Genomic DNA, 72,089 nt, shown 5'->3' on the forward strand with positions numbered 1-72,089 from the left:
GCATAACGTAGTAGTGAGAGCACTGACCAAAAGAAAAGTAGAGAAAGGACTAGTGATGTGGCTAGAACGCTTACTAGACTCCAGGATAGCAGAGGTGACAGTGGGTACCTTAACAGTCAGAGCCCAAACTACAAGGGGATGCCCGCAAGGTGGTGTTCTATCACCACTCATGTGGAGCATAGTAGTTGACGAGCTCCTTGAAACTCTTTCAGACAACGGATTTGATTGCCAAGGCTATGCCGACGACATCACATTGTCTGCAAGGGTAAATATGAACACACATTATGTGAAAGGGTCATGCTGGGACTGAAACTAAGCGTGGAATGGTGTAAAAGCGTGGGGCTGAATATAAACCCAGCCAAAACCACTATAGTTGCTTTCACCAATAGATACAAACTAGAATCGCTGATACCAATTAAAATCGGAGATGCGACAATACAGCTTTCCAACGAGGTCAAGTATCTAGGGGTAATACTAGATAGTAGGCTAAAGTGGAAACGCCAATTAGAAAATTCTACCAGGAAGGCAACCATGGCTCTAAGAACTGTAGAGCTCTTTCTGGCAAGAACTGGGGTCTCTCCCCCAAGATACTCATGTGGATGTACGTAGCGATGGTACGACCAATAATTGGCTACGGTGCGGTGGTATGGGCTGAGCGAACAAAACTGGTATGTGCGAAAAGGTCTCTGAGCAAACTTCAGAGACTTGCCTGCACGTGCATATCGGGAGCAATGCGCACATGCCCGTCCGCAGCATTGGACGTGTTACTTGGGTTGCCACCATTGCACATCTACATAAAGCAGTGTGCGAAAAGAGCAAGCTTTAGGATCCAGGGAAGCGTGCAAGTATGGGAGGAGGGGAACACCTCTACTCTCATAGCTCAACTCCCTCAGGACGTAACAGATACCAAATATAGTTTCACTAGATTCTTTAATACTGAACTAAGTAATAAGACAGAGTGGAAAGGCCTATCTAACACCTATAATGTGAAAACACATGCCATTAGGTGGTATACAGATGGGTCACTCACGGAAAATGGGGCAGGAGCAGGAGTATGCGGACCCAAATACAAGTATTACAGCCGCTAGGAAAATATACAGGCATTTTCCAAGCGGAGATTCACGCTATAGAAAGATGTGCAGCTTTCAACATGGAAAGAGGATATATAAACAGGGACATTGCCATCTTCTCGGACAGCCAAGCAGCAATCAAATCACTGATTGCGCACAAGGTAGTCTCAGGACTAGTATGGCAATGTATGGAATCACTCAACAAGTTGGGTAGAACCAACAGAGTGACCATTTACTGGGTCCCGGGCCACGCCGGTATTCCGGGAAATGAAATTGCTGACGTACTAGCCAGGAAGGGAGCAAGCTCTGCTTTCTGGGGACCAGAGCGGCTTTGTGGGCTTGGGACAAGTTATGTTAACAGAAGCATAACTCTATAAACTCAGCGGGAGAGCGAGATCTGGTGGGAAAAATCGGTAGGAGCCAGACACAGTAAAAGACTACTGGGCGGCTATGACACGAAACGTACCGTCGAGTGTCTAAATCTGAGCAAAAACTCGCTTAGGATAGTTACAGGCTTCCTAACGGGACACTGCAGAATGCGCAAGCACCTACACAAGTTAAAAATTGTGGATGATGCCTTGTGTAGACTATGTCTAGAGCATGACGAAACTCCAGAGCACCTACTGGAGGAATGTCCTGCTCTCTGCAGAGTAAGATTTAATCAGTTGGGGATTCCTACCCTAGACACAAGACAGATGAGGAACACTTGAAACAGGACAATTTTGGCTTTTTCTGGCACAAATAGGGTGGATTAGGGAATTTAGACTCAGTCTACCGTGGGAGGCACCAGCTTTTAGGTCGCAGCGCAATGACTCCAATCAATAATAATAATAATTATGAACTGTTCTTTCTAAACAGATTTTTATGTTATTCATTTCAGTTGGTTTGGCATCACAAATATAACATTTGGCTTACGACGATTGGGAAAGTGCGCTACAAACTTTGCCGTCAACCATTGTCAACTGCAGGAAATGAGTAACATTTATAACTTTATTCTTTAGTTTATACTGGGTGGGTAATAGATTATCTATTTTAGTTTTAAAATATTCGTCCATTGAGATCTGAGCGGATTCTTTTATACATTGAAATCTTATGGGGCAGAATCGTGTGGATGATGGGCAAGGATTTTTCGAAATAATTTTGTTGTTGGTCGGATCCGGGCCTGTTACAAGTTGCAGTGGGACATACGATGTAACAAAAAAATTTGCATCTTCCAAATTATTATTTTCGACTTGCTGCTTACACTCGCTATGTCCCGAGCTACCGTCGAATCCCCATTTTCCAATTAATGTCAACTCATTTATTAAGTCCCCATCAAACGCTTCAATAACTTTAGTCTGCAGCTCTGGAATTCTTGTGGCTGTATGGTTTAATAAGCTCTGGAGCTCTACTTCAGCAGCAGATTCTGTTACAATTATTTTATCGGGATAACTTTTCTTTTTTTCGTCTACAATAACATGTCATAACATGGTAAAAACTCCGCGTTTATTGTTATGTTCCCAAAATTTCTTATTAGCATATACTGATGCTTCCTTAAATTTGCATCTGTTATAAGATCTATTACAGCAGAAACTTTAGCTGGTAATATAGATGGCTGCTCTTGTTGGCTTGCGGAGCGTAAGTCATCGCCTGCGGACGCATTTTGTTTTGAAATTTCTGCAATACGACGATGTTTTGTCCTTTGAGAACATTCTCCATAGTTGATTCTTGGCCGACCACGATTTTGAGATGGTGATGCTGCTTGCAAACTTAATAAAATGTTGTCGGTTTTGGAAAACCTATCGGAGTGTTTTCGTTTAATATAGTTTTTATTCATTTATAAAATGAAGAAATTATTTTTAAACCATATTTAAGCAAATATGGTCAAATGCATAGCCGTGATTTTCGATGTAAGATTGTAGTAAATTGAAAATTTCTTAACACACCAAACATCAAACATATAATTGAGCGAAATGTGGCACAATCCTATAGCAAATGATAAGTTCCAGATTAAAAAAATAAAATATTTACACAAATGCAATTCCAAAAACAAACACGGACAATAATAAGCAACGCACAAAACAAAGACAGGAAAAATCAGAAAGAAACGCACAAGACAAACACACGAAAAATCAGAAAGAAGCGCACGAAAAAACGACACAATAACATAGAAATTTGGGGCGAGATGGAGGTATTGAATGCTTGATTACATTAAGTGTAGCAAATTGCAGCAGCTTATTTTCGCGAACTTAAAGCGAACTAATTACTGAACGACAGCTTTTTAAAAGCTCGACAGTTTCGTAACTGTATATGGGCGTTATTGGCAAAACAATTGTTTACTCCATCTGAAAATTGAGCTTTAGCGGCGGTCCGTAGGCACGTCTGCACTCGTTGAGGGCTCGATCGAGACTGATTCAAAATATATGTTCATTTTAGTTTGATCACTTTAATTTAACTTTTGTATAGTCTTTTAATATATTTCTGCAGGGCTTGCAACTACGATGCGCACGCTTAATATTGGCCGCACGGTTTGTGCTATCGCTTTACCTGTAATTTTCTTCGCGAATGTGTGAAGCAAAACAAAACAAATAATCAATTTTAAAGCATCGTTTTATGGACAACTAGATACATAACATTTGAGAGGATTGTATGAGAACTGGAAATTTGTCTTGAGTTATGTCACAGCGACCAACGGACTTAAAGCTCATAAATTACAAGATTTAATAACGAAAAATAGTAAAGTCGCCAAGAGCTTAGGCCACATTATATAATGGTATGTGACCAAGGATCAAACAACCGAGGAGCTTTCAAAAAATTCGGGGTGAATGAAGAACAGCCTTTTATATCTGTTGACAGTCAGAAAATTTACGCTATTTATGATATCCCCTATTTATTTAAATCGCATCAAAATATTTTAATGAAAAATTGTATTATGACTCCAGATGGCGAAGTCTCATGGAAAATTATTGTTAAATTGTTTGAAATTGACACAAAAACTCTTCAACTCGGTTGTGCCCAAAGCTATCTCGGAAACATATAGATCCAAACTCCTTTGAAAAAATGAAGGTTAGCCAAACAGTCGCTTCTGCCTTAAAGACCCTGTTACAAAATGGCGCATTTAATGACTGCGAAGAACAAGCACTTGCAACAGTTAAATTTATTGAAAAAATGAATAGGCTCTTCGATAGCTTAAATAGCAATAATATATATAGTAAAAAATCCTTTCAAGGCCGCAATGCAGAAGAATAGTGATATATAAAATTACATTCCTGAAATAAAAGATTATTTAAACAAATGCCAATACCCCCACAAAGTTTATTGTATAGACGGATTAATACTTTTAATAAATTCAATTTTGATGCTTGCCCAAGATGTCTGGGGTGAAAGTAATGTATATTTTCTGATATTGTCCCGACTTAATCAGGATGCTCTGGAGCACCTATTTTATTTAATAAGAAGTAGAGGCGGTACAAACAACAATCCAATGCTCTTCGAATTCAATGCCATAATTTCAAAGATGTTATCAATGAAGGTCATCTCTTCTAAAAGAAGAACTGGAAGCTGTGAGTAAGCCAGATGATGATGAAATGATTATTCATGCAGTTTAAAACGTAAATGAAGAACAGGCCGCCAATCTAAAACAGGTGTATTTTAAAGATATAGATATTTGTTTTCAAGCGCAATCAGACGAAATGGAAATTATGAACGATAATGAAACCGCCACCCTTACCATAAGCGTAGCAAGTAAAAATGCATTAAGATATTTTACAGGATTTGTGCTATTTAAATCACAACAGAAATTTAATTGCGATATCTGCAAGTTGCGGACAAAAGATGAATTAGGACGATTTTTTTGAACTTATTAAGCGGCATTATAAAATATTTCACAAATTTTTTGAAGAGTTCCCTCATGCCAGAAATATTAAGGAAACCATAGTTAATAAATGTATTGCGCAGGCGGAAAGCGTAGATAAATACTCAGAATGGTATTCCGAAAATCATAATTGTAATGAGCATAGAAAGCACATTTTAAATTGTTTTCTGAAAAATAGTTTATGGCTAACAGAAAAGATATGTGGGGGATCAGAGAGGCTGAAAAGCACAAGAAAAATAGATATTTTTAAGTCCTAAGAACGAACTCGCCATCCAACTTCAAATCAGGGTCGGTATAGTGTCATTTTTAGTAATTTTAAGTTATTTTCATGCATGTATGTAGTTATGAAAGTTATTTTTTTTTTTTTTTTTTTTTGAGGGAAAAAGTGCAAATTGCCCTATATTACGTTTAATTATCTCAAGTCGACTCGAAGGTCATCTTTTGATGGCCCCATTGTTAGTACAATGGCCTCCTCGTGGTGTTCCCTGGGTGCCGATTATATGTACGCAATGTATTTTATAAACGGCAGAAAATTCGAGGGCCGTAATAATTTGAATAATATATGTTTGTAAATTTGTATGACAAATTCAAAACTATTTAATATAATGAAAATTAACAATATATGAACACACATATGTAAATGGGTTCTAGAACAAATAGAAATCAAAGCAAAACAAAAGAAAGAAACACTTGCAACAACAACAACAAAAGCGCTCTCAATTATGCATACATACATGGCCCAAAGAGATATTGACATAAGGATAATCAAAACAAATCAAAGAATACTGGAAAATCAAAACAAAACAAAAAGTGGCACGCGCAAACCACTTGCATAGACAACAACAACATATGAACACACATACATGCAATAAACCTCAACCACTGTGTTGCGGCGCAGGACTTACTATCGCGATACTGAGCGAGCCCTACCCGATCGGCGAAGGCCCCATGTGGGCCTCTGACACATCTGGCAGAGCTGCACTCTGGGCTTGCAGCAGCGTCAAGTCTCCTTTGACCAGAGTCTGTCGCGGCGCTAACTACGTGCGCGCACTAGCAGGAAGTCTGTGGGTATACTCAGTGTACCTTGCCCCAAGCCTTCCGCTAACTGAGTTTATGAACACGCTTGACTCACTGGTAGCGGATGCTAGAGGCCGATATCCGCTGGTCATAGCAGGCCGAGGAGTGGGGAAGCGCGTCAACTAATGCAAGGGGCAGGGCCGTGCTGGAAGCCTTCGCACTGCTGGACATAGCCCTACTTAATCAGGGCTCGCAACACACCTTCAGCAGAGCTGGACTAGGCTCCGTTGTGGACCTAACGTTTTCCAGCAGCACAATGTATAACTCCAGCAGTTGGCGCCTAGATAACGCGTACAATGCTAGCGATCACGCGTAAATTCACTTCACCGTCGGTGACCGACCGACAAGACGCATCGAGCCAGCGAGCCTGTGGATTAAATATCGCGCAGACTCGCTCGATACACGAGTGTTTGGGGCACAGATAGATGCGATTGCGCCTGTCGGCGCTACAGCATCTGTCGAGGATATGGTTCAGCAGACGATGCAGTGCATAGAGAGCGCATGCGACGCTAACATGGCAAAAAGTGGATGCTATAGGAGGCACCATATCCCGGTATATTGGTGGAATGACGAAATTGCGGAGGCACGCACCGTCTGCAACCGAGCAAGACGCCGGTATCAGCGCTCACATGGCACGCATGTATCTGGAGCACGGCAAGCTGAGTATACTGCCAGCAGGAGGCAGCTGCAAAGGCTGATCAAAGCCAGCAAACGCAACTGCTTTCTCGAGCTTTGCGACACTGCAGACCACGACCCTTGGGGAAGCGCCTATAAGACAATCGTGAAGCGTCTCGGTGCCAACACCCGCTGTCATCCAAACGATCCCGCATCACTAAAGGCCATTGTGGAACATCTGTTTCCCCACATGGCTGACGAGATCGCTGTGGCCCCACCAACGGCGAAAACACAGACCGAGATTACGGACGTGACGCTAGAAGAGATCAGACTGGCCGCAACTAGGCTAAAACTAAGTAAGTCGCCGGGACGAGACAGCATCCCAAACCGCGCCCTCAAACTCGCGCTGGCACTCCGCCCCGATATCTTCAGAGCGCTTTTCACTGGATGCTTGAGGGAGGGCACTTTCCCATCCCGGTGGAAAATGCAGCGACTGGTGCTGCTGCCCAAGCCTGGCAAATCGGCAGATGATCCAGCAGCATACAGGCCAATTTGCCTGATCGACGCAATAGGCAAGACTTTGGATCACGTGATTTGTGCGCGCATACAATGCGCTCTAGCTGCGGCCGGGGGCTTATCGCCTCATCAATATGGCTTTGTGAAGTCGAAGTCGACACTAGACGCCATCAGTAAGGTTATCGACATAGCTTCAGCAGCGACGGCGGGGAGTAGGTGGAAGGGCGGCGCCAAGAAATACTGCCTGTTGGCGACGCTGGACATGAAGAACGCATTCAACACGGCGAAGTGGAGCTGCATCCTCGATGCTTTGGCGGTCTTTCGTGTGCCTGAGCACCTGCGACTCATGGTTAGAAGCTATTTCGGTAACCGGACGCTGATGTACGACACCGTCGAGGCAACCGAAGTACATCAGGTGACTGGTGGCGTGCCCCAAGGGTCGGTCCTAGGACCACTCCTGTGGAACGCCATGTACGATGGCATATTTCGGCTGGCGATGGCAGACGATGTGCACATAGTGGGCTTCGCCGATGACGTAGCTCTCGTTGTAGTAGCAAAGGAGCTCCACATTGCGCAAGAGATGTGCAACCAGGCCATCACTACGGTAATCAACTGGCTGTCGTCGGTTGTCCTGTCCATAGCCCCCCAAAAGACCGAGGCAGTCCTCTTTAGCAGCCGCAAAGCTGTGGAGACGGCTCTGATTACTGTGGCCAACACGGTAATCGAGTCAAAGAGAGCCATAAAGTACCTGGGCGTGATGCTGGACACTAGGCTAAGCTTCCGGGAGCATTTGGCTTACGCAGGCGCAAAGGCGGCTGCTACGAACAGAGCATTATCACGTATAATGCCTAACACGGAGGCCCGAAGCAATGTAGACGAGTGCTGCTAACCAGCGTCGCCAGAGCGACGATGCTATACGCTGCGCCGATATGGCACAATGCTGTGAGCTACGCTAGCTACAGCCGCGGTCTGGCGTCTACACACCGCCTAGGGGCAATTAGAGTGTGCAGTGGCTTTCGGACAATCTCCGACGACGCATCATTACTACTAGCTGGCATTCCCCCGTTCGCCGAGCTGGTTAGGGAACGTTCGGAAATCCACGACGAACTCCATGGCCGGGAGTTACCAGAGGAACGCAAAAAGGCAGTGCGACACGCTGTCAAGTCGCGGACTCTGGAAAACTGACAGAGACAGTGGGAGGCATCGACAAAGGGACGTTGGACCCACCTCCTCATCCCAAGGATTGCGGCGTGGGTCAACAGGAGGCACGGAGAGCTTAACTTTTACATCACCCAGTTTTTAAGCGGGCACGGCTGTTTTCGCAGCTATCTCCATAGATTTGGCCACGAAACTGACCCCAACTGTAACTGGTGTGGCGATAGAATTGAATCTGCGCGCAGATGAACGCGCCCGGAGAGGTGTATTAGAATAAAGTTGGCCGTACAGCGGACACCCCACTTCTACCTAACGCTCTATGTTCTAGTACGTAGCATTTAAACAATAAAGCACAAACCTATGAATTAAAAAAAAAAAAAAAAAAATTCGGTCAACTTTGAGAACCTACCCCAACAGAAGTCGAAAATATGTATGTATATGTACATACTTTTGATCTCAAAATGTACTGAAATAAATAAAAATACACAAGTATGTACATATATTTATAATCGAATAAGAGTCTATTAATGTAATTGATTTTTGTTTGGGTCATAGGGCATTAAAAAGTCGGTCGAAAATAAAATTAATTTTCAATCTGAAAATAATCAATCGATCTAACCGAAATCACTTGTCTCGCGCGCACTTGTCACATTGTCATGACGTCATAAGCAAATGAGCCGTCGCGGCGACCACTTGCTATGGCCGCAGCATCCCAGATCAAAACAACAAGAACAGCGGCAACAGTGTCTTTTGCATACGCACACAAACGTGCGAGCGCTTGTACACATATACACACATACTGAGAAACGAGAGCACAGCGCGTAGAAACGCGTCCGTGCTCAATCTTAACGCAGTCGATCTGCGACTGAAAACAGATTTCTTGTTGTGCGCTTGCTTTCGAACGAACGCATCGAACTCGAAACAGCCGAACGCAATCTGGGGTTCTAGACATTCCGTTCGGCTGCACTGGGGTTCCAGGCTCAGTCGTTTGGTTGATAGCACTTTTTGCTGTTTGACGCCTCTATATATTTCTTGCTTAGTGATTAAGCACAGAAAAAAACTCTCAGTTTGACGCACTATGAACTACATTTTAACGATTCAACGCGCACTGTTTTGCGTGCAATTGGCATACTCTAATTACGTTGTATGTTTGTTTTAATGCTTTGTTGTTAATGTTTAGTACCGTTATGATTTACAACCATTGAGCTCGTGTTCAAGCTTAGAGTTAATCACTGCTATAATTCCCAAGTGGTTTTAGTAAGTGCGCAAATAAGCTTGAGCTAATTAGAAGTTTAAATTACCGATTTAAAGTGAAATAGCAAGTGCCTCTCAGTGAAAGTGAAATTGTAAATTCTTATCAGTATGAAGCTAACGTACAATGAACTTTTTAATATTTTCCTTGTAGCAAAGGCACTGACGTGTTTCTTTCTGCTATAAGGGATCATGTTCAATGTGCTAACTTCAAGTTGTATGAAACGATTTGTTGCGCATTTATAGAAAAATAAAGTTCAACTGGAATGCTATCTACAGGAATCGTGACAGATTCTTAAACAAATACAATAATTGGCTTCAAACCACATTTAATTTTGCACAATTCAAAGACAGTGCATTGACAAGAGGCCGGCCGGAGTTGTGTGTGGAAGACTGCTCCGATTTTACTAAAAAAAAAAAGCTGATGGAAGCCACTGAAACTCTTTCCTCGGAGCAAATGTCCGTGGCTTTAACAATAAAATATAACAAAGATCAAGAGCGGGTAAAGGGCAATATAGTCTCAGTAATTTCGCAAGCGAGCCCAAAAAGACTGGAGCGAATTAAGAATAGTATACTAACTCCACCAGAGGCAAATATACTTCAATACACCAATGAGGAATCTCTTGCGCTTTTCCTTGACTTGGGGCTGTCCAGGGAAAAATACAACGTTCTGCGTAATTCGCCAAGAGGAAAAAATGTACATATCCTTCCTACATATAAAAACTTAGCAATCGCCAAAAAAAGCAGCTGTACCTTCTCCTTGCGAGATCACTGATGTCTCAGCCAAAGTGAAGTTACAAGATATGATGGATCATACTGATCAATCATACTGAAACCAAAACTGTGGTGGAGTTAGATGTAATGCCGCATAGATTAAAGTTGCTCACGAAATGGGGCTGTGATGGATCACGCGTCAAGCGGCTCGTCACAGCGTACTTGATTATTTATTTCTATTGTCGCATACGTTTGCACGTTCGCATACGTGCAGCAACCAACTTTGTTCCCTTTGTTGATTAACAGCGGCTTGCTCGGTTAGGGCGCCGCCGCAGCTCGCTGATGGCTGCATGTATTACAGTCCTTAGCTGTTCAGCGTCCATGTTTCTGGGCCGCATGTTTCACCGCATGACTCTGATTCGCTGGAATCACGGCTCTGTACTGTGAGAACGAGGGTTTTGTGGGCCCCTCCTACAACAATTTTATTTTATTTTACGCAGTTTTGGCTTATTGTGCGCTTTTGCAGAAACATTTTTTTTTAAATATTAACGAAAAATCAGCTTGTCAGCAATCTCTATGCCAATCGATGCTCTCAATACCGTTTAAACAGATTACTTTTTATAAATTTTAATCATGTTTAAATTATGGATATTGTTTTTTTTTTAATGGAAGAGGATCCTTTTTACATGATTTTTCTAAGATGCTCTATGATTTTCCGAACTATCCTCCAGTGTAGCTTCGTTCTCCACCCCGCAGTCTTCGCTGTCCAGATAGATTGCACGCTGCAGCACTAATTTATTTTATTAAAGTTTTTTGTTTCTTTAAATTTTTGCGTTAGGCGCCAATTAATTAGATTATTTAAGTTGTTTTATGTTTGTAAAACATAAAACTGCGGCCGTCTGCCGCAGTTTAAATTTATTAATCTATTTACGACTAAAGGTGAGTTGGTCTATTAACTTCCAATGACACAGCAGAACTAATTTTCATTTTCTTCTAATAATAAAGTTGTCCAAATATTTAAATCTTATTAAAAATCAGTCGCAGGTAGCAATGCTGCGACTGAGTACATTCATAGATCATTCAATATATGAGTACTCAATAGTACTTAATTAACTAACACTAATAACTAACTAAGTCACTTAATGGTATGTTTATTAACTTACATCCTTAAAAGCTACAGTGGATAACAGCTTATTTTAACCAGTATATATAAAAAGTTTGGACATCAATAAAATCGAAACTAAATGAGATATTAAAATAATTTAAACGCAAGGTGTTAATCTGATGTTTTAACTTATTAAAATTTTGCTTAAATTTTGGCTTAAAACTAAAAAAAACAACCAAAAACAATGTCACAGCTTATTTCAACCACTTAACATTTTGCATTATTAAAACTACTTCTTTTATTATTTAGCAACTAAAATTAATATTTGGTATGACCACCCTTTTGCTCAATCACCATTTTAAGCCATTTTGGCATGGATTCGACCAACTTTTGTGTCACCTGTGGCGTAATCTTGGCCCACTCTTTAACCAATGCATTTTTTAGGTCCGCTTTGTTTGATATTCGTTTTCGGATATTTGTATCCAATATAGAACACAAATTTTCAATAACGTTCAGGTCCGGTGACTGGACTGGTGGCTTCATTACATGCGGACAGTGCCAGATCAGCCAGGTCTGCACAATGCCCACCGGATCGTTGTCTTGGTAAAATCTGAAGATGTTCCTTATACCAAGATTCTCGGCACCTTGACTCCAATATTACCATATATTTAATTTTGTCCATTGTCGTCTCAATGAACTCAAAATTTCCGATTACGGCTGCCGACATACAGGCCCATACCATAATGCTGCCACCGCCTTGCTTTACAGTAGCCCTTAAATTTTTTGCTGCTAGCTCTGTATTTGGCTTACGCCATACACGTTAGGGTCCAACTGACCCAAAAATATTAAATTTTGTCTCGTCAGAGAATATTACTGTATTATAGAAGTCCAGATCCTTGCTCAAGTGCTACTTGGCAAACTTTTGGCGACACTTCCTATTTTTGTTGTTTATAAACGGCTTCTTGCGCGGTATCCTACCATTAAAGTCATGTTCCCGAAGCACACGACGGATTGTTTCTGGGTGGCATGCCTTGCTCAACTCAGCCTCAACTTCATTGGCCAGTTTTGGATTAGCCCGGATTTTCGGAACAATATGGCGCTCGTCCGTCGAATTAAAAATTTTTTTAGGAGCATTCCGACCCTTATCATGCGTTCCGTTCTCTCGAAAATATCTGTAAATAATGCTCTGGACTGTTAAATCGCTGAGTCGAACCATCGCTCCAATCTTTGAAAATGTTTGAGAACAAGTTCTCTCTGCTCAATAGTGGTACGTGGTCCCATCGCGCGTAGTACACTAAATGTGCAAGATGTACACTTATATTTGCCGCCAAAGTGTTTTTGACGGACTACGAAAATAATGACTAAACTTTAGTCACTAAAGCATAGAAAAAGCTACTACCGTTGCATCGCAAGATAACGGATCTTTTCTCAGCTGCAAAGCATGTGGTTGAAATAAGCTGTGACATTGTTGTTTTTGGTTGTTTTTTTTAGTATTTAGCTATTATAAAATATTGAAAAATATTTAAAAAATTAATGAACCAAAATTTTAATAAGTTAAAACATCAGATTAACACCTTGCGCTTAAATTATTTTAATATCTGATTTAGTTTCGATTTTATTGATGTCTAAACTTTTTATACGGTGCTGGTTGAAATAAGCTGTGATCCACTGTATATAACAGTGAATATAAAAAAAAAATACACATACATATGTAATGTGACATGTTCAAACTTTATCTGCCTCTTGTTAGCAGCCACCAACACCGACCTACAGAAAATTAATAAAAATACTAACATAGAAAGCACATAAAATTTTATAAATACTCAATAAATTTTCTATAAATTATATAGTTTCACCACGCACAATGTTGATTACGATAAATCGCGATATTTCACAACATATCGATATTGAAAAATCACGGATATTCGATGTGTCAATATTGGCATCGATATTTCAACACATCTACAGCGTTGCCATTTTAGCCTTTAGCCCGCTATAGCGGGACAAATTATAAACTAGCGGCTAGCGGGAAATACAGCCTTTTTCAAAGCTTCATGGTTTACTATGCCCAATGGTCAATTGCCTTCATAATTGAATGAAATTTGCGCTGACCTTTTTTTTTGTTACTTTTACTATTCGTCATTTCGTAATTTCATGAATTTCAACTTCAAATCTCAACTGTGCGACGTTTTTTTTTTTTATACACTGACATTTTTGTAAAAAATGGAAAAAGGGTATTATGTGCTCAAATGTATGTAACAGGAGAAGGAGGCGTGACAGACCCCATAAAGTATATATATTCTTAATCAGCTCGACGACTGAGGCGATAAGCCATGTCCGTCTGTATGAGTGCGTGTTGCTCAGCAACTATAAGAGCTAGAGCAACCAAATTTGGTATGTAGGTGCTTCCTATATCCAGGACACTACGCTTTTATTATTTATTTCTTTATTTCTCCCCCTCCCCCGCAAATCGAAAAACAGATATATAAGGCAGTACAGAAATCTGGAATAAATTACAATTGCCTAGTTATGTTTTCGACCGATTTCAAACGATCGGATAAATAACTACTTAATTATTAATATTTCAATTTTAATATAGACAGCGGGGTGCACGTGCTTGACGCGCCATTCAAACGTCGCTGCCGACGCAGCGGTGGCGTCGTGCTGACGCTACAGTGAAAACGAGCTGTGACGCGTTAGCTGTTTTATGTGTATGTGTTTACAGGACTTTTGAAGCAAATTTAGAATCTAGCTTATTCTAGCTTATTTTTCTCCTCAATTTAGCTTATGTTGTTTCTTAAATTCTGACAACACTGCACCTCTAATGAGCGACCTAATTCACAGCAGAACTCACAATACGTGACAGTCTACAACAGAAAATAAAATTAGTTTCTTATGTTCAAATAATCAATCGTGTTAATTAATCGCAAACATATATTTTAGTCTAACTAAAATGCCTGTTAAAATTCAAGTCTCTAGCATAACATTTGTATATATAACCAACAAATCAAGTATGATTTTTCTCATGATCAGATGAAGATTTGAAGGCGTGGTTAAAAAAAAAATAAAAGTAATAAAGTTCATACCAAATTTCAAGTCCCTAGAATTCTTTGTACACTTTGTGCCAAAAAAAAACGACTTTGGTAATTGTTATAATAAGTGATTGTATTAATTTATAAGCCATGAGTGGTTACCACACTCAATCTCAAGAGCATTTTCTTATTCAAAGTCTTAATTGCTCTTGCAACGTTGCAAGGATTTTTAAAATACTGGAGCGCAAATTAGCTTTTTGCCGACATACAAAATCTCTGCGTGTCCCGGTGCTAGGTTACGATTGGCCGAGCAGAGGCGGGATCAAGATTTTTTCTGGAACGTTAGGCGCAGGCGGTTAGTCAATCGGAAACTCAAGGGAGATTCGTTGTTTTTACTACATTTTTTCGAAGGATTAAAGAAATGTAAGTAGATTTAAGTTGGTGTTATAGCTTGTCACACGTCCGGTCTGCACAATGCCTGAGGAAAAAGAGAGCGCCAGTAGAGCCTGGACGATATATCGATGTATCAGAGAATTTTCAATCATCGATGTTGTATTTTCAACATCGATGTTGACTCCGATTTCATCGATGCTTAATTTGAAAACATCGATGCTTTGATATGCTTTCTTACCTTCTCTATAAACTCTATAAAAGCAACTTGGCGACATTCTGTTCTTCTCCATGTCAATCTTAATTTTTAATTTTTTATTGCGTACAGGAGCGCTTTTTAATGCTGTGGTGGTGTAGGAGGCGAAAGTAATCGCAGTTATGGACAAATATCTTCTGGGTAAGATATTTATATGAAGCAACCAACCAAAAAAAAAGATCATAACCTGAAAGCCAGAAAATTTTTTTTGGCGCGCAAACACCGTACATATATGTATGTATGTACGTTCTATGTACAGTGGATAACATTAATATTCGGTTTTTTATTTTTTCAACTTCAAACGCGATATCATATCTATCTATATACATATGTATGTTGTTATATATATACATAAGTGTTCCTGTGAAAGGGCTGTGAAATAAAAAATGTTATAATTTCGAAAATTTGTTTAAATTTGTACATTAAAAGTGAATCCCATGAAAACCACGAATCCTTGTTTCACTTTAAAGAGGTTAATAATGAATACACCACCAATCCAATTTGAAGCAGTTACCCTTGAGCAGCCGTCGCAAGCCAAGTATCTGGGCATCACGCTGGACAAGCGCCTTACTTTTCGACCGCACTTAAAAGCCACTGCGATAAAATGCAAGCATAGAATGATCCAGCTACGTTGGCTCATTAATAGAAGGAGCAACATGACAATGCGGTGTAAGAGAGCCATATATGTGCACTGTATCATGCCGATATGGCTGTATGGAGTGCAGATTTGGGGGATCGCAACCAAATCCAACTATAAGCGCATACAGGTGTTGCAGTACCGTGTCCTGCGACAAATTACCGACTGTCCCTGGTATGTGCGCTGCTCTACACTCCACAGGGATATGAACCTGCACACAGTAGAGGAGCAGATTGGACGACATACAAATCGATACACGGACAGATTGATAAGGCACTCCAGCTTGCTTGCAAGAAGACTTTTACCTGCTAGACCCCTAAGAATACTTCGTAGGAAAGGGTTTACTAAAACTATTGGTCGACGATGAGGATATCGTGCTAGGCTAAATTCAGTATAGGGCATCACTATGCTGTTAGGTTAAAAAATTCAGTATGTATGTATGTGATGTTATAGTATATGATGTTGAAGTACTGCTTCTTCACTTAATAATATAATATATATATATTAAAAAAAAAAAAAACAAATAAAAATTAAAATTTCGATGTATCAATGTTAACCTTCCATAATCGCAATGTATCGTTGATCTTAATTTCAAACATCGGGAACATCGATGGTGGCCAACATCGAATTTTAAATCATCGATGTTTGGTAATTCCGATGTTTTCCAAGCTCTAAGCGCCCGGGACGGGAAACGCCCAGGGCTAGAGGCTAAAAGCGCTCAGGGACGAAGGAGAACCAGGGCTAGATCCTCCGGTCGTACGATCGATAACAGAGCTTTCTGTGGCGGTAGGCTGATCGCACCGAAAGCTCAGCTTATAGGCTCAGCTGATCCGTGGCTGTCCAGCTGATTTTTTGTTTAGGTTTTGCCAAATATTTTATTTTTTCAATATAGCCGATGACGTTCTGCTATTTTTATCAGAGCTCGCAAATAACAGTTGACCGTTTCTTGCAGTCACCAAATAACAGTTCTTTGCGAATCACTTGTGGAAAAAGTCAGACACGAACCGTTCACGAGTGTCTCTTGAACGAACGGTCTGCAGTGCTGCCAGAATCTCCGAAGCCAAAATTGCGAGATTTGGAAAAAAAAATTGCTAAAAATTATGTGCAAATTGCTAAAAAAAAAAATGCTAAATCATTAAAATTTTCATTTTCAACAAATATATGTATGTATTTAAGAAAAAAAATCTAAATTAAATAGGAACATGAATTCTGTAACTGTATCTGTAAATCATACTTATTTAAAAAACAACAAAATAAAATAAAAATACTTAAATTAAAAAAGGAACATGATTTCATATGTTGAACAAATATATTACTTAAAGAATACTTATAATGCTGTCCAATTCATCAGCTTCACTTAAGTCAGCGTACTTCTCATTGCCAGTAATTTGTGTTAAGTACTCATAAGGTAGAGCATAATTATGGCAACATTTTCCGTGTCTTTGTAGTCCATACCTGTTAACATATTTAAAGTTCAATATGTTCAATTATAATTATAAAAATTAATAACAACCTTATATACAATATCGCATTTAATGTTTTTAGGTTCATGGCGTTGCGTAATTTGCTCTTGACGATATTCATCTGAGAGAATATACGCTCAACTTCAGCATTTGACCATGGCAGTGAAAGAATTTTTAGGGCAAATTCCCCTAAGCCACTAAATGGGTTGTTGTTGCCAGCGTCTTTGTACTTCACGACTTCCGCCTAAAATTTAATGGTGTCCTCCACAAACTCCCACTTTATAAAATTGATTTTATCAATTTGAATTTTTAAGGCGTCAATGTTTTGACATTCAAAATATTCCAAAACATTGACAATGTCCTTACTATGAGATGGTCTTAGCATATTTTGAACCGAAAATAAATTGACCTTTGCCATTATATTAATATTTTCCGGCAATCTAAAATAAAATAAACAAAAAATTGTTATATATGTACCAGAATCAAAATTACAATATTACCTTTCGCGGTGTTGGATTATTAATTCTTTTACGAACTCCATGCAATTTTTTCTAATTTCAATATCGTGCGATTGAAATTGAGCCTCCTTAACTTTATTTTCAAAAGCTTAGCCAAAAAATAAATTTGGCACTGCTGCGTTTTCCAAATTATCTTTTAAAATATTTATATTACAATCAGGTGGAATTATTTTTGATCTTAGTGCATTAATGGCAACTATAACATCCGAAAGTAATTGGGTGGGGTTTCCACTCTGGCTTTGAACATTTTTGTTCAGGACTTGCATTTCCTTTAATATGGGCCTTAAAAATACCAAATAAAGATAATTTATCTCATCTTTATATAGCCCGTTGAGAATATGTGCCTTGTGACACCTTTCCGAAGTTGCTGCCAATTCAAAATGGAGCTGCAACTCTGTCTATTGATCCACAATCCGGGAAACTGCACTTTCAATCGACAACCATCTTGTGTCAGATACTCTCGGTATTTTTAAAGGATTCTTACTTAATAAATATAAAAAAACCAATTAGCTTAAGCTTAGAAAATCTTAGCACATAAACATATAACTTTTACAAACCAACAACAACTGCAAGCTACCTAATATCTATACATTCTTTATACATTAGTAATGGACAATCACATTTTGGATTATTTGTTGTGAATACATATGTTTGTATGTCTACCTGCTCATCATTTATTCATTGGTATATTTTTCGATATTGCAATTGTCGACTGGAACTTTTGGAAAACCATGAGTAAGTCTCATGCACAAGAAATTCTAGGCTGTCGGGTAACACTTTTGTACATGATTTTGTTACAGCCAGTTGAATAGAATGGCATACACATTTCATTAGTTTCAAAGAAGGAACTGACACACACTCTTTTTTGAGCCAGTCATGACGCTAGCGTTGTCGGTACCAATTCCAACCAAATTAGCAATATTTAATTTATTTTTTATTAGCAATTTTTTAACGCCATCTGTAATGGAATTAGCATCTCCAGACTCGATTTGCTCGAGGCCTAAAAATGTCGACACTAGCTCCCCTTTAGTTTTACTAAAGTAGCTAATAGCAACTCCTAAAATTTTAAGAACATTTACAATTACAATCTAGACTTAGACAAAAAACTTACCAAGAATTTTTGTCACACTTATGTCAGTGGACTCATCCAACAAAAGGCTAAAAGCTGCGTTGCCGATGTCAGCACGTAGGTCGTCCTTGAAATGGACTGCCAGTACATTTTTTATAATGTAGGTGCACTTCGTTCTGCCCAATTTAATATTCGCAGCAGCATTGCAAGCTGAAAACTTCTCCACACACAACTTTGACAAATGATCACTTATCGCAATCGCCGTGTGTTTGGCGATGTGTAGGCATAGTGCCGCTTCCTGCTCCTCCGTTTTTGTGGACTTTCGAACGAAAGGCAACTTATTTTTTTGGGTAAATGCGCCCATCGCAGTAATGTGTTTTTTGGAAGCAGCGTGGTGGCGGATATCAAAAAGCTTTGCGCCTATTGCGGACTTGCAATACGCTCTTGTTGAATCACTGCAATCCTTGCGAATCCATTGCTTGAACTCCTCATCTTGGAGCCAGGCATCTCGAAAATTTTGCTTATAAACTTTTGGCATTTTAACTCAACAGCAAAAACACAGCAATAGAGAGGGCAAAAACTTTCAAATTGTTCATATAATCGAACCACTGAGTTAAATACAAGTTCTGATATCTTCGTGAACCATTATTAATCGGAATTTTTGCAATAAATTGCAAAAGAAAAAAAATGGTAAAGAAAAATACAAAATTTCTAGATTTATAATAAAATTGCTAAAATTGCTAAAGAAAAATTAAAAATTGCTAGATTTGTGGCTAATAGCATTTAAAAAAAAAAGTTGCCAGAAATAGCAACTAAATTGCTAAACTGGCAGCACTGACGGTCTGTGCTCAACCGAAAACCATTTCGTGCTTCCTTTTTGCTCTGCTCATTCGCTGACCACTTTGCAACGAGCGACGAAAATAAAATTCTTTTGCGTTGGTATGGGTGTATATGCGAATGAACAGTCTGCTTGTAAACCACACGTGCTTTTGTGTTTTCGGTGCGTTTGGACTGTTCTAATTCTTGTGTCAAGATGGGTCGCGATTACAACAAAAAAGTGAACTATTTTTTAAATTTAATGCCGAAGATAATAAGTCTAAGTGCAATGCTTGCGTTGTGAAGTTATCAGGCTCTCACATTGCAAATTTAAAACGACATTTGTAAAGAACCTTTTTGGCTCGACTGTTGTGCAGGGCAGCTCAGTCGGGTAATGTGGGCTCGGTACGACAAATTTGTTGTCGCTTGCTTTAAATAAATAACACCTTGTTTGTATTTTTTAGATATTTATTATTGCCTTCACGGCTACGTATTCAAATGATATAATTTACAATAATTGCTGACTTATCTATGACTTATTTTATTTATTATTATTTATTGGCGTTGGCGGCTTGACAGGATTTATAAGATTATTGACTAACTGGGATTACGCCTTATAAATAAGGTTTACTCGCTGGTTAGTCGCACTCTCTAACTCTCTGTTGGGCTTTGGGCAAGATGCTGTAGGATTGCGTAGGATTGTTGTTTAGCTAAGATTACACCTTGGACGAAGGCTTACTCTTCACTATTTAATCTCTACTACTCCTTGAACAGGATTACACCGCTTGTGACACAATTAGGTTTACTCGTTAGTAATCAGGATTACACCAGGTTTGAAAACACCAGGATTACTCTTGATTCTACGATTGACACCAAATCGTTTGCGGATTGCACCCTGACTTGATTTACTTGACCTGAGTCTAGTTGCGGACAGTCCCATGAATCGACTGACCCAGCTTCTACTCGCGCTCGCCCTTTTATACCGGCTTAACGGTACTTCCTTGATCCTCTGTTCTAGATTTGTTGTTGTCCTGTTTGACTGGTTACGGCTGTACATTTGTTTGACAACAACAATGCGTGTGACTGCGGTCAGCGCCTAGCAACAACGGTAAATGTTGCTGGCTGGCTGTTCCGTAATAACAACGCAATTGGTTGTTGTTTTTAGCTGCAATGATACAGTTGACTATTTTCTCAACTGTACTCCTGTATTGTGGGAGCCTTTATTTGGCTCCTCACACTCTCCCCTTTCTTCGGGAAGAAAGACAAATTCAAATTTGTCTTGTCCGCGCCAAATTTCAAATTTTGCGCCCTTTGGTGATCGTTGGGTGACCATATCTCCTTCCATGGGGCTGCCACCTCCTGTATTGGATTGCCATCTCTGTTTTGTTGAAACTTGGCGATCCCTGGAGTCGTCGTTCCGAACCTGGTTCGGCGTTGCCATCTAGTTTATTTTTATATTCCAGCGTGTTTACTTATTTTCTCTCGGCAACAACAATGTTTTTTTTTTTTTTCTTTTTTTTTCCAATTGGTGCTTGTTGTTGCCATCGTTGTTGCTCGGTGCTGAGGAGTCCTCCTTGGACTCCTGGATTTTTTTCCTTGGCTGTAAATGATGGAAGAGCCCCTGTGTCCCCCCTTGTTCTGGTACGTTTATTTTTAAAAACAATGCAGTGTTATAAGTGTTTTTTTTTCTTTATTTTATTATGCCAACCGGCGTACAGTCACGCCATGGGCGTTAGATCGGAATTCTGGTACCTGGTTGCGCCCACCGTCACGATCGTGGCCGTCCTCTTGGCCCAGCGCTCACCTTGCTTCTCGATCCTTGCCCGTATTTCGTCTGACCACTCGTCCTCCTTCAGCTGGCCGGGCGTCGGGGCCGACAACTGTCGCTGCAGTACGGGGCGTGGTGGCCTTGCCGGATTTGGGCAGGAAGTCTGCCGCACAAACACTGGCCTGGCAGCTGTCGCGGCCATCGTTGCGGCCACCGCGGGATTTGCAGCTGTCGCGGCCATCGTTGCGGCCACCGCGGGATTTGCAGCCACCGCGGGATTTGCTGCTGTCGCCGTTGTTGCAGCCATCGCGGGATTCGCAGCCACCGCGGGATTTGCTGCTGTCGCTGTTGTTGCAGCCATCGCGGGATTTACAGTGGCGGCTGCTGCTTCTGCGTGAGCCAGGGCTATTTGTTCTGTAACCCAGACTGCAGTGGCCTCTAATTTGCTGCTTAGCTGATGGTACTTGGCCTCTTTTTTCCTTTCTTTCTCTTCTTTGGCCGCCGCCTTCCTTTTTTTCTCGTTTTCTTCTTTGGCCGCCTTCTTCCGCAGTTTCGCCTCTTCCCTCAGGATTTCGGGCACCCTCTTCATGCGCTCCAGGCACGCCTTCTGTGCCTTTTTCCATCCCTCTTGCTTGTTTGGCGCGCCACAGAGGCCCTCTTTTGTCCTTCTGGCCGATCCTTTCCTCCTCGGCCGTAGCCCGTGTCTTGGGCCTCGGCATCTTTTTCCCTGCTTGTGGCCGTGCCTGTGATCGCGTCTTGGCGCTGCTCCGCTTGTTGGTGGTTCCAGGAGCCGGATTTGCTGGTGGCAACATCAACGTTGTTGCCAGCAGCACTGCCATATCCGGGAACTCAGCCCTGTCCTGCATTGTCCGCCGTTTATGCTCTTGTTGTGCCTCTTCCTCCTTGACGCGTTGTCTGTCCTTTGCTGCCGCGATGACGCACAGCCAATCCCTGTCGGTTTGCGCCACGATGGCAGGAGTTTCCGTCCGACGACGCGCTTTGCTTCCACCATGACTCCGTGGTGAACATTCGTTCACGTCGGATTTAGGCTTAGGCCGCGCTGCCGCCGAACTTGGCTCCTGCTTCGCTTTACACCGTTTCGTCGTGGTTGCTGGGGTGTCCACCCCGCGACGCGCTTCGCTTCCGCCACTGCTCTTCGCTGAGTTGGTGAGGCCATGATGTCCAAGATACTGCTTGATGAGCTCATTGTCGCGTTCTTTAAAATTTTCAAATGACCTTTATACCTGTGGGATCACGCGTTTCTTCCGTTAATTCGCTTATGTGCATCCCTTCAACGGTCCTTATGTGGTCATTGTACGATGTTAGCTTTCACTCAAACTCTCTTTTAAATGAGAGTTAGCTTGCGTTTTCTGTCTTTCATATGTTTGTGTGTGTGTGTTTGTTTGTTCATAGGTTTGCGTTCTCGCCTATTTTTGCCTGTATGTGTTTTAGCTTTAGCTTGTTTTGCATGTATTGGTTTTAATTGTGCGTTGATTTAGCTTTTGCTTGCTATATTTTGAATGTGTTGGTTTTAGTTGTGAGTTTTTTTTCGTTTTGCTTGCTATGTTTTATATGTATTGGTTTTAGTTGTGCGTTTGTTTTAGCTTTTGCTTGCTGTATTTTGAATGTATTGGTTTTAGTATTTAGTTTTTGCTTGCTATGTTTTGTATGTATTGGTTTTAGTTGTGCGTTTGTTTTAGCTTTTGCTTGCTGTATTTTGAATGTATTGGTTTTAGTATTTAGTTTTTGCTTGCTATGTTTTGTATGTACTATGTTTTATATGTATTGGTTTTAGTTGTGTTTTCTTTTGGTTTCATGTCGGATATATGTGCAGTGCGTAGCTTTCTGTTTTGATCTCGCACTTTACATTTAACTGGGGACTTGAAACTAATTATTTCGTAAGGCCCTCCATACCTTGGAGCCAGTTTAGCCGCGAATCCATCTGCTGCCTTTGATAAGTGGTGCACCTTAACCCATACCTCATCTCCAATATTTGGCTTTCATGGCCGTCTCCGCAGATTATAGTATCTGGCTTGGTCTGTTGCTGCTTTCTCCAAGCTACGCCTCACCACTTCGAAGACCTCTTGCATCTTGGACTGCTCGTCTTGTCGTATAGCGTGTTAGGCAACCTTGGCTCTCTGCCTTGTATGATGAATGCAGGGCTATACCCGGTACTTGCCGAGATGCTTGTGTTTATGGCCAGAGTTATCTCTGGCAGGGCCTCATCACAGCTCCGCTGGTCATGTGCGGCGAATTGCGCTATCATCGTCTTCGCCGTCCGGTTGGCTCGTTCAGTTGGGTTTTCTTGTGGAATGTAGGGCGCCGTACTTTGGTGTTTGATTCCCATTTCTTCCAGAAACTTCCCAAACGCCTTGCTTGTAAATTGTGTTCCGTTGTCCGTTATGATTGTTCTTGGCGTTCCAAATCTGGCTAGGATTCTTTCCCTAATGGCTTTCTGTAGGGTTGCGGTTGTTACTGTTCTCAGCGGTATTAACTCAGTCCACTTCGAGAACCTGTCGATGAGTACTAGTAACATGTTGTTTCCATGTTTGGATCTTGGTAGTGGGCCCACAAAGTCAGCGCACACTGTGTCCCATGGTTCTTCTGCGATTTGGGTTAGCATTTTTCCTGCTCCTGCTTGTTGGCTGGGCTTGTATTGCTGGCACTGCGCACATTTTTGAACATATGCTCTCACATCCCTGTAGAACCCTGGCCAATAATATTTGCCTGCTATCCTTGCAATGGTCCGTCTGGTTCCTGTGTGCCCTGCTGTGGCTGTGTCGTGGTTTTCGTGCAGAACTTTGTGTCTCAAGTGTTTTGGTACACATAGTTTCCAGGATTCCACGGCCTCGTCTCCGGCTCTATGGGGTATATGCCTGTATAGCTGGCCATCCTTTGTTGTATAGTCATTGTATTTACTCGGCTCTTTCTCTATTTTTGCTAACATCTGGCTGATCCACTTGCAGTCGCTTCTCTCTGTGTCGGTTTCTTTGGCTAAGTTGCCACCACGTTTAATTTGCCCTTTCGATATTGTATTTCGAAGTCAAATTGTTGTAGGTCGAGTGCCCATCTGGCGACTCGTCCTGCTGGGCTTTCAATTGAGTTTAGCCATTCCAATGCCATGTGATCTTTAATTATTTTAAATCTGTACCCTTCCAGGTATTGGCGTAGCTTCCTTATGGCCCATACTATGGCCAGGCACTCCTCTGTTGCTGAGTAATTTTTCTCTGCTCCGTTCAATGTCCGGCTGGCGTACGCGATCACTTGCTCTCCTTCATTTGTAGCTTGCGTTAGGATTGCCCCTAGTCCGTAGTTGCTGGCATCTGTTTGCAGTACGAACTGTTTCCCAAAGTCTGGGCAGGCAAGGACTGGTGCATGTGTTACCTTATTCTTCAAGGCTTCAAATGCTTCTTGTTTTTGTGTACACCATGTCCATTTCGAGCCTTTTTTTTAGTAACTCGTTCAACGGGCTTGCTGTGGCCGCAAAATCTGGTACGAAACGCCTGTACCATGACGCTACTGTCCAGGTTTTGTCTCAGCTCCTTTGCGTTCGTTGGTGGCTTTAGTTCTGCTATAGCAGCCACTTTATCTGGGTCAGTTTTTATGCCCTTATCTGTGACCATGATTGACCGGCTATTGAGTTGGCGAAAGTCTACGCACAGCCTCCATTTGCCTGTCTTTTTCTTTACCATCACTATGGCAGCGCTGTGTGGGCTGCTTGATGGCTCTATGCAGCCTTTTGTAAGTAGTTCGTCCACTTGCTTATTGATCTCGGCTTGCATCTTTGGGTTTTTTGGAAAGTAGCGTTGTTTTATTGGCTGGTCATCCTTCATTGTGATTTTGTGTTTTGCCAGTGTTGTGGTGCCTTTGAGAGTATCAAATAGCGGTAGTTCGGCTTCCAGGAATTTTTTTATTTTCTCATGTTCAGTATCCTGTGTCACTACTACTGATATTCTTTCCTCTAGCCAGCCGTTGTTCCTTGATTTCGATGGTATTTGTATTTTTAAGCCTGCGCACTCCAGTGTTGTGCCTATTTTCTGCAGGAAGTCCCATCCAAGTACTAGCTCGTCGATCACGCCATGTAAGATTAATAATTCTATTGCCGTTTCTTGGTTGCCAAGGCGCATGTTTACTTGAATTAATTCATTTATCATGACCGACCTGCCGTCTGCCAGTTTTACTTGTTTTCTCGTTGTTGTGTTGCCTCCTGGTGTTATTTGACTTGCTAGTGTTTTGCTTATGAAGCTGCTTGTGGCTCCCGTGTCTATAGTGGCTATGTAGTATTTGCCGTTTATCCAGACCGTTGCTGTTAGCCGTGTTTCCTCGTCTTGCAGTTTCCCAAGTAGTGTTGAGGTTGGCTTGTGCTCGGCTCCCGCTCCCTCATCCGGCGGTTTGCCTGTTGCCGTTTCCCTGTTGGCAGCATTCATATGTTCTTACTCCGATTTTTCCACACACCCAGCAGAACAGTGTGCTTGTGTTGTGGCATTCTCTGGCAAAGTGGCCTTGATTGCCGCACCTGCGGCATGCCGTGGTTGGATTTTCTATATAGCGGCCTCTCGGTGCTGGCTTTGGTGCTGTTTGTTGTGTGTATTGCCGGTATGGTTGCTGTTGCTCTCGAGTTTCTGCCATAGCAAACCGTGGCCGTTGTTGTTGCCTAAACGGCTGCCTGTTATCATGTACATTTGTTGTCATGTTCCCGCGTATTTGGCGTGCTTGTTGTCTTAGTGCTTCCCGATCTCTATCCAGTTCTTCGAACTCGTCTGCTAATCGCATTAGGTCTCTCAGATCTTGGCAATGGTATGGCCTTGCATACGCTCTTAGGTCTGGTAGGCTATTTTCATATATCTGTTTAAGTTCCTCTTCTTCTGTATATCGTAGTGGTCTCATGAGTGTCTGGAAGTCCACCATGTATGTCTTGAATGGCTCTCCTAGCCTTTGTTTCTTCCATTTGACTTCTTCTCTTAGCTTTTGGAAATAATCTCTTGGCAGGAAAAATTCTTGGAAACTCTCCAGAAATGCTGTCCATGTCGACCAGTGTTTGTTGTTAGCGATGTACCACTTGAGGGCCATGCCTTTCAGTAGTTCTGGCATCGCTCTCGGGACCATGTTTAACTCTAGCCCGTACGTGTCTGCCGACCATTCTACCTGCTCCAAAAATTCTAGTGGCTTTGTCGTGCCATCGAACTTGAATCCCCAGTCCCGCACCTGTTTGGCCACTTTTGGGTACTCTTGCATTACCAGTCGTTCGTCTCCGTAAGCCCTTGCCGGGATGTTGGGGGTTGATGTTGCTACGTATCTTGGCTCTGCAGTTGGTACTTTGCTTGTACATGGTTTGTCGTAGAATGCTGATCTCGTATTCTCTTCTGGGTGGCTTGTTACGCCTATTATTGTGTTTGTGCCCAGATTTGCTATGTTTTCATCCTCCGTATCTGTCTCGGCTGGTCTGAATTGCTCTCTAGCGGGTGACGGGCGTCCGTGCAGGTTTGCCAGCTCTGTCAGCCTGGTGCCGTGCGGCGCTTTGTTTTCTTGGGTGTCCACCCATTCTCCAAATTCTCTGCGCATCACGTCTACCGTGCCTGTTAGCGCGAGACCGAACTCTGCTCCATATCGTAGCAGCTCTTCCTTTCTCAGGTTGTAGATCCATCTACGTACCATTTTGTTATTTTATTTCACTTATCGCAAGACTTATGCCGCGCACCTCAGTATTTACAATACTTTTGCCTCGACTGCTTGTAGGCAGCTCAGTCGGGTAATGTGGGCTCGGTACGACAAATTTGTTGTCGCTTGCTTTAAATAAATAACACCTTGTTTGTATTTTTATATATTTATTATTGCCTACGTATTCAAATATTATTTTACAATAATTGCTGACTTATCTATGACCTATTTTATTTATTATTATTTATTGGCGTTGGCGGCTTGACAGGATTTATAAGATTATTGACTAACTGGGATTACGCCTTATAAATAAGGTTTACTCGCTGGTTAGTCGCACTCTCTAACTCTCTGTTGGGCTTTGGGCAAGATGCTGTAGGATTGCGTAGGATTGTTGCTTAGCTAAGATTACACCTTGGACGAAGGCTTGCTCCTCACTATTTATATACTCTACTACTCCTTGAACAGGATTACACCGCTTGTGACACAATTAGGTTTACTCGTTAGTAATCAGGATTACACCAGGTTTGAAAACACCAGGATTACTCTTGATTCTACGATTGACACCAAATCGTTTGCGGATTGCACCCTGACTTGATTTACTTGACCTGAGTCTAGTTGCGGACAGTCCCATGAATCGACTGACCCAGCTTCTACTCGCGCTCGCCCTTTTATACCGGCTTAACGGTACTTCCTTGATCCTCTGTTCCAGATTTGTTGTTGTCCTGTTTGACTGGTTACGGCTGTACATTTGTTTGACAACAACAATGCGTGTGACTGCGGTCAGCGCCTAGCAACAACGGTAAATGTTGCTGGCTGGCTGTTCCGTAATAACAACGCAATTGGTTGTTGTTTTTAGCTGCAATGATACAGTTGACTATTTTCTCAACTGTACTCCTGTATTGTGGGAGCCTTTATTTGGCTCCTCACACATTTAATTGCAAAACATGCTGAATTATATAATGAATTCGACGGTGACGACGACAAAGTACAACAAAATATGAAAAAAAGAAAAATGTCATATGAAACGAGTGAAGCATCAATCGTCTCTTCGATTATAAGGATTGTGACCGCCGATGGAAAGCCTTTTATATTTCTTGATAGCGAAGGGTTTCGGGAGATATTAAACCCAATTTATAACGCGCTTTCGATGAATTCCATAACTTCTCGAAATGTTATGGAATATGTGACTGTCAAAGAGCAGACCATTAAAGAAAATATTAAAGCGCATGTAAAGGGAAATATTGAAAATAGATGTTGCCACTAGAATGAACAAGGCTATTTTGGGCGTAAATTTACAAATGATACAGTCTAGTATGTCTAAAACTGATATATCAAGACTTTAGGCATGATACACCTTTGTCATTCGCACACTGAAATGTACATAAAGGAAAAAATTATGGAGATCATAAATGACTATGGAATCACCCTCGATCAAGTCTTCAGGTAACATCTTAATTGCAAAATATGTTTAAATGACTTACTGAAAACCTAAAACTATAACCACAGTATTACGGATAACGGAAAAAACATGATTAAAGCCATAGAAATTTTTAATGATAGTTCGGAGACTCTTTTTGACGATACACACGATGGCATTAACGGGGAAGAAGTGATGGAAAAACTCGATTCAATACAGCTGGCGAATATTCACCTTGTAAGGTGTGCTGCGCACTCGCTTCAACTGTGCGTATTCGACGTCAACAAACTAGATGAGATCAGCGAAAAAGTTTCATCATGTCGAAAAATTTGTAAATTATTGTTACGAGATGGAACTCTATGTATTTAATGATACTAAAATTGTTAGATTTAAAAGAGTTCCTTGATGTACACCCTAGCATTAGTATTGATGCGGACTGGGATTGGATGGAGATGTATATTGATGCATTCAAGGACACATACGAAGCGACCTTAAAATTGCAGAATGAAAAATTAGTATAAAGCGAATTCTTTATAAAATGGATGGAGCTTAAGCTAAAGTGCGAGAACAGCCTAAATTATATAAAAAAAATTCTACAACAAATCAAAATTCGAGAATGTAAGTTACTTCAAAATGATGCAATGTTAGCTGTAATCTACATTGATCCACGCGTTAATTGCATCTTGAATGGCCAGCAAAAATACTTAGCAAAGCTAAATCTAAAAAAAATAGCATACCGTTTATTGGAGCTAAAGAAAGTAAGGCTACGTGTCTTTGAAATTTAGGTCCTGTTTTATTGTTGTTAATTGCTATTAAATGTTTTAACAAAGTATATTGTCCATGTCGAAAAACTCACACTTGTACTAACATTGCAAAAAATATGTTCTAATTTAGTTTTTATTTAAGGTGCATTACCCAACTCAAAATGCGTCATCATTCGAGGTTGATGTCCAGGACCAGAAGAAGGAGCTCACATCCGACGGGGATAAATGTGCTGACAAAGAAGAGTCTCTGTTGTCCGCCTATTTGGATGACGTACAGACAATATCCGAAATGAAAGAAGACCCTGCATCTAAAAAACTGGTCCAAATCTATGCTGACATAGAAAATTTCGACCTTATGCATGGACGTTTGCCATTACAGACATAAAGCTGCAGTCGCCCCATCTGTGTGCGCTCGCACACGTAGTACTGGCTACACCGGCGACTCAGGTGACTGTTGAGAGGGCATTTTCAGCGCTTCACTGCTCTTTAAGGCCGCGCGCACACTGGGCGCTGAAAGCGGAGCTGATAGCGGAGCTTATAAGCGAGCTGATAAGATCTGAGCTTTTCAGCGAGCTGAAATTTTTAAGCTGCGCACACAGAAAGCTTATTTTTAGCTAATGCTGATGCTCATTTTAATATCAGTCACTCATAGATTTTCACGCAATATGGTTTCAACGCGGCTGCGTCAGTTTTTTCTAACTGAAAATAATAGAATAAATCGTAAAATAAAGAAAGAGAAGAGATAAGTATGGGTGCATGCAATATACAAAGAACGAGAAGTATTGGGCGAATTTCACCACTTGTATTTTCAGTTACGCGAATTCCCAATTAAATTTTACGAATATTCGCGAATGCAAGTAGAAACATTTGATTACATTTTAAGTGGAGTTCAAGAAAAAATTCAGAAGCTTGATACGAATTTTAGGAAGCCAATTTCACCCACAGAAAGGCTTTTTGTTACAATAAGGTATGCATCATCAAAATAAAAATCCATTTTTATTTGTTCTATAAGTATTATGTATTTTTTGCATATTGTATATTGTGTATGTATATTGTGTTATGAATATTTTGTACATGTGTAGTGTTCTATTCTAAATTATTCTATACATATTCTAAATTATTCTATACTTATTCTAACTTATTTTTTAACTCCTCCTCCTTTGTCATTTCAATAACTTGGTTTAATATATTAGCTCTTAATTGTAATTTTTTAAGTTGCTGAAATTGTTTTATAGTTGGTAATAAACTTTTAAAAAACTGTAAGTCTTCGTCTTCGTTATTTTCTCGTTCGATGTCTGCCTCCAAAAGTTTAAGTTTTTTTCGTTCTATGTCCAAGTATTCGTCATCGTCGTTTGTCTTACGTTTTGTCACCTGTTGTTTTTTTTGTTGTTGACTCGTCGTTGGATTATTGTTGTCAATAGTGTCCAATGTTATGCTTGTCCTACTTGTGTCGTCGAATATAGTTATGTCGTCAAAAATGTATTCAATGTTACTGTCCCCTGTCATGGCTGAATTGCCTTTTAAAAAACTCATTAAATTAAAATATTTAAATTTTGAGACGTGTGCCTCTGCTGCAGCTCCTGATGCAGGTTGCGGGACCTTCCGTAGCGCCTTTCTATATACGTCCTTTAAATATTTAAATTTTTTTTTACAATCAGCTTCTGAAATTAAAGAAATGATATATTACAGATATCTATCAACTGGGATGGCAATTAGAGCATTGTCATTCAGTTTTCGAATTGCAGAAAGCACTCTTCGGAAAATCATACCTGAAGTGTGTCAAGCGATTTGGGATACTTTTCAAAGCAAACACTTGGCAGCACCGAACACCACCGGCTTTTTGAATAGAGCTAATGACTTTTGAAAAAAGTGGCTTTCCGAATTGTATTGGAGCAATTGATGGAAAACACGTTCGAATCAAATGCCCCAAGAATTCCGGATCTGATTACTTTAATTATAAAAAATTTTTTTCTTTAGTTTTGCAAGGTGTTGCCGATGCAAAATGCAAATTTATTTTTATTGAAGTTGGGTTTAAAGGAAGTCAAAGCGATGGCGGTATTTTCGCTGCTTCGAAATTTCAAAGAGCTCTTACAAACAACATGCTAAATATTCCTAATCCAAGGAATCTGCCATTTGCAGATATTCAAACACCACATGTTTTTGTTGGTGACGAAGCCTACCCGTTGATGAAATATTTAATGAGGCCATTTCCTAGAAGATCATTAAATGAGAAAAAGGAAATTTTTAACGAGAGGCTCTCATCTGCTAGGCGTTGCGTCGAATGTGCTTTTGGCATATTGACAGAAAAATGGCGTTTGCTCAAAAGAGAAATTGATGTTGTGCCGCATACAGCAATCTTATTAATTAAAACAATGTGTCTGCTGCACAATACAATTATTGACCAAGAAAACATAACAGATTATATTTACTCTTTTGACAACGCTGAAGAACAATCAGACCATAATCTGCCATCAAAAAAAATAACAGATCTGGAAATGAAGCCCAGCAAATAAGAGAACTATTTGTACAATACTTTAATTAAAAAAATGTTATTTTGTTGTAACTAAAATTTTTTATAAACAAAATAAACTTTTGAAAATAATACTAATTCAAAAATGTATTTAAAAAATATAAAAATTTTTTTGCTTGTGGTATTTAGAACATGACAAATACATAAACAACCCTAGTTTATGTATTCTGTTTTGTTTTTAAACAAAGCAACGCCGAAAACTGAAAGCTCTTTTTACAACTTGCAGTAAATTTCATATTTACATGAAACTATACATATATTCATATTTACATATACATACATACATACATACAAGCAAAAGCAATAAAGATGACAACCGTTACTTTTGCAGATAAGCAACCTTAAATTGTCAAAGGTGCTTAAATGAGTACATGTGAGTTGTTCTTGTTTTTATGTTTGCTCATCTTCTTTGTGCACCTCTTCATTGATCTTTTCTCATTTATGTACAGTCAATCATTGAATAAGAAGTATAAACATTTTTTTATTTGCCTTACTATGAAAATAGGACTGGTCGACTATGAAAATAGGAAGGCAAATAAAAAAATGCTTATACCTTTTATTCAATATATGATTGACCATATTTATATATATATATTTATATATATGTACCAACATGTACTCACTTTTGCTCCCCACTGTATGTATGCACATTATTTTGCTGCATTTTAACTAAATTTATACTTACTCGATGCGTTTAAAGTTGTCGCGATAGAATCCCATATTTTCTCTGTCACCAGTCTATTTGAATAGTTTTTGTTTTTTTTATCCCACACGGGTGGGTTTTGCATAATTTCACTTTCGCAATCCATTTCAAACCGCACTAAAATAAGCTCGTCGGCTGCTGATAAAATCAAACATGCTTGATCGATCAAACAGAGCGGAGCTGAACTTAAAGCTTATCAGCTCAGCTCAGCTTTCAGTGTGTGCGCTTTCATACAAGCAGTGCGTTTGTTCTTCAGCGCGGCCTAAGTGCAGAAACTTTAAATTCTCTACTTATTGTTAAGCTTAACACTGAATAAATAATAAATATAATCTTAACATCTAATAAATATGGTAAAGTTGTTGTTAAACGCTATTAAATAGGTACTGAAGACAAAAGACATTTACGATAAGCATTTCGTTTTTTCGCTCATCTGCTGACTCTCAATGAGCGAGCGTTCTTTTGAATCGCTCTCTCTCAGTTCTTGTTGAGTGAGCATAACAAGAACCCCGAAACTGAGAGCGGTTAACCGAAAACCAAAACAAAGAGCAACGAAAAGTTCTGTTCAGAGCGAGAGCACACGAGCATCGTATTTTTCGGTTGTATTACGAAGCAGACCGCAACACGAAAAACAGTCAACTGTTATTTGCGAGCTCTGATTTTTATGAACAAATTTTTGTGCTCGCTGCTAGCAAAAGTATTTACTTGAATGCTCTTAAGCTTTTTAACAATTAAGCATCTCACACACCAGAACGAATAAATCGCAGCGGCAGCGGCGCGAATATGTAATTACATTACGTCTTATGAACGTATGCACACCAGAGAGCGGCAATAGTGCACTCACTCTTAAAAACACTGTGCGTACAACCACTAAGCATACAACACTTACATTTTCAGATCGACTAAAAATGTGTTGCATAAAATTTTTGGACGATTGAGCCCCAGGCATACTTCGTGAAGTTTCGTGCTGAAGTCACGAACCGAGGACTCATTGCCGAAATCGAACCAGTGTTGCACACATCATTGCCTAAGAGGCTTTCAACGTATGAGGGTGGGTGCGCTGCGCAGCGCTCATATTCTTTCTGTGTATGCGTGCATGCGTTAGCGCATGTGTTGAAGCAACAGCTGCCAGCGCACTCATAAGCGATCGTGTGTGCGAGTGGCCAGTTGCAATAAGAACCCATTTGTATGGATGTGTCCGTATGTGTGTGCTGCTGTTTGCATGCCCAGCACTTCAAAAATTCAATTTTTATATTTTCTGCCGCTGACCGCTTCTGGGGTATGTAGGGTATATTGCATTTTTCTAAGTTCAGCAACAGGTCAGCGCAATATTTTATTACTTGTGCAGGTCAAATTAAATATATTGAAATATATTTTAGGAAAGGATGACACTTTTTTAATTTGGAGTGCAAATGAAGCGCATTTGCATGTTAATATATACACGTGCAAACATTATTTTATGATAAATAATTAATTATTTATATTTAAATATTTCTTTGCTAGGTAATAAAATCAAAAAATAAAGCATTGCACACTGGTCCCAATGCCCAATATATTTGCATAAACTAGAAAAATGAAGCTACAGACTTGAAACTTGGCACACTATATAGTTATTATATATGCAAAGTCTGGACAAAATTTTGTGCCGATCGGGCCACGCCCTCCTTTCCGCCCTATAGAAACCAATGCACCCTGGGACAAAAATTTACAAATATCCATGAAATTTGGGCCAATATATCCAATCCATATATATATATATATAAAATAAATATATATAAAATAACTTTAGTAAATATCCCCTATCCCCTCCCGCCCTACCAATCTTTAACTTCCAAACTAAATAACAATCTTGAATAACATCTTGAACAATTATATATATTTAATTAATTAATTTTTAATCACTTTCAACATCTAAATCAAAGGAATAGGCATCGATACATTCAAATGTATCCAAGTCATCTTCATCATCGTTATCTGTAGTAGGATAACTATTTAGGAAACCCACATTTGGTGGTGTTAAAAGATCAATAACTTCTAATGGGTAACTGCTGCGTTTTTTGTTTTGATGTAACTCTTTCCTTGATGTGGATGCTGGAAACCATCGGATCTGATGAATCAAGTGCTCTACAAAAAACGTCAGTCATGGTGTTTAAACGACTATTTTGTCTTGCATGCGAAACGTCTATCACTTTTAAAAATTTTGTTCCGAGCTTCGGATGCATTTTCTCCTAAGCAGCCAAGTGGAAGGCACGATGCGGCAACGATCTGGGCCCCATGAGCTAGTACTTTATGTACAGTAGCTGACATTGGGTACCAGGGATATTTTTCTATATATATAAATTGCAGTTTTTGCGCAGAAACTGTTAAATTTTGAAGCATATATTTCAAAGTTGCTTGAAAATTGCTATTAAAATAAAATTAAAAATTTTTCAAAATCTCCTGGTCGAACCCAAGAGCATTTGCAAATTTGTCGGTATGGAAAAATGCTCTCCTCGCTGTGTTCCCGTCGTTGGTATTGCCGCTTCCATTTGCTTTGGGCTTATCGACATGGTGCCCAAGCTCCCCCCATAATTTGTGCTGAATTTCTTTTTTCCGGGCAGACACTTTTTCTTTGTCTTGAGGGCCACGTACTTGCCACTTGCCGATACCAATTCTATATGACACTTTTAAAACAAATTCGAAAAAACGAATCCACGCATGTAGAGGACTTACTCCATACTCGAGCACATGGGAGTCCTTCGGTGTAAATTTGTCCGATTGAACATCAGCGACAGTCATAAATTCCAGGGGCTTCGCTCCACAGATTGGGCAAGACTGGGTCGAATTGGTTTCTGTCAAAATATTAAGAACTTTCCCATCAATTAATGTCATTTTCAGTTCAAAATTTATAAGGAAAACGCAGTTGTTGTCATCTGCGAAACCAAACGGCACTAAATTTTCAATTTCCGAGTCCAGTCGTTTTTTCTCTGCTCTGATATGACTTTGTGTTTCTTTTATGAATTCAATTTTTAAAGGCCTGCAAAATCGAACAGACTGCAGAGAACAGAGACCGATTCATCCAAATAACACGACCTATCGAATCCACTAACTTAAGCGGAATTAGTGTTGTCACAAACAGAGACTGATCGAATGTGTCTGTAGCTTCCAGTGCGAAATTTTGCTTGTAAAGGCTTTGCCCAGTTGAACCGTCAAATCCATAACTGGCAATTAATGTGAAACCGGAAATATCTTTATAAACATTGAACACGTCTTTTTGTAACAGCATAATACGTTCGGCTGTGTGGTTTAACAAGTTCTGTAATGAGACACACGCGACAGTTTCTGTAATATATATACCTTTAGGTCTGCATTTATCTTTTGCACCGATAATTTGCTTGTAGCTTGGGAGTTAATGGTACAAGCTCAGCTTTCGTTGTTGCTTCCTCCACGGGCTTCAAGCACGCTTTTTTGGCAGCGATAGTAGTTGCATGAGCAAGGAGATTGACATCATTATTATTTTCTGCTGAAAGTTCGAAAGCTAATCTATGCTTTAATCGAAAACGCCCTTCATCATAGCTTAATCGTGGCCGTCCTCCACTATTGGAGGATTCTTTAATATAGTCTGATGGCTGAAATTTCGCTTCAAAACGTAATGCAAGAAAACTTTCTTTCTGCGCCTTATACCTTGGAACTATACGAGAGCATTTTTTTATTCCAGCATCAACATAAGCAACAAAGTTCTTAATCCTCTTTTTCAAAGGATCCTCTATGTTTTTCTTTAAGTTTCCAATTCGATGCTGTAGCACAAAGTTGTAAAGGGTTTCGGTTTCGCGTCCATGTGCCAGCCAATACTCTAGCATTTCTGCATAACCTAAGTCTAGCAAAAATTTTTTTTGCAAAATGGAGCAAAAACGAGCAAAAAAGGTTAATGTCATCGTATTGTAAATGAATTCAAGAACAAAACTGCGTTAAAACTTTTTATAATCCGGCACAATCCAACCTACTTATATTCCACGAAACACGAGAAATGCTGGGTTAAAATTGATTAAAATACAATTTTACAAAAGCACATATACACAAAGACACATCACATTTAACAAATATACTGCACTCTAACACACTATCAACATCAATATACACTCACCTCACCATTATATTTCCCATCTCCTTACTTTGTCTTTAACAAATGTTAAGTGACACGTTTTCCAATCTTACCTCAGTCAACACACACCACTCGCAGCCTACTTCCTTCTAGGCGCCCGGCCCGCACAACCACAGTCAACGTTTCTCGCCATCCCCATCTCACCCGCAACAGAACCTGACCTTTCAAGCGCCACCGCCACCCTTCCTACTACAGGGCTGCACAATCTCAAGTAACGACACAATTCGCCACGCACTTTTAATTGCACGTCAAACGAATATTACTTCTAAATGAGTGATAAACAATGTTATTTTTTGTGCATTCGGCCAGCTTCTGTTTGACCCCCCCCTCCCACCACCCCTCGACACTCAAACAAACACTCATTTTCAATCATAAATAATTCAACTCTGAACCACCCACATTGAAGCAGCGCCAACACGATCCCTAATCCACAACAACCAACGTATCCAGAGTGACACGCCTAATTGATATTTGCGAAACACAAGACAAATACAAAAAGCAGAAAAACGTGTTACATTTTAGTTTATGGCGCAATGCCCAAGACAATTAAAAATTCAGTCGAGGAGACAGCTCAAACATCTCTAACATATAAGCAGCAACAACCAATCACTAACCTTCCACAAGCATGCCACAGATCGATCTCTTCTGTGAAATCTGGCTCCCTGACCTGGTGTGCTGTTACTTTACAATATTAGCCTTCGAAAGGTAATCGAAGCAGCCCGGGAGGTCATTCCTAACTCTATCACAGTAATAATCGTCCTTAATGCATCGAAGTCGATCGCATACGATATTCGCACCGCAGCTACTCTTAAAAGCGCAAGCTAACGCTAATATATTCAGCTCAACTAACTGATCTAAAGCTGATAGAAATATTTCGCATCGAAGTATATAAGAGACAAACCTAACAATAACATGCACACCCAACTCTCGAACCACACAGCCTCTCGTAAGCTCTTCACTATAACCATATATCGTTCACCTCACACATTATGCTATTTATTTTTACATACTTACACTATGATGTATTATTTTCGTTGAAAAAACTCTGTGAATTTGTTTGCCACTGATGCCGATACAGCTTCTTTTAAAATGAGGTCCTCTAAGGATGTTAAGGCTTTGGAAGAATTCTTCGATTTCTTTGATGCAAGACGCTTTTAGAGCTTAATGCTTAAAAACCCTTCTTTAAGAGTGTGGCATTCCGGTTCCTCGTCTGCGTCGTCATCAGTTTGGTCAGTTTGATCAATATCGCTACCGTCTTCGTTATTTTTGGAAACTACAGAATGCACTATTTCTTCGTCTGTTAATTGACCATGACAAACAATGTCTTGATCAATAGTAGCATATTCATCCCAATTAATATGTTGTCCGCATTCCACCTCAACGGATTCATTATCATCAACGCTCTCTTCAACGTTATAGGGCGATGGCGCAGTTAAGTTGGATGATATTCATAGAATAAGACAGTTAAATTCTGCCGAAACGAGGCACTTAAGTGCGAAAGGCAGCTAACTTGAATGCAGCAAACGTAATTAATTTCATACAAATGAGACCATAAATGCAGAAAAAAATAGAAATAAGGCAGTTATCTTGACGATGCAGCTAAGCATCGAGGCAGTTAAGCGAATTATACTGTAGAACCTTTTTTCATCCATCCGAAGTTTCTGCATCAAAGTGATGAACTCTCCACGGGAATCGCTCTCTGCATTTATGGGGTGTACCCACAAATTTTTTGCCTAATTTAATAATATAATGTTACAATAAACAATCAAAAAATTAAATATTTAATACTCACGCATTTTTCTCATTTTCTTCTTCTAATAACAACGTTAACAAAATAACTTCTTTATCCGACGAAGACATTTTTGCGAATGAAAAAACAGCGAATAAATTCTCGTTGGTGTGAACACACTTGCGATTTTTACGCGGAAAATATCACGCGGTTTATTCGCGCCGCTGCGATTTATTCGCTCTAGTGTTTGAGATGCTTTAAGAATGCCAGTGGATTATTTAAAGAAACGATAACATACAAATTTTTCGTCGCTACAGATGAGCTAAATGACGGTCGAGACTTTGGCTCGTCTAATCTAAATCAATTTGCCGCCCATTTACTAAACGATTCGAACCATAACAATATATTTGGCTCAAGTTTTTAGTAGAAGGGAATAACACGATCCCCGCGTTTTAAAGAATTTAAAGCTTTAATTATGACTGTCGCCCAAGCAATGAAAGATGGAGTTCGAATCGATGCTAGCTTGACAGAATTATAGATGTCTGTTGCTGCATTTGCGTTAAAAAGGTGAATTGTATCACCGGGATTTGCATCATCATCTGACAAGTCTTACTACCAGAAGCCATGTTATTCAAAGCACAAGCAAACAGTTTATCGTCCCGTTGTATTTCAGTAAGCTCAAATAACCACCACCAACCTATCACATTGAAGAACGAAATATAGCATTGGTAAGGATCTGAAGAATTATTGAAAAATCCATCAATCACCATCTGCTAATAGCTGGCTAGCTTTAGCAGATAATAATTCATACAATTAACAATAAGCACTTAGTAATCTACACTAACATAATCTAAGATATCTGTGTGATCGTGTAATGAGGCGCGCGGCCTTCGCCTCCTCAATCTTCTGGTTGGGGTTTCCCTAGCGAGAATTCTCGCTAGCTTGTTTACCTTATTAATCATTCGTTGTTTCGGCCGGAAACGCGTCGAGGAAACTTCGTCGTGTTGAAAGCGTTTTTTGTCTAGCGTCACCAGCAGGCAGTATTTTTTGGCGCCGTTTTTCCATCTGCTCCCCGTCATCGCAGCTGAAGCTATGCCAACAACATTGCTGATAGCATCGACTTAGACTTCACCGACTGCATCTATTGCGCATTGTATGCGTGAAGTTATCGCATGCTCCAACGTCTTGCCTATGGCATCGATAAGGCAGATTGGCCTATACGCTGCTGGGTCATCTGCCGATTTCCTAGGCTTCGGTAGCAGCACCAGCAGCTGCATCTTTCACCGGGATGACAAAATGCCTCTCGCAGGCATCTATTGAAGAGCGCTCTGAAAATGTCGGGGCGAGCCAGCGCGAGTTTGAGATCGCGGTTCGGGACGCCGTCAGGTCCCGACGACTTGCTCAGTTTTAGTCTCGTTGAGGCCTGCCCAATCACCTCGAGTGTGACCTCCGTAAGCTCGGCTTGTATGTCCATTGATGGTGGAGCAACGCCTATCTCGTCAGCCATGTGTGGAAACAGGTGTTTCACTATGTGAAACACTATTCCAACGTGTTGAAACTTCTTGAATCAGGTTCAGTGGCCTTACTACATATTGCGCTTTTTAAAATTTTTTTTTATTTATAAAGAGCTAACAATTAATTTAAATTAAGAGCTAGCGGTGGAGTTTGGGCTATGGCAGCAGAGGCCTTCAGCTCAGGTTTTACAATATTTTTTATATACATGTTAGGTATTTATCACTTATAAGTTACTCATGTATGGTCACACCTTTTACATTTAACATATACATATTTACCATAACATATATAACATAACATTTCATAATTAACGTATATGAATACTGTAAACTAGAATATAAGAACAACAGAATAGAGATGTCAAACTACCGGTAGTCGCACCATCGGTAGTTTCAAGTTTTTTTTTTGCAAACTATCGATACTATCGCGATAGTACCGACATAAAAAATTTGTAAGTCTTAAAATATATAAAAATAGTCGGACAAATTTTTTAGTTTTATTTTTCTTGTGATAGATAATTTTCTTTAACATTTTTTCATCGTTTGTTTTCAAGCTTAATAATGTATGTATAACATAAAAACTTTAAATAAGAATATCAATCTTTAAATTATTTTTAAAAAAAAAAAGAAAAGATACATATTTTCTTCCTTAAAAATGAAATAATATTTAAGCGGTCCTGACACTATTCAAAAAAAATTATGAGATCAGTGTTAACTCTTACATATAAGTCAGATATCCACCAATGTTTGTTTATAAACAACAGTTTATCAACTATTTTTGGTTTCAAATTGGATCTACGATCCGAAATTATATGTCCTGCCTTCGAAAACATTCTCTCCGACTCGGTTGACGTCACTAGAACACAAAGCGCATTTTTGGCCAAAGTTGCTAGTTCTGGCTGGTCACTTTCATTGGTCTGCGAAAAGTAACATTATTAGTCAAAAATAAATAAAAATATGACAAAAGCTACTTACTCTCCAATATTCTAGTGGATCACATTTGCCTCCAGAATTCATTTTTTCAAAGTATTGCCTTTGAATAAGAATTGCGTTGACTTTGGTTCTTTTTTTTTTTTTTTTTTGGATATTTGAGCTTACAAATTTTAGAAGAGATTCTTCTGCGATTAAAGTATCTGGTGGCTCTCCTCCGATGTCTTGAACATTTTAATTTTCTACAGGATCTTCGCATCAAACTTTTTTGAAACATGAAGCAAGCGTTTCTTCTAGTAATTTTGCAGCTTGATCCGCATTATTTGGAGAGCGAAAACCTTCTTTTTCGAACCTTGGATGCAATAAGGTTGCGAATCTAGTTGTGGACCTCACTTCAAAGGGATAAAGCCTTTCCTTTGTTATTTTTTGCAAGAACAAGCATACATTTTCACCATCAAGTGTGTTAAGTTTAACATGTTGTTCAATTAGGCCTTGAACCAAGCCGTTCGAAAGAGGAACAATAGACGATATTGTTACTTTGGCACTAGAAGAGCATTGCGTTGTTACATAATCAAATGGTGCGAGAAGACTTTTAATATCTGTTAACAAGCCAATATCGTCTGCAGTCAGTGGATCAGGTGCTTTTGACAGACTGAGAAGAACGGAGGATATATATGTGTTTGTCGCTAAAATTCGTTCAATCATTTTATACGCGCTATTCCATCTGGTGCACACCTCTTGCACAAGACTGTAGGCTGTTTCACCTTGAGCTTGTTTAAATTTAGCATAAGCTATGCTACTGCTCTTAAAAAACTGCTCTTGTCAAAATGGGCCTAATAGAATCTTGGGCCAAACAATCTTCACCACTAAATTTAAGCAGTGCACTATGGGTAAAAAGTCGAAAATTTTTGCATAAATTCTAAAAATAATACTAGAACTCTACAAGTTTGCATGAATGTTCGTTAGACTAAAACAGAATTTTGAGGAAAAAAAAAAATTTGTTTTGGACCACGCCTTCCATACGCCCCCTACCAATATAAGTTACTACAAAAGTACTACAAAAGAAAAAAATTCTTTTAATAAAAATATATAAAAAAAAAAAATAAACTAAACTTAATCTAACTTAATTTAATTATAAAGAATGAATTTACTTATGTAATCATTTTAATTTGGTTAACAATATATTAATTATTTGTATATATCAACATATGTACATATATATATATATTCAAGAAGTTGTAATGTTCTTGTAATTGTACTTTTTTTCAAAACTCTTTGTTGAGGAACGCACAACGTAATTTGTTTGAATTTAACGACCGGGTGCAAATTTGAACATCAACGGTCGTTTCGTATGAATTTCAAATGTAACGAATTTTAGTTTAAGCAATATTGAATTCGCCGTGGAACCGGTTTTAAGGCGCAACAAGTCTTCAGCAAATTTCTGACGAAATTCTATTTTTGTGCATGTGCACATGCGTATGCATTTTTTAGTTTTAGTTGCCGATTCACAGCAGAGTAATTTAGACGTGCCAGTGGCAGTCTATCAAATAAATAATTCTTGTGTTGTGTTGTTAACAAACACTCTTCAATTTCTTCATTTAAAGAAATATTAATAATGGAATTAAATTCAATATCTTCCTCTTCTTCATCATCATACTGATCTTCGGCATTGCAAAGTTCTTCATCCGGAAATTCGATAAGATTAATTACATCCTTAGGAAGGGATTTTTTTTTTGGTTTGCTTATCTCTTTATTTTAGGCAAAGACTTGAAAGCAAGGGATCAGAAGAATCCAAGGCTCTATTGAATACATCTGTCATATTTGCTAATCTACTACATTTCCTTGCATGAGATTTTCTATCATTCTTATATATTTTATTTCGCGCTTCTGATGCGTTTTCTCCAAGGACACCAACTGGAACAATAAACCGGTTCATAATTTGGTATCCGTGTATTAAAATTTGATGCACAGTTGGAGACATTGGGTACCAAGGATAGAGTTTCACGTACAAATTAAACGTATTACTACATAAATATTTGAATTTTTCAGAATTAATTATGTGCTCGGAAGAAATTGCAATTAAAATTATATAAATTGTAAATTATTGTGTACTCCAAGTTCAAAACAGACGCAAATATCTTGCTATTCGAGAATGCTCGTCTCACTGTATTTCCGTCATTGCTGTTACCGCTTCCATTCTGTTTTGGTGAATCTACATTGAGGCCTAGTTCGGTCCACAACTTTTCTTGGATATGCCTTTTACGAATTGAGACGTTGAGCTTTTCATCTCCTTTGACGCGCCATTTTTTCAATTCAATTCTATAAGAAATTCTAAGCACAAACTCTAAAAACCGAATCCATGCGTGAAGCGGGCTTACACCATATTTAAGATTCTCAGATTTTACCTTATACTTATTTTTACCGTCAATTAAAGTCATATGCGTTTGGAACTTAACTGATACTATTCTACTTTTGTAACAGTTTGCTTGAAGGTTTTCTATATCCACATCTGTCTTTCCTTTAGTAAAAGGGCTGTAGTTTCCTTCACAAACTCAATTTTTAAAGGCCGACAAAATCTCACTGACTGTGGAGTCCTATTAATCCAAATAACCCGATTAAATTGATCTATTAGTTTTAATGGTATAATTGTTGTAACAAAGAGTGAATTATCTGATGAGACACTCTTGTTCGATTGAAAGCGTTGCTTGTAGATATTGTGACCTGAAGATCCATCGAAGCCATAACTCACAATTAAAATGCAATTTTTTGCGTCTGAGTAAGTAGCCAGAGCTTTATCTTGTAATGCAAGCATGCGTCCAGCTGTCTGATTCAACAAATCTTGTAATGAAACTTCTGCTTTGGTCTCACAAATTCTATTTTCGGCTGGTCTGCATTTTTGTTTTGCTTCGACAACTTGTTGATAAGGAGGGAAAATATCACAACCTTGTTGCTTATTAAGCGCCTTTATATTAATATATTGCTGCTTTGTCAATCCATTTTCTATTAAAAATGCTAATGCATTATCAGGACTTATGGGAACCGGAACATTTGTCTCAATTTTTTTTTTTTACATCGTGGATGTTGTCACTGCTTATAGTTTTTTTCAATACAAAGGCCACTTCGGGTTCATTCGACTTTTTTGCCGAAACTGAAGCAGCATGTACAAGAAGAGATGTCGAATATGCTTGTTCTGAAGCCAGCTCAGATGCTAATTTATGTTTAAGACGAGGCCCTGCATCTTCATACTTTAACCGTTTTCGTCCGGATGAGCACAATTTAATTTCGGGCTTCTCAAAAGCAACAGCTAAGTTAGATTCAAGCCACAGTGAGTGTTTTGATTTGAAGCGTTCTAACATACGATTGCACTTCGGTAAGTGCTTCTTTATATAAGCGATAGACTTTTGTCAAGCTATTTTTTAAGTTTTTTGATTATGATATATAAGTGGATTATCTAAATACTATAATTTTTTTTGCTTTTGTTATATAATTATATTGACTATGAAACTGCATCATTACTTTTTATTTAAAACCTTTTGGACGGGTGAAAAATGCAAAAAAGGGGTCGTATGTAGACTTTTGTCCGCGACTGTAAATAGAGAAATATCCTTGGTATCCAATGTCAGGTACGGTTCATAAAGTACTAGCTCATGGGGCCCAGATCGTTGCCGCATCGTGCCTTCCACTTGGCTGCTTAGGAGAAAATGCATCCGAAGCTCGGAACAAAATTTTTAAAAGTGATAGACGTTCGCATGCAAGACAAAATAGTCGTTTAAACACCATGACTGGCGTTTTTTGTAGAGAACTTGATGCATCAGATCCGATGGTTTGCAGCATCCACATCAAGGAAAGAGTACAGTCCTTCGATTTAGATGTTGAAAGTGATTAATAATGAATTAAATAAATATGTCGGGGCAAGGGTATGTCGTCCATGTTAATACTTTTGATGATTGACGCGGCTGCACAGCGAGTTCCGATCGGTTCGAATACCCAAGCTCAACTGACTCTGTCAGCATACGCACTCATGTCGTAAACTCACTCATGTCGAGTGTATGTAGCCATCTCTGTCTTACTCAAGACTCTTGGTATCTTACCATCGAACCTCACTCAGCAGCAGAGCGTCTCTGCCTCTGCTGCCGTGCTTTCGCTCAATATTAGCTAGTAAAGCAGAAGCAGGGATTTCCCCGAATTCCCAGAATGCTACTGAGGAATGTACTAACAATCAATTACTAGCAATTTCACTGCGACAATAATAAATTATTGTTCAAGAAACCACTACTAAGTTTGGTGTTAAAGAGTAGAGAGGGTGGTCAGGGATGCAGGGATATTACCTAAAGTTATTATATAATGTCGTAGAATGTCTAGTTTCCACTGTGCATGTGCGTATGGTTATTATGTCTGGCTAGTTTTAAATAAAAAAAAATGCCCATAGCTGAAAGACCATTCTGCTGCTGAGCATGGTCTGATCGTAGAGCGCTGACTGACTGAGAGAAACAGAGAGGGCAATAGACTTTACAGGAATTATGAAATTAGACAGAACTCTGTGTTGTTAAAGTCAGTCGGGAAGCGTCACTGGAAACGAACAGAACTTGCTGTGCGATTTTGTCCAGACTTTGCATATATAATAACTATATAGTGTGCCAAGTTTCAAGTCTGTAGCTTCATTTTTCTAGTTTATGCAAAAATATTGGGCATTGGGACCAGTGTGCATAGTGGCAATGGCTTCATTTATACCATATATTGCCCTTACTTTTTCTATGTCTTAATTATTTTAGCTTCATGGCTCTATCGTTTCGCAATAACATTTTTAGCTGCCTTATCTTTTTGCTATAAGCTTTACTCTTTTGCTTCTCTTTTTTCAAATCTTCTGTTACTTTCCAATATTTATTTCTATACCATGCATTTCTTTATTGAATCTTGAGACGCCAACTATCGATGGCACCATCGATAGTGGCCAACCACTATCGAGCGTGTCTGCTGCCATCGATGGTGGCTCGATAGCGCCCAACCATCGATAGTGTCGATAGTGTCATCGATTGTTCTCAACCTCTACACACAAACACAAAAGTTGACCCGCTCAAATATTTACAGTTACATTTTGTCGTTCTTTTACGCTTCAATTTCTTTATGCGGTGTTTCAACGGTGCATACTAAAATAATATTGTGAATATGTACATATATATATTTGTTTTTTGATAATTTTTTTTAATTTACGATCTGTCATGTTGGTTGTAAATTTTATAACAATTGCATGTCTGATTTTGTTTATGTGTTGGTTGGGGTTGGGTTATGGTTGATGGAGGTGGTGGAAGGTTGCGGGAGGAGGTGGTGGAAGGTGGGGAACAGCATCTCATTCCTATCCAGTGGGTGGACCCTCTTTAGCCGTCTGGTTGTGAGACTGTTGCCCAGTAAGCTGAGCGCCAGTGTGTTGGGGTGGTTGTGAAGCCTGGAGGTGTAACTTATGCTTGCCTTGCTGATCTCCTCATGGACCCAAAGGACTCCAAGCCGCTTGTGAATTTCGGCATTTGTGTGGTACATATGAGCATCGGTGATAATTCGCAGCGCCTTGTTTTGAAAAGTTTGTATTACGCTTCGATTTTCGTTGCAGGCGGTACCCCATAGCTGTATGCCATATGTCCAGTTTGGCTCAATGATGGCTTTGTAGATGAGCAGTTTTGTTTTTAAGCTCATTTTTGCACGCCTTCCCACTAGCCAGTACAGCTTCTTGATTTTCTCCTCGCATTGCTGTCTTTTCCTTAGAATGTGCTCACGCCAGGTAAGCCATCTGTCCAGCGTCATGCCTAGGTATTTTGGCGTTGAGCTGGCAGGAATTAGGCAGCCATCAAGGTATACTGGGGGACAGTTACCGAGAATGTGGTGTGACTTGACTTTTCTGCATTGACCACGATGTTCCATCTTTTGAGCCACTTGTCAAGCAGGTCCAGCTGCCGTTGCGACATATCGATTGCGTCCTGTGGTGAGTCTGCTGTTGCTAGAAAAGCCGTGTCGTCGGCATATGTAGCGGTGAGAAGTCGCCGGTCCTGTCAGAGGGGCAGGTCCGCCGTGTACATGGTGTACAATAGCAGCCAAGCACACTCCCTTGAGGCACTCCAGCTCTTATAGCCATGCAGGCAGACTTCGCCTCTCCATATCTAACGTAGAACGTCCTATTTGCCAAATACGTTTTGAGGACTCTGTAGTACGCGTCTGGCAGGCTAGTTTTTAGTTTTTGAAGTGCCCAGGGTGCCAGACCCTGTCAAACGCTTGTTTGATGTCCAGCATGATGGCGCTACAGTACTGCCATTTCTTCGAAAGCTTGCATTATACAGTCAACAATCCTATGGCATTGCTCGATGGTTCCGTGAGAGCGCCTGAAGCCAAACTGGTGATCGGGGATCCAACCAGCCTCGTCCAGTACTGAAAACACTCTACGTAAAAATATTCTGTCGAATATTAGTAGACTAATCGGACGATATGAGGCGAGATTGTCTTCAGGTTTACCGGGCTTTGGTATTACTATTACTTCCGCACATTTCCAGCTGCTGGGGAAATGCCCGATTTCAAAGCATCTGTTGAATGTTGCAGTTAGACGCTGTATGTACGTTGGGGGTAGCATCTTCAGCGTCGTTCCATCAATCCCGTCTTGCCCCGGGGATTTGTTGGCATTCGTGTTTTTGACAATTTCCTCCTTAGAGACCGGTGGGATTGGTTCACTGGGCTCGCCTGGGATATCGAGGGCTCTCATAGTTTCTATGGTCCCCTCTGGTGAGCACCTCTCGAATGGCACAAATGAGTCGTGCAGGTGCGTGGCAAAGGCATCAGCTCTTGCTGTGTCAGATCGACACCAGTTTCCGCTCCTGTCCTTGACGAGCGTTGCCCTCTTTGTTGGCCTTTTTATGTGGCGCCGTCACGTTTCACAGGTTGTGTTGCGGATCTCCTGGTTGCAGGTTCTCAAGGAATGATATGTACATGTGTATTGCAAGTACATGATAAATATTTTATCATGATTGCGCGAAGCAGACGTCTATGTTAAAATGCAGGCTATTTCAGAAAAAATTTCAAGTGGTGTTTACTCTTTTTCCCCACGGAGAAAGGGGAAAAGCTTTATATGGAACGTAATGTGTGAAATTGTAAAAGACGGTTCATTGGTAGCAATGTTCGTGTAGAGTTGTGTTAAAATGTGTTGGTAATCAAACTTCCAACTTGAACCGTCACAAATGCTGCTAGGAACTGAAGAATCCAAGTTCACTGAAGCCCGTGATTGTTACTGACAAAATGGAAGCATTGAATACAGTTTCCAGATGGATCGTCGAGGACTGCCGCCCATTTTCGTCGGTCAGTGGCTCTGGATTCAAGGCCATGGTGCAGTTTTTTGTTAAGATTGGTGCTACGTACGGAGAATTTGTAGACGTGGACTACTTGCTGCAACAACTATTGCTCACAAATCTCGAAAAGAGGCTGACGAAAAAAGAGCAGAGCTAAGCAATCAGTTGAAAGATGTGGTGAGTCGTGGTGGAGCTTCCCTTACTTTTACTTATGGACGGACAACTATGTGAAACTCACTTTTTTGGGAGTCACAATCAGCGTTTAAGAGCTACGCTACTCCCGTTGTATTTCGTTTTGCTATTCCTATCGCTCTCACTTTGACGAGAGCCGATGCAGAGCAATAGCAATAGCAAGAAATGAGCAGCTGTACTCTACGCAGCCGTAGCGGTAGTAAAAAATTGAGAGCCAGATGAGAGCAGTCCAAATGATATTTTTTCATGTGATACTGCTCCCGTGTGTGTTTTTTTTCTGCTTTAGCTTTTTGCTATTTTTCTGCATCGTATGTTTCTTATGCACCGTTTTTTTTTACATGTCACTTGCAAGAATGTGTTTTAAGAATACATTTTTTGGCACTCTTGATGTTGAAATAATAACATTTTATTCAAAAGCAAAAAATCATAATGAAAAACTTATTTTATTCAGTCATTATTAAAGTATTAAAATTAAATCAAACTTAAAAATTATGTTATTAAGGCACAGTATTGAAATTATTGTATTAAGTAAATATTAATTAATTAGAAATAAGTAAAAAGGAATAAGATAAGAATATAAAAAAATAATTTAATTCTCTCTTTCAAATAAACTCAAAACGCCCGCTCTATTGTTACCTACAAAGAAATTGAAGCACTTCTTTATTGATATTTTGTTTTAGATTAAAAATTCTTACTTGAGTTGGCGGTATCGCAAAACATATATTGCTAAGGGCATAAAGCTCTGGATCGCCCGGCTTCCTCTCTTTCCAGAAACTTAAAACATTTACGCTAGATTTCATATACGGCAATTTCAATGTTTCAATCTATCGATGGAAATCTGATGACTCATTTGGAACAACGCTTACACTAAAAAGAATTGTCCAAAAGATCGAAATTACTTTCTTTGTGTTCAGTATACGAAGCCATTGAGTTAGTTGAAGATAGTAAATTTGTAATGGGACTGTGAATTTTAATTTGTGCCCACCATGTTTTTAAAAAATTGATTGCTCTATCTTTTTGTGAGCCGTCAAGTATATGCTGGAATCTTGGGTCCAAGAATAAACAAGAGTCGAAGCGTCTCCAATTGTATAAATAATTGAATCTTTACTTGAAGCACTTGTTGTTAAAATCTGGTTTGTGGACAGTTTGCAAACCAGCCACAGAGCATAAAAATTTCCGTAGTGCAATTGCTCTTGTTGAAACTGCACTATAGTTTTTTGTAGCGGAGCCATTATAGTAACGTAGCAGTCCATGAAGTCCCATAGTTTACTAGAAAATAGCCATCTTGTGATTTATTTTCAACACTTTCAATAAGACAGTATACTTTTCGCTTTATTTAGTTGGTCAATCATGTTATAAGTTGATCCCCATCTAGTTGGACAATCCAATTGAGGCAACTTATAATTTCTTAGTTCAAATAAATCACGGTAACCGTTTAATGGCTTCCGAATGTATTTGGTGAGATTGCGGCAGACTAACAAATATTCACTAATATTTGTATTTTTAGTCACATCAAATGCATAAAGCTGTCCAGTGTGTGCTGCACATCGACATACTTGACTTTCACCCACATGAATATTTTCCGTTTTTTCGAAAATATCGATTTGGTTTGTGTACTCAATGTTCTCAATACAGGCTTCGTCAACATCATCATCGCTCATATGCATTTCTGATAAAATCTTCGAAGTTTTTATCATATTGGCCCCGTTGTCCGACGTAATTGATATAATTTTGCTCAGTGCTACTTCGTATTTTTCTAAAACAGATATAATTTCTTTTGCCAGATTTTTGGATGTACTTGAGCCAGCTCCCCTGAGTTCCACCATTCCGAGTATTCGCGATTTTATCTCATTTTGCTCATGCCGAATATATTTCGATCAAGCCTCGTTGCACTATCAATTCTTAAAGAGAGCAGTCAATTTTTGCATTCTTGATGAATTTCAAGTCTAATATTCGCTGCTACCTGTTTTAGTAAAGATTTACACTTGCTTCCGTTCAACATGAAGTTTTTCCCACATTTGTCGCTAAGACCTTGACATATGGGGTCAATTATATTGCGCATATTATGAGAACTAAGTACATGAAACGGAATGCTGCCTTCAGTGACAAGACCAATGTATGACCGGATTAAATTTTTTTTTATTGATTTTAACTTTTATTAGTTGATGTTTCACGATTTTCTTGGTCTGCATGCAACCAGAATCATTTTCTTGCTGCTCAGGTCGGATGTTATGCAATTGTAAATGTTTCTTTATATTAAAAACAATTCGCGATAGTTGGCTATATATAAATAACATATTAAATGATTATAATGAAAAAAATAGGTTACTTAACATAAATAATACCACATTGAACTCATTGGTTGAATTATGTAAAAATTTCGAAATAATTTTTAAGGAAATGCAGACTTGCCGTTCGGCATCGTTATGCCATCATCTTGCCATCAAGTCTTAAAGTCAAAAGTCTCTGCGAGATTAAAAGCGCAGATACTTTTCCCATTTCAGTATTAAAAGAAAATATTTATTAATATTTGTAACATTTGGGAAAATAATTTATCTATATGGCACAAAGTAGCATTTTTTTATATCCACCAGCATTTAATATGGAATTAAACGATAGAAATAATATTAAAGATTTTTGCGTTACCGAAATAGAAAAATATTATAATGTAGCTACTACCTAAAATTCAACAGACCCAATGTCGAAAAATTTTGATTTAGTACCAGCATCACCTTCTTCAGATATTTCCACTTGTTCTACCACTACTGATATCGACTCCCCTAAGCTAAGGAATAATTTTTTTTCTCCAACTGTCAAAGTGTAAAAAAATCGTTAAAAATAACAAGTGGACAAGGAAATAGTGTGGAGAAACTATGAATTATTATCCACAACTATCAAAGTTTGCATTAACAATACACTCTATTCCCGCAAGTAGTGCAGCAGCAGACAGGAGTTTTTCGCTTGCCGGCAATATAATAATAGAAAAAAGCATCAGATTAACGCCCAATTCTGTTGATGCTTTGCTTTCTTTATTCTTATTATAAAAGTAAATGTGTAAACATATTAGTTTAAAATAAGTTTGTTATTAAATAAATGTCAAATTCCGACAAGTAATTCAGATACCGCATACGAAAAAGTATTTCAAGAAACAAGTAAAAAGTCATAGCAAAAATTTTTGATACGGTGTTCAAATACTCGTGTACGAAAATGGCAATGTATTTATGCGGAAAAGATCCATAGTTTGTTTTCTAAATAGTGATGCAAAAACATCGATGTTACTTTCGATAGTATCGATGTTTTTTAAAACGGCGATACTTCGATGTTTTTGCATCACTACTAAGAAAGAGACAAGCTTAAAGCGGCCCATCCACAGTAGGGATGCAGAAACATCGATGTGTGCGTCCATCGATGCTTTCGATGTTTAAAAAAAACATCGAGTGAAACATCGATGTTTCACAAAAAAACACATGAAATTTAAACAATAACAAAGGTTTTATTAGAGATCATTAGTTCCATTATCAATATTATTGAAATGCATATTCTTATTGAGAAACAGAAGCTTATCAACAGCTTCTGGATTGAGTCTTGTTCTCCGGTAAGAACAGTTTGTCCAGCTTTGCTGAAGACTCTCTCTGCTTCGCATAATGATGCTTGTATACATAAGTATTTCGTTGCTACCAATTTTAAGGAGCTGTCATCAGTACTCATCTATTAAAAATATTGCTATTTAACATTTTTCGCATAATAATTTTAAAGTTTTACCTCCCAATATTAAAGAGGGTCACTAGATTCTGATATGTTTTCTTTTTCAAGGTGTTGCCTTAGAGCTATTATTGCATCCACACGGGCAGACTGCACTTTTTCACAAGTTTTGTTTTTTAAAAATGTAAACTTGCTTGGGCCATGTTCTGTGGTTGGTGTTGGTTGACGTCGTGGATGGATGGACATTGCGAATACTAATTCCTGCTCCAATGCCTTGGCTGCGAGATCTGCATTTGAGGGTTTGAGAAAGGCGTCCTTTTTAAAGCGGGGTCAATTAGATCTCCGATGCGAGGTGCTGTTCGAGATTCAAAGTTGTCTAATCTATCAATTAAACGTTGCTTAATATAGTTATGTACTAATTTTCCTTCCTGTGTGCTTGTGTTTACTTGATTCATTTTATGATTCAACTCAGCAATAACGGGAATGATCAGCGATATAGAAACGTTTTTGCTGGTTGAAATCGACAACGTGGCTTTCTCAAAAGGTTGCAGCATTTTCGTTAGCTCAGTTAAAAGTGCGCGTTCATCTTCTGTGATCGGTGCCGGGGCATTTCGCAATTTGATCAAAGTTAATGTAACATATTCATTTAGTTTTATCATTCTTTTAATCATTGCATAAGCGCTGTTCCATCTGGTTGATATTTCTTGAATTAATGCAAGCGGCTCATGAATGTTCTGGGCTTCTTTTAACTTTGAATCGGCTATTGTGCTCTGCTTGAAGTAGGTTACTATTCCCTTACATTTCGAGAGTATTATATTAACAACGTCCATCTTTAAAACATCTTGAACAAGAAGGTTTATAGTATGTGCCAAGCAGGGTAAATGCTTAAACTGCAGAATCTCGCACGCTTTCTTCATGGTACAGTCATTGTCCGTTGTGACGGTAACTACCTTTGATAACAGACGCCACTTAGCCAACACTACTTTGATTGAGTCTGCAATATTTTGAGCATTGTGATTTGTTGGGGGTATCAAAGGAGCTGTAGATAGCACTGCAGAGTTCAATTTAAATTTGTCGGTCACGAAATGGCATGTTATGGTAATATAACCATCGTTTCTTGCAGATGTCCAAAGATCTGTTGTTAAGCTCACATAATCAACTTTATTCAATACGGAACGCACTTTAAGCTGTAGCTGTTCATATTCCCTGGGAAACATTACTTCTCGAAAATAAGTTCGGCTTTGCAACTTATAGCGCGGGACTGCTTCTTGTAACAGTTCCACAAAACCTTCGTCATGAACACAACAGAAAGGGCGCACGTCCTTGGCAATCATCTTCATAACTTTTTGATCAAGTTTTTTTTTTATCGCTGATTCATTGCCATAGAACGGCTTCATGTTCAAGAAAGTTGCCATAGTTTTAGGCATTTCCTCTCTTTCTGTGTTCAAGCGACTTTGATGCATGTGCTTAAGGTGATCAAGTAGGTTTGTGGTATTGCCATAAGTCTTTAGCCATTTACCTCAGTAGTGGCAAATACCATGTTTATTGTCACTTGCTTTTTTGAAATGATCCAAAACAATTGACCTCTCTCTTTTCCGTTTTGGTTCGATCTCTAAAGAATCTGTCTGTTCCGCTCCTTTAAACAAGTAGTCTTACAGTTGTTTACAGTAAAAACCGATAAGGGCGGTTCCTGATCAAAAATGGAAAAATTTTCTGCACAAATCAAGTAAGTAAATCAAGTACATATAGACGGGCCGTACAAGTTTGATGCTTTGACTATTGAATTGCGTTGCAGAACATGCTTCCTCGTCTGCTCCTTCTTCATCAGCTGCTCTGTCGTCTGCTCCTTCATCTGCTGCTCCGTCGTCTGCTGCTTAGTCGTGTGAAAATTTGGAAAATGTCGACTCTGATTTAGACTTTGAGCCTTCATGTAGTAAGAAACGCAAAAAAAAACTGGTTCAGATGTGTGGAAACATTTTGAGAGGTGTAAAATTGTTTGCCAAATGTCGAATATTCGGAGAGGAGTACAAAACTTCCGGTAACACAACGAACCTGTCGGACCATTTAAGGCGTCTCCATCCACTAAAAATATCTGGAGGTTCCAAAAATGTCACGTTAATGGACGAGTTTGTTTCGTGAAGTGATGCCTACGATCCAAATTCAATCAGAAAACAAGAATTGGATAAAGGGTTAGCCAAAATGGTGTCGTTCGACGTACAACCATTCAGCATTGTTAACGACAAAGGGTTCAAAAATTTTGTTAAATTACTGGATCCGAAATACGAGTTGCCCTGTCGTACAACTTTGCAAAATGTGCTCACAAAAAATATGTACGAAGAAATTATAACCAAACTGAAAGTTAAGCTGAGTGCGATAAAGTATTACTCGCTAACAACGGATTGCTGGACGTCTCGGCAAAATGCCAGTTATCTTACGTTGACGTGTCACTTAATAGAAAATTTCCAACTAAAAACGGTAGTACTAGCCACATTGCCCCTAAAAGATGAGACCAATCACTGCAGCGACAACACTGCAGAAACGATTCGAGAAATATGTTTTGATTTTACTATTTTTAATAAAGTGGTAACTATTGTTACTGACAATGGAGCATCAATGAAAAAGGCTTGTGAGATTTTGCAGAAGAAGCACCTGGGCTGTTTTGCTCATTCACTAAATTTAATTGTACAAAGCTGTTTAGCCTTAAAGGATGTGCAAGATGTTTTGAAAAGCGTTAAAAGTATTGTCACTTGTTTTAAAAGCAGTCCGATTGCGTATGCCAAGCTTCGATCTGCCCAAGGCGTTGAAAAGCCATTAAACCTTATACAGGAATTGCCAATTCGTTGGAATAGTGCATTCTATATGCTGAAGCGAATTTTGCTCGTTTGAGAAGCAGTTTGCGGAGTTTTGCTCAAAACGTTGAAGGCACCAATTCCCATATCAGAATACATCAGCTGCAAAAACAGTCACAGCCTCGTTAATAATACCAACAGTGCTGGGCCTTATTATTAAAATGGATGCGATTAAGCCGCAAATGAAATCGACAGTAGGCGTTGAGACGTGTTTATTTTTAATAGCTCAATTGAAAAGCAGGCTATACCAGTATGAAGGAAGGACCGTTCCTAGAATGGCAACCATTCTTGATCCGAGGTTCAAGAAGGAAGGATTTTACAATCCGACAAATGCAGAGCAAGCAGTAGCAGCAGTGGGAAATTAAATGAGCCTTTGTTTTAAGGACTTGCAGAACATTTGTCCAAATGAGGAACCGCCCGCCGATATAAACAACCCTTCGGATCTATATAGATTTGTAGCCGAAATACTAAAGAATAAACCGAAAACTAACAGATCTGATGCCATAATCGAACTCCGCCAGTACTTCGGGCCAAACGCCTCTCAAAAAACGGGTCCGCTGCAGTACTGGATGGCAAATTTTTGTGTTTTATTAATATATATTTTTAAATAACTCTGTTTTCTTATAGGTAAATGAAGTCCAATTTAGCTCTCTTTCTCAGTGCGTTTTTATATTTAAGATTGATGAAAAGTGCCTTTAATTTGTTATTTTTTAGACTTAAGGTATCCAAAATGTGTTCATTTAATAAATATATGATAAAAACAATCAATAATTAACGATTTAAAGCAATTAATGAAAAATTAAAATTTAAAAAAAAAATCCGATGATTTAGCGATATATCGATGTTTTTAAACATCGATGTACTCACCATCGATGTTTTTGCATCACTATTTCTAATCTTTTCCTTTCGAGACTCAAAAAAGTGTGCTGACAAAACATCGGGGCACTATCGATACTATCGTTGGTGGGAATATATTTTCAAAACATCGATTTTTTGTGCACTATCGATGTTTTAAAACATTTTTCCATCTCTACTGAAAGTTGTGGTTGATGGTTTAATGTAAGTAAAAGGGATAAAAAAAAAGGCGAAACATTCTAATAATTCCTTTTTAAATTAGCGGAATATTCATTTGGTGTTGGAGTTCAATTCCAAAGATGGCAGACGATGTAAAAAAGGCAAAGGGTAAGTATATTTTACTACTTTTGTCTATGATCTTGAAATTTACTTATGTGTATGTTTGTGTAGGTGTGCTTGCAGAATCGGACGAGGATGACACTAACAAAAAATCTGAATCTTGGAAATCTTTCGACAAAGTGAGTGGCCTGAAAGCTAAATGCAAAATTTGCGGTAACGTTTACAAAACATATGGTAATACCTCAAACCTTAGAGATCACCATCGGAGAGTGCATCCTAAAATTAATTTATCAGATATACAGATGCCGACTGGGTAGAGCTCGAAAACAATCGAGTGAACAATCGATAGTATCGATTTTTTCCGCTTTTGAGCAACCATCGATTGTTTTTGGCCCTATCGATGGTTTGCCACATTTTTCCATCCCTGTTTTTTTATTCCATCCTTTTTATTAAACTTGCTTTTGCGTTGAACAAGAAGGTTAGTTGCTCAAGTTTATTTGGATATTTATCCAAATTATTCATTTTATTGTTTTGCAGAAAATAAAACAAATTTACAGTTGCGGTGTTGGTGGTGTTGAAATAAGTGGTGCAGATTAAGTGAAAAGTAAGTATTTAAAATCATATATATGTACAATACATGTGCATACATATGTTGCGGTGCTCTTGCACGTGTTTTTTTTTTATTACATATACATACATATGTATATGCGTTTGTGTTTATTGCAGGCGATTAAATATGGAAAGTGGAAAAAGAAAGCGCGAATCATCTGTAGTTTGGGACTATTTTAAAAAAACGGACAACCACGGTGCAAAGTGCAAACAATGCGGCAAATACTATAAAACAGGTGGGAACACCTCTAACCTTCTGGATCACTTAAATCGCGCTCATCCCAATTACAAAAAAACCAACTTGCCTCCTAAGCCTACTAGCTTGGAAGAATTTTTGGTAAGGGATCAATTGTATCCAAATGGTGATGCGTATGATATCTAAAGATGTGCAGCCGTTTAGTGTTGTCGAAGACAGCGGCTTTAAAGATTTAATTACCAAGCTAGATCCAAGGTACAAATTACCCAGCCCAGCGCATCTGAGGAATGTAGTGCTTCCAGCTCAATACGAAGAGCTACGGAAAAAGGTAAAAATGGATTTGAGCGACGTCGACGACTTAGCTATAACGGCAGATTGCTGGACGTCGCGCGCTAACGACGGGTACTTAACCGTTACCTGCCATTTTATTAATACTAATTTCGATATGAAATGTGCAGTTTTATCAACAAAGAAGCTTTTGACAGCAACCAATCACACTGCGGCCAATATTGCGGAGTCGCTGAGCAGTGTTTTTGAATGTTGGGATATCCGTAAAAAAGTGAGGATAATTGTGACGGACAACGATGCGTCCATGAAGAAAGCCTGCGAGCTATTAGAAATCAAGCATCTGCCTTGTGTTGCGCACACATTAAACTTACTTGTGCAAGAGCTTCTAAAAGCGGACTCATTAATACCCCTGATGAGCAAATGCAAGAAGATTGTGGCTTTTTTTAAAAGCAGCACTATTGCAACAGAAAAACTGAAAGAGGCCCAGGGTACTAATGAGTCATATAGCTTGATACAAGAAGTGCCGACACGATGGAATAGTGCGTATCTGATGATTGAACGCATAATTCTTATAAAGGAAGCAATTGCATCAGTGCTTCTGATATCATCGAAAGCTCCGATCCCATTATTTGCAGATGAAGTCGCAGTTCTGGAGGACGTTTGCCGCATTTTGGCGCCATTTAACGAAGCGACCAAACAGGTATCTGCAAACAAAAGCGCAACAATTTCATTGGTAATACCAATAATTTGTGAGCTACACCAAAAACTTGACGTTTTAGGCTCATTAGTGACCACAAAAATAGCCTTGGATCTGTGCGGAATACTGAAAGAACGAATGCCTGCCAGACTTGCTCCGTACCAATCCAGAACTGTGACCAGAATTGCAACGATTATCGATCCGAGATTTAAAAAACTCGGATTTTTATCGCTTTCAAATGCTGACCAAGCAGCAAAAGGTCTGGAGATGGAAATACAATCGCAAATAAGATCCCACGTTCCACCGCAAATTCCAACACCACCTGCAACACCACTTCGCACTGAAAACACAAAACCAATGTTTACTTTTCTGCAAAATAGAATGTCAGAACAAGTTCACTCCTCTAGAGCTGATACAATAATATTGTTGAGACAGTATTTGGAGAAAAAAAATGAGCCTGAAGACACTGATCCAGTTTTATTTTGGAGGGTAAAATTAATATATATATTTATAATAACTTTTTGTTAGTTCTCTACTTAAGAGCACTTCCAATACATTAAAATCAAAGTATTGCCGGCTACCTCGGCCGAGTCGGAACGCAATTTTAGTAAAGCTGGCCAGATTATTTCGGACAGAAGGTGTTCGTTAAAACCAAATATTGTAGATATGATCCTATTCTTAAACAAAAATCAAATTTAAATATTAGAAAAAATTGACTGAATCAATTAATTTTTTGTGTTATTATTATATAAGTATTACTATTAAGTTTAAGAAATTGAATCAATTACTTTTTGTTTTGTTTTTATAGAATAAGAATATTAGAATTAAGAAATTGAATTACTTTTTGTTTTGTTTTTATTGAATAAGAATATTAGAATTAAGAAATTAAATGAATCAAAATTAGATATAAGGTACTGAAGAGATTATTTTTTGTATATATCTACATATATTTTTTCTTAATAGTCTTAAGTGAAATAAATCATGATACAATGAATTTATGAACAACTTATTATTATTTTCACTTAAATTGGCCACATATATTAGCAAAAAGTGTGTCAAAACTTCCAATTTAAAATTTATACTATGAACCATCGATAGTATCGATGGTTTTACTTAAAAACCATCGAAAACATCGATAGTGTCCACCATCGATTGTTTCCGAGCTCTACGACTGGGACCATTTTGTAATTCGTGGAAAAAGTATACGCCAAGAACAGTGCGCGTAAAATAGCCATTGATAATGCGATTTCTGAGTTTGTGGTGTGTAGCATTCAACCGTTCAGTCTTGTGGAAGAGAACAGCTTTCGAAAAGTAATCAAAGTTCTGGATCCTCGCTACGAAGTTCCGTCTAGCACGTGCAGATGGAAAATTTGTTTAATCAAATGAAAGCAAAGTTATTTATCGTTTTGAACGAGGTGGAACATGTTGCAATTACGATCGATTTATGGACTTCAAGAGCAAGCCAGTCATATATCACGGTCACGTTCCACCTTATAGATGTTGACAATCATCTCCGTTCAGCTGTTCTTTCGACAAATCTTTTGCTTGAGTTCATACAGCAGAGAACATTGCCAAAACTGTGCGCATTGTATTGAATAACTGGAACATTTTTGATAAAGTACACACAGTCGTAACGGACAACGACAAAACAATGGTAAAGATATGCGAGGGTATACATAAACAAAACATGCCTTGTTTCGCGAATACCCTAAATATTATAGTTCAAAACGCACTTCAATTCGAGAGTGTTCAGGCGCTGATTTTGAAATTTAAGCGAATTGTAACTTTTTTAATCATAGTAATGTTGCATATGCAAAGTTCAGAAGTGCACAGCTACCAGGACAGATATATAGCTTAAAGCAAGAGCTGCCCACCAGAGAACGGCAATTGTGGCACTTTTTAAGCACAATGTGCACACACAAAAAAAAATCCAAAAGTGTGGGGAAAAAAGACACCATAATACCCGGGCCAAACCAAAATTTAACCCCAACTCGGAAAAAATACGCACACCGACACAACAAAAAATTTGCTTGTCGACGCACAACACGCACAAAACACCCAAAGATCCGAGAAAAAGTCCTTGTGTTTACCACAACGACAAGCGCAAAGAAATTGTCCGCGATCATCGGCTAGCAATATAACATAACGAGAAAAACAATATCGCTTGCTATCTCGCCTGTCTCATTGGCAGCGACGGCGACTGCACGCAGTAGCGAAACAATAGCACAGAAATATTTGAACCCTTTTCTGTGTTTGCTTTCGGAAAGAATTGCCTGCGCACAAAATGCTACTGAAATCATTTTTTCTACGCACAAGTAATTGCATGGCTATCCAATTCGCTTGTTTGGCATTAAAATAACCATGGTGTAAGCGCGTTTTTCGTGGTGCGTGCACTCTTGCCGTTCTCTGCTGCCCACTCGGTGGAATAGCGCCCTTGCTATGAAAAAGAGAATTATCCTCACGAATTCAATTTTGAATGACATTGTTGAAGTGCTCGAACCTTCCGACAGCGCTACAAAAAGGTATCGTCAGGAACATCGGTTATAGTTTCTCTTATAATTCCGATGGTATGTGGATTACTTGGCTATGCTAAATGTTCTAACAGATAATAGCAAACGAAGGCTGTTGGAATATGAAAAGCTCACTGTCACCAGGCTATCAACGTTAATTGACCCTCGCTTCAAAAAATAAGGCTTCTTAACACCATTCAACGTGGCAGAGGCTTCAAAGGCCATGGAGGACGAAGTCACTCTTCTGAATAAAAATTTAAAAGCTTCGTCTTTGGAAAACGAGCCCCAAATTTTTGATAAATTTTTTTTTATTTTATTATTTTTCTTTAAAAATAAAATATAACAAACTGAAAAGTGATTTATTTGTTATAATGATAATGAAACAAAAAAAAATTTGATTTTTTATTGAAAAATGGTTTTTTTCTTCGAAACATAGAAAAAATCGATAGTGACAAACCGATTTTTTGCCAGCAATAGCTTCTGTTCTTATAGCTCATTAGCAGTGCCTGCACGGTCACTGTTATCCTTATGTTCGCTTCTGTTGTTTGATCGTGTTCGATCGTTGTTTGTTTGTGTTCGTTCCCTGCTCGTTGTGTTCGATCAATGCTCCAGGGTTGATATGAGTCACGATTGTGGCGGCAGGTCGACGTGTTTTCAAGCGGATTTTTGTCGCGTTGTTTTTAAATGTGTGCGCGTTGATGGTTTTGTTTGTGTTGTGTTGTTTTCTCTCTTTTTATTTTTTTCTTATGCCTTTATGGCTATTACTATAACTATAAATATAATACAAAATATAAACTACACAATGTGTATTGTTTTCAGCCTTCGAAGTTGTTATAACTAAACTCCAAAATGTGCATCGTTCAGCCTTCCTGGCTGTTATAATTATGAATATAATAACAATATAAAACTACAAAAATGTGCATTGTAACAAATTGAATATAAACAAGTGGACAAATTAAAGTTGGGCATCAGCACGTGCACCCCGCTGTCTATATTGAAAATGAAATGTAAATAAGCAATTATTGTCCGATAAGTTCGAATCACAAATCGTCGAAACATATAGGTAATTTTATGATTATTTCATGATTTACTGCCTTTACTTTTTTTTTGCAATTGCAGGAGAGGGGAGGAAATTTAAAAAAAAAAACAAATAAAAGTTAAGTCCTGGATATAGTGAGTCACTTTACATCCAAATTTTGGTTAATCTAACTCTTATAAGTTGTTAAGAACACGCATTCATGATAAGAAGACGACAGACGACATGGCTATAAGTTCGCATCTATCTAAAAGAATATAATTATTTATGTCGCCACACCCTCCCTGTAACATACATTAGCAACTTCAAAATAAATCCCTTTTTCCATTTTTACAAAAATTCAAAAGTTAGAAAAAAAAATTGAAAAACAAAGGGTATGTTGCACAATTCAAATAATTTGGTTTAATTGAGATAATTTTGGACATTAGTTCAAAAGATTTAAAACACCTTTAATTTATTTATTATGCACAAACAAATGGGTACGGAGAAATGAAATGCGCTAATATCGAACTGCTACTCTACTATCTCAAATGATTAATTACTAATCATTGAAAGTGAACCTCAGGCGGATGCATTAGAGTTATATTACTTAATTAATTACAATGCTCCATTTCATTGCTTTTTTGCATTCGCTGCTTGCCGTCAGTTGCAATATTGCAGCAAGAAGCAGAACATAGTCGATATGTGGGACCGCGACTTAACAACAATTTAATCAGCCATAACAAACTATATGCTTAAATGGATCACGCAGAAGACTATACAAAAGTACCATACGTATCGCGATCGGGAGAAAAACTAAAATAAGTGAAGATGTAAATAAAAACAAAATTCATCAGACAATAACGATACAAATAATTCAAGAGCGACTCCTTTTTTTTGGTTACTAATTTGTGGTGCGAAACTGCAGCTCTCGCTCTTTCGTTTCGTATACGTGTTTTAAACTAAAAGAAACAAAAATATAATCGAACAGGAAAATACGTCAAAAAAAATTAAAGGAGCTGCAGCCGACCATATTATTTATTGATAATAGAAGCATACTTATTGATCACCGTTTGCAACTAACAATGCACTATGGGTCGTTTCTCGGAAAAAGTGAAATAAATGTGATTTTTACAAGTATGCAGATTTGAAAATTTTGAATGCTAACATATTTAGAACGCGACAAAGCTACAGCAAAAAAAAAGTTGGTGGCAGCTGTAAGCGAAGAAAAGCAACAGCAACTGCTAAAATAAATGTAACGCAGTGCATTGAAATTAATTCGATTCTTCAACAAAACACAAAAAACTTTGAATTAAATGGATTTCCATAATCTACAGGTTCTTACTAAGTTAATAACTAATATGCATTATGATCGTGATACAACAAATTGAGATGTAGAGGTCTTCAGACAAGCTTTTGGACAATAAACAACTTTGAATATGAGTTAAAAAATTGTTTAATAGTCTGCCATAGTTAAAATATCGCATCTAACTTGATGGCACAAAATGTTAAATGGTTGGAGGGTTAATTGATAGCAACAAAGAGCACTAAAAATCAACCAGTCGTCCTAGAATGTTATTTGGTAAGAAAATTGCAATTGCTTAAAGGAAGCACGCCACCGGTTTCGCCGTAGCCCTGAAACACAATACACATTTATTACTGCAAGCGGCACGCATAGCTGTCCGGAGCCATTCTAAAAATACTTGTCCAAATCCCTGAAAATATCATCAGTAAGTCTTAAAAGGCGCATTTGCAAGCATAAGTATCTTGCTCTCCCATTGGAAGCGCTTCAATTGTTCGCATGTGAGCTTGAGCCAGCAGACGAGTCTAATTGAAAAAATTATGATTTTATAATTTTCGTTAAAAAACGAAGAAAACTACCATTACTTGGTCAGTAACAAGCTCGATTAAAGATTGCCAAAAGCCATTTGAATTGCCCAGTGACGAAATGGCACAATATTCTTTGAACACATGAGTCCAAACTGCTCTTGTTTGGTGGGAGTACTATCCAAATTACACTCTTAAGACCGTTAAGCACGGTGGCCTTAAAATATTTTTTTTCATATAGCGGTCCCATACATACAATCGATGGGATCATGGACCAACACGCCTATGTGGACATACTCAAAAATGTTATGCTACTATATGCCCAGTGGGATATGCCCTTAAAATGGACATTCCAGCAGGATAACGATCCAAAACAAACCAGCAAATTGGCTAAGAGCTGGTTTAGTCAACAAAACATTGATGTAATGTCGTGGCCAATACAGTCCCCGGATTTAAATCCGATTGAAAATTTATGGGGAGACATCAAGCGATATGTGGCAAAGAAACCCCCGACTTCAAAGCCACAACAAATGAAGGACTTACAACAAAATATTAGTTTATATATTTAAACGGCTTTTGTGGTAGCATCAAACGTAACTTATTTCCTTGAAGTAAGCATTCGTTGTGCTATCACTTCAGTCGATAAGCGAGTTTGGAACTTTTGTGTTTCCGTTTCTAATTTAATAAAGCGTTCTATTAAAATAAGGGTTATGCAAGAGGATTCTCTTATACCTTATAGATTTTTTCTGTTTAGAACACAATCGTAGATAACCTGCAGCAAAGCTGGAAATTTTATATGAAATGTAAAAGTATTAATGTAGGATTATAAAACAATATATTTAAAAAAAATATCATTAAAAAAAAAAACAAAAAACATTTATATTGTTGAGGAACGCACAACGTATCCAATACTAATGAATTAATTTTTTTTGTTTGAATTTAACGACCGGTTGCAATTTTTGAATATCATCGATCGTTTATTATAAATTTCAAATGTAACGTATTTCTATGTAAAGCATTGAAGGCTCCACAAGTCTTCAGTGTGCATGTGTACATGTATGATTTTTCCCTTTTGTTTTTGTATCTTTTATTACTATGTTGTTAATGCTTTGCTCAACAAGGCGATTATATATTTGAATAGCAACTACTTTTCTTACCATTTGCTTTACTTTGTATAAATAACTTTCATATTTGAAAGCACTGATGGGATGCAAATTTTCTTGGTAAACTTTAACTTCATCCGCTAAACAATGGAAATTATATTTTAAAAAAATGTTTTATCATAAAGCTCTGGTAATTGGCTTATGAAACTGCGAACAAGTTCTTTAGCACATACATTATTAGTCAATCAATACTAGTCACTAAGCAGAATTCTTATTGCAATGCTTAATTGAAGAAAATGCTCATATCGGCTGTCTGTTAAAACTTCCTTCAATACTACTGGTCCAGTGTATAGTAAGAATTGCCTAAACTCAACGGCTTTACAAATATCTGCCTTTAGAGATATCAACTTATTATTTAATGAATGTACATTTTCTTTTGATAGGAAGTAATTCTAGCCTCTTTTTAATTTAATTTTAATCCAACCGTTCAGGAGACTTCATAACCCCTAAGCAAACTGTATGCATGTAAGCAAACGGAAATTGACGCACCATATCCAAAGAAAGCTCTTCAAGTTTAAGTGTTATAAAAAATATTATATAAAATATTATGATGCTCGACATGTATTCTATTTCTAAATTGGTAATCATTTCTTGATGAGCTGTCTTCAAGCTTGTATATAATCCTGTTTTCGTACTTCTCACCTCTTTGTTGACATTTATGCCAACTGAAGTAAGCGCTATGACATTTGATTCCACGCACAAAAGCTCTTGCAGGCGAATCGCAAATAAAGGCTTTAACCTTTACATCGAATTTATTTGCCTTGTACAAAAAATCAGTGGATGTGAGAGTTTTAAGTTCAGAAATAAATAAACTGCGATATCTGTTATGGTCGGCGGCTGGCAATACGGCGTTAACGATTTCTTACAGCAACAAAACAGAACTTTTGATAATAAATTACTTTTATTCCATAGCTGAAAAGTGTTTTACCGAAGCGCTACAAAAAACTTCAGTCTCGCGCTGGCCTTTCATTCCTGATTGTCACGATACTCTCCTTTTATACGATACTCTTTACACGATACTCGTTACATTTATCGATATTAAACTTAACATATGAAATTAAATCAGCTGATGTGATTTGTGCTTTTTTGGCGGTAACAATATCCGTTCACATATTTTGGATTGCATTTTCTTGGCCTCACTTGCGGCCTGATCTATATTCACTCATTTTTGTATATTTAATACTCACCAATTTCAATTTTATTATTATCCAATATGTGTTTATTTTTAAGACGCTCTTTGCCTACTTTTCAGACACAAATTAATGAGGGCTTCTAACTTTGCTTTAGGGATGTCGGAAATATATCAGAAATATCGATATATCGATATTTTTCTCTTAAATAAAATATTATCATCGCGATATTTTTTGGGCAAAAAAAGGCGATAATGATATTTTTTTTTTATGATATTTCCGATTTTTTATGTTTGGTCACTCTTAAGCCAGAAAGTGAAAGGAAACTATAATTTGTGAAAATGAGTTCGGCAAAAGAATATTATAAAGAGTTGACAGCTATTACAGCGAAATGCACATTGTGCTTAAAAGTAATTAAGACCAGCGGAAACAGAACCAATATGATATCGCACCTTAAAAATAAGCACCAAGATGCTTTCTTAAAATGTTCAAAGGTTGGCTTCTGCCAAAAAGTGTGTTGTTTGTGACTCCCGTAGTCGTATGACAGCATGTAACCGAACGAGTTTTTTTAAAATCATTAAAAACAGATTTGTTTTCGAATTATTAACTTATGGCAATAAGTACGAATGTATTTCATGAATTAATAATTATTTTTATTTTTACTAATTATAATTAATCAGAATCATTATATAAAATAAAATTTAACACAATGGGCTGTGCTCATATCCTTAATGATTTTGTTATTATTTTTTTTATCAAATAACGTAAATAAGAGTTGCTTGAGAGTGGGTTTCACTTTTTAAATAAAAAATATTTTATTGTGTCTCAAATGTCTCTTATTTGCAGCTCATGGTTGATGAAATCAAAGATTATAAGTTTTTTTTTGAATATACATATTCTTAGGCCTATAAAGGACCCAAATTTACATCAACAGGAAACTTTTATTCAAATTTAGTTGAACATAAAAAAATATCAAAAATATCGATGATATTTTTATGATATTTCTTAATATCATCGGATGATATTTTTTTAACAGCAAATATCATCAATACGATATTTTTTCAAGCTCCAACAACCCTACTTTGCTTGCTGGGTTGGAGCCGTGCAGTGCACAGCGTGAAGTTCAAGTTGAAATTATGTTATAGTGAAGTGAAGTTTGAAGAAGTTTTACCCAATCGTAACTAAATTATTTTTTTATATTTAGCATGGTTTTTATTTTACTCTTGAATGCAAAATAATAAAATTGTTAACAATTTGTTTTGTAGCGTGCAGCTTGTTTCCTGCATTTGTTCTTCAATTCGCGTCACATTTACGATGGAAAAAAACAGAAGAAACTGACCGTGACATGAGGAAACTCATAGTTAAACTTCGCGATGACGGCAAAACGCTGAGAGAAATTGGTGGCATAGTCGATAGAACACACTCCCCTGTGCAAGGAGTTATCTATATTATAAATCTTCAGGTTCCTTAGAGTCCAAACCCAGATTTGGCAGGCCACCAAAGCTCACTGAGCGTGAGAACCGGAGCATTCTAAAAACAGTAAAAAAAAACCAAGCACGACAACCTCGCAAAGAAGAACTTTAGCAAGACGTTGCATGAGGATACGGTGTGAAAAATTTAAATAAAGGAAGGCTGGAAAAGCTGTACAGCCCGCAAGAAGCCTTTCATATCGGCTGTGAACAAAACAAAGCGCGTAGACTTCGCCCAAAAATTCAAAAAATAAATCAAATGAATTCTGGGATAAAGTCATTTTCAGCGACGTCCAAACTTTCATGAAAAGCTTTGTAGTTTTGATTTTTTATTTTCAAAGCAGATGCTCCAAGCACATTAAATCAATAATATAAATGTGTATAGTTGCAGCCCTGGCTTTGTACCAGGGCGTCAAAGTCAAACATATTGTCTGAGCTTTGTTTACATTTGCCGCCCGCTAAATTTTGTAAAGGTTTAAGGTTGTGTCATATTTTGTAGAAAATATCTTTGAATTATTTTTAGGATGGAAAATGAAGAGAAAAGGTATGTTTAAAATAAATCCCTAGCAAGAATTGATTAATATAAATATATATGTATAAATAAACCGATTTATGTTGAAAAGTAAACCCGAGCCCGGATGACTGAATGTATTGCAGCTACCTTTGTCTTCAGCAATTTACAGTTGCTCGAAGAATGGAGCAACAAGAGAACGTAAACGTAAATTTCGGATTGGATTTTCGGTCAAATCGGCGTTAAGTACGAGAATCGAAATTAATCGAAAAGTCAATAGTTTTCACAATTACATGCGAAAAATTTGTCAAAATGCGGTCGAAATGTTTCTAATTTTAAAAACAATTCTTAATGGCTTTCAAACAAATGGTCAGTTAAACTAGATCCTGAAAGGCATTCAACCACTTCGCAAAGTAAAATAGGACGTCCCCATCTAGATTACTCGGAAGCTGGTTCAAGACTGAAGAGAAATTTGGCTGCCGATATGGCAGAAAAAATCCTGCAGCTCTGCTGATACAAGCGGCAGCAGTCTCATCGAACAAGTTAAAAGACGAAGACACTTCATTACTCTTAAGGAAATGCATGCAAGACAAAAATCGTGAAAGCAATGTAAAAAATAAATTGTTATTGGGTGAACCAGTTCCGCTTGCGCCACCTGAGGCTCTAACGTTTTTATTGGAAAATTAATTTACCAAAAGACAGTATAAAAATATACGAGAGATGGGAAAATAGCAATTTTCTGATATATTTTCCTCATATGATAAGGTGCAGAAAGCCAAATTAGAATACAGGCCCAAAGAAATATCGGTGACAGAAATAAAAGCTTAAGTAACTTTGCAAAATTTAATAAACCACACTGTCAGCCGTATTCTACTTATGCAAGAAGATGCGATCAAACGGTATAGAAATATCCTAAACTAGTGGTTAGTTAAGGATTTGATGGATCAACAGCAACGATTTTTAAATGTCCATGCACTATTTGTGACAAACATAAGTTGGTGGGAAATTTTGGTGAAAACCTCTGGATAAATCGCTCACCTCAATCAGTACGATTTTGTAGACCACTAAGACTAAAGTTTGTTAAGGAAACAAATGACCACATTCTTTCGGAAAAATTTGGACACACAAATACAGAAGTTGTTAGACTTTGAGTATACAATTGAAAATCAGAAAATCTCTGTGAGTTCTTAATTGTATATGACACTAATAGATGGAAAGGTCTTAAATGTTAAAGGATAGTAAGGTTTTATTATATTAAATATTTCAAAATTTGTTTGAGTGTACCAATGCCCTACAAAGCTGTCGCTATGTTTGTGAATCACGTCATATTAATAGGCCTGCTGTCAATATTCAGAGTAATGAAAATACAACTTCTTTAAAAAAAATTTGTTTCGGAAGTCAGCAATAATCTTCCCTATGAGGCGATAGAATCTCGCTAATATATTTTTTTCATATATTTTAATATACGTTCAGCGCAGTGGATCTCCGCTAATAATATTAGCAATAGACCTGCCTTGTTGAGCCTGGGGAATATGTGCAGTATGGTGTGAATTCCTTAACGGAATTTCTATGCAATTTTAAATATGAGCGTTCCGATTTATTAGTAAATTGAAATGTAGATGGAGTGCCTTTATTCAAAAGTTCAGTTCAGCAAACATGGCCCATTTTAGTTAATGTCAATGGCACAAAACCAGTACTGGAAGTTGTGGAATATATGTAGGCAACTCAAAGCCTCAAGACGCAATCCTCTATTTACAGGAATTTGTTTATGAATTGCAAGAGTTGATTACAAATGGAATCATATTTCATAATAGAAAATATAATGTTAAAGTAAGTGCTTTTATTCGCGATGCACCAGCCCGTACCTTTATTTTGGGTGTTAAGCATCATTCCGGATTTTTTTCTTGCAATCAATGCGAATGCTTTTTAAAAGACAAGATAGCCATCCACGAAGTAATGAAAGTTTTCGAAATCGCTCTCAGCCAGAGCATCATAATCTCTAAAATAAAATAATGCTAAAGAATTTGCCTATTGATATGGTCGTTTAGTTTCCATGGAACATTGTTAGTAGGTCTAGTGAGAATAAAAGGTCATGAATTTTCTTTGAGTCAGCAGTCTAGCATAAGAATTTAACAGAAAGCCTAGGATTTTTGATGATCTAGAGATATAAAGCTACAAAACTGGGCAATTTTTCTACTTTACACAGGACCCATCGTGTTTAAAGGTATTTTAGATTCAGAGCGATATAAATCATTTTCTGCTTCTCAGCTTTAGGAATTAGACTTTTGCTTCATGAAGGAATATTGTGTATCAAAACTCTTACTTACTTCTACTTTTTATGTTTTCAATTGAGTCTTTCAACTTTATGTCCACTTTCAATTTTCATTGCCTTACAAATTTAAGCAATCAGACACTTATTTTCGGATCTCTTCAGACTTTAAGTTGCTTTCCATTCGAGAATTTTCTAGGACAGTTAAAAAAAATGGTTAAGAAAAGTGATTTTTTTAGAGCAATTATGTATGTGCTTTAAATGTAATTTATAAAGATAAAGTTGTTTTTATAAAGATAAAGTTTCCAAATTTATTGGCAATGCCAAGAAGATATCTTTTTATGATATGTTATTCAAATATGATATGACATTGAAATAAATCGTTAAATGGCCGACTTATTCTTGACCTAGATTCCTTTTTTGATTTTCCATTAGACTCTAACCCTTGTAGGTATATTTTCGTCAAAAGAGCTCAGTTTTAACAGTGAAATGTTGGAATACTCAATAAATTTTGTATCAGGCAAAATTTGTCATTTTATAATATCATATGTAATTTGCTCATTTACTTCCCACTCCTTAAAATGCAGTCCCAATACACCCAGTTCTTTAAAACACATGAAAGTGTTTTAATTGTGTAAGCTAAAACAAATAATGATTATTAATTTGGAGGTAATCAACATTTTTCGTATCTTAAATATATTATCTTAATTAAATTTTATATTTTTGCAGAAGTGTTAAAAAAACTAGAAATGATTGGAGAACAACAAGCAAAAATGATGACACGACTGGAGCGCGTAACGTTTGAGGTAATTTCGCTAAAGACAGATGTGTCCAGCAATTAAGGCAAAAGATTGCGGGGAGGTACAGAAAGCGAAAAAATACCTCCCGGTCAAATCATTTGGAAGTACGGAGCAAAATTTGAGGTTAGTCTGACGGACAACAGCGTTTTCGCAAATTTGGAAAGTTAATTGCTTTATTTATTTATTTATTTTTCGATATAAATTTTGATCAATTATTTTTTTATGGTTAATGATCTGTGCGAAAAAAACATTTGATTAGTTCATACAGTAAGCTTGGCGTATGATAATAACGGATGAATACGCCAAATTATTTTCTTGGCGAGGAAGCAACGAAAAATATGTTAATGTATTCGAGGAATGAAAATTACACGGCACATTCGAAGTATTATTTATTTAAATATATGCAATTAAAAATTATTTTTTACAGCTGCTTACAATAAACTTTTCATTGGATGAATCGGATTTTGATCGCGTCACACAAAAATATTTTCAATATGCTCAGCATCGCATTAACAAGGGGGAGAAGGCAGACGCCAAAAAAAATATAAATTTGTTAAGACGCTTAAAAGTAACTTATTATCAATTTTTTGTTAATTCATTTTTATTCTTAGTTTTAAAGTTATAACCTGTGTCGCTCCACCAATTGCAGTCGAATAAGAACCAGACCAGTTATAAACTTATTCAAAGTCAAACTTGGGTTCGGTAACTTGTAAGTTGAATCGTGTGTTGTTGTACACAGCGTGTAGTTGTTTTAATCTGCAATATAATTTCTTTGTACAAAATATTTCACTTAAATAAACTATGCTTATCAAATTTGGACCGCCCAGTCGGATCCGACTTACAAGTGCCGGAAAACGCGCGGTCACTCACAATAGTGTGCCCACGTTACAATAAATACTAAACAATTAATACCGACAATACTGAAATACCTAATGATGAAATACCTAAATTATAGATATTAAGCCCAGTGGGCAGTCCTAATGTGGTAAGCGTAGTTTGTTAAAAGCGGCTCATCCATGTTGGCCGAGGTGCTGGTCGACATCAGTTGCTGGCAAATTTTGAGCAGTGAACATGGCAACGGACAACGACAGCGCCACTGTAGTTGCACTTATGGCAATAAATATTTGTTTGGGGAAGCAAAAAAAAGATGAAGCGGCAAAACGGATGTGGATGAAGGAATGGTACACTAAGCGCAAAAAATGTACACAAAGGAAGCTTTTAAAGGAGTTGAAAGAAACGTCTCCTGTGGACTTAAAAAACTTTCTTCGCATGGACAGTGCAACGTATGAACAACTGTTAAGTTAAGTAATAAGTGCAAACGAACGTCTGTCAGCGACTTTGCGACCTAAAATTCTTAACTGGAATTTCTCCTCCTTGGGCGCATTGTTATAGAAACATGTCAAGCAATAATTTAAATAGTTAAAATGCTAATGCTCAAGGTGAGAAATTTTTTATATGTTATTTACATTTATCGTGTATATGAATTAGTTCAGAGATTTTGCGTATCCATCGCTGTTAAACAAATCAGCAAAGTATGAGTGTTATGTTGGCGGTTATCGCTATGTGTGTATGTTAGTTTACAGTATGAGCAGTGCATGTTAACTCTTAAAATAAGTGTAGCCGTTAATTGAAAATGCCTATACATTTATAACAATGAGAGAGTTATATTTTCATGTATAATAATTGGAACTGGATTGATTGATCTTGAAGTTGTGTTG

The 72,089-nt window shown here is 38.2% G+C and overlaps 2 long non-coding RNA genes across 2 annotated transcripts; one reads left to right on the forward strand and one right to left on the reverse strand.

Annotated features, from left to right (window-relative positions):
• Positions 1–16,975: 16,975 nt before the first annotated feature.
• On the reverse strand, positions 16,976–18,500 carry LOC108595536. Its single transcript, XR_004458789.1, has 3 exons — positions 17,635–18,500; positions 17,185–17,574; positions 16,976–17,126 (listed from the first exon to the last, which is right to left on the reverse strand). It is a non-coding gene; the product is annotated as an uncharacterized LOC108595536 (long non-coding RNA).
• Positions 18,501–27,194: 8,694 nt separating this feature from the next.
• On the forward strand, positions 27,195–30,114 carry LOC117135099. The gene is made up of 3 exons (XR_004458991.1): positions 27,195–28,406; positions 28,470–29,138; positions 29,287–30,114. It is a non-coding gene; the product is annotated as an uncharacterized LOC117135099 (long non-coding RNA).
• Positions 30,115–72,089: the final 41,975 nt, after the last annotated feature.

Source organism: Drosophila busckii, chromosome 2R (assembly GCF_011750605.1).
Source record: "Drosophila busckii strain San Diego stock center, stock number 13000-0081.31 chromosome 2R, ASM1175060v1, whole genome shotgun sequence".
In the NCBI taxonomy this organism is placed as follows: Eukaryota; Metazoa; Arthropoda; class Insecta; order Diptera; family Drosophilidae; genus Drosophila; species Drosophila busckii.